Raw genomic sequence first — 72,089 nt, 5'->3', positions numbered from 1 at the left:
GACTACTTAACTTACCTAATGGATAGGTATAGGTGGTCAAAGAGATCTTGTCGGTAGAAAAAGGCGGCAAATTTGAAAATTGTAGGCGCAAAGGGATATCGTCCCATAGAAAATTTGAATTTCGCAATTTTGATTGACCAGCTACATTATAAAAATATTAGTAAGTACCTAATCGTGAACATGATTGACTTTGCCGCAATCATAATTTACTCAAAGCGGCATTAATGAAAAATAAGTTTTTTGTCAAAATACTTTTTTAAAAGTAGTAGGTATTTATGTGCAGCTCAATCGAATAAATAGGAAGTGGGTCAAATTTAGCTTCCAAGATTTGACCCGAACATACGTACCTAAGTACATACAATACCTACATATACATAGGCAACCCATACATTGCAAGTTGAATAATAATTAAAGCTTGTAAAAACAGATATTAATTCTCATTTTAAAATATCGTAATAATCTTTATGGAAAACGTTATACTTAGATGAAAAACTCATAAGAGTTTTAGTTGCCATAAGGCAAATAAAATACGATGGTGTTATGATTTATTAGTTTTCGAATATTTAACAGTTAATTAATATAATTTATTAAGTAATTTAATTTGATATGTTTCAGACTTTATAACATTTAGGTATATAACCTTCACATAACCTTTGTGCCTGACATGTTTCCGTGTCATGATCGACTCCCGCGCATCTTCCCGGACCTTTCCTCGACCATTATTTGCCACTACCTGTATTTACAATGACGATTAGGCGGAAAATCAGCACAAATTACGCCAGCGACCAGCGATGGCTGTCCAGACTGGCCAGTAGTGTTGGGAAATTACCTTATTATGAGGTATTGAGCTCCGCGGTTATCGGGCATCTAGTGAGGTGAGTGATGATTTTTAATTTTGTCAGTCAGCTTAATTATTCAAGTGCAATAGACATGCATTTATCTGTGAAAACGAGTAGGTATAAATGAATATATGTGATAGGTGATAACTGATAATATATTAATATACCTTTAAACGAGCAATTCTTGTTTATTTATTTATTATTTTATTTATTTGAAATTTGGCATAGAGATAGTAGAAAACGGCTCTAACGATTTCGATGAAACTTCCTATATGGGGGTTTTCGGGGGCAAAAAATCGATCTAGCTAGGTCTTATCTCTGGGAAAACGCGCATTTTTGAGTTTATACATATATGTTTTCCGAGCAAAGCTCGGTCTCCCAGATATTAGAGATATTAGAGAGACAGAGAGCCTGACCACGGTCAGGAAGAAAGCGTAAGTTGGAACTATTCAAAGACTTGATAAATAAAATAGCAACTGGACGGGCAAGATCTAAAAATATAGTAAAAAATTACAAAATATACAAAAAGATCAGACCAAGACAACAGAAAAGGAGGCAGAGAGAAGCTTAGTCAGTAAACAAAAATTTGTATTCGTAAATGTACTTATTATGATTATGATTCTAGAAATTGTTATCTAGTTCTTACGATACCCTCAAGAAAAAAAGCTATAACAACTCAACTATACACCTCTCTGAATAACCCATAAATACATCCTCATTACTTGAAAAATGAGGTACTTATTCTTGCTAAAATAAAGCTTCGCCCATCACTATCAGCCAGTAATGATCGCGTTCCCACGCTCCGACGCCTAATGCGAGCGCACACGCATCTTTACTACACTGGCTCCAGAGTTATCCAAAATTACACTTTATCACTTTAAGCTAAGGTTCATAATGAAAAGTTAAGTTAATAAATCTGAAATAAAAATGAAAACCTGTAACTTATACTTTGTAAGTAGGTCATATGGTTCAAAATCGTATGGTGACTTAAGATGGACAGTAAGTGGTTTTTGCAGTGCAGGGGTAGTAAAATCGAGGGTTTATATAGTAGCAGAGTTAAAACGGGTGATGTAAGGCATGGATTTATGTATGTTAGGGCTTGTAACGATTTTCTGAGGACGGGTTAATTATAAAATAGGAAATATTGACAATCAATTGTACACCGAGGGTTTGCTAACAATGTTTAATTATTGTTTGCTAAGGTACCAATTAAACTATAGAGACTAAGTAATATAGCTTATTATTAGGTACCTACGCAGCATAATGAGTTTTTAGCCCGGTAAAGGATGACTCACCCTAGACCGGGCCGCAGATCTTCCGGGGCTTCGTTTTATATGGAAAGAACCGCACCACGTGATTACCGATCTGCTGTCATATAAAATGACTTGTCGGACGCCTCGGCCCGGGTCCGGTCCGGTCTAGCGTGAGTTATCCTTAAGGCGAATGATTGATGTTTAGAAGGATGGCAAACGTTTTTGGAAAACCTGAAAATCAGAAATATATGCTAAAGTTCATTTTATATTTGTCACCGTAAAATTGTAAACACTCGTCAGTTTATAATCTCGCTAGTTAAATTATAAAGTGGCGGTAGGGAGATTATAAACTAACCTAACCCACGTTAGATTGTAAACTAACGGGTTCACAATCTTACGGTGTCATATTTAGTGCGTAAAAATATTCTTCTTAAAGTAATATTACTTATATGTAATATGACAGCGTTTGTGGACGTTAAACGTAAAAAAATGCAATATATTGCACAAGTAGAAAATAAAATGTAGGTATAAAAGTCGTGCGTTTTTTGCCACCAACGACATGGGACGTCCGCGCGCCACCACCGCCGCGGGCCAACTGACTTGTTTTAGGGTTCCGCGTTTGAAAATCTGGGAATTCTGGATCTGGATATAATTCACTTAATAAATTCTGTTATATAGAACTAAACAGACTTTCGCTTGCTTTTGTTAAAAAGGCCTTAATTATCTGTGGCACCAGCGTAGTCTTGCTCTTAAGGGGCTCACTGATTACCAGCCCGCCGGACAATATCGGCCTGTCAGTTAGAACAAAAAGTTGACAGTTCCGAACAACTGACAGGCCGATATCGTCCGGCGGACTGGTAATCAGTGGGCCCCTTTATGTACAAAACGCACTAAAAGCTGAGTGAAAGTGTCAACTATTTTAGGCCATTTTGTACGGTTTTGTTTTTTCCGTATACTTACTATACGTAACATACCTATATCAAATTGCCAGTCCAGGAGATATCGCAGATTGTTTTCTTTTGCAAATTTCCATCAGTGACAGAGTGGGGTAGCGCGTCCATAAAAGTAAAATTACTAATTCTAATGAAAATATGTCTTTTTTAGTGTCGCTGCCAAGATGGTGCAGAGTTATTAAATATGTTGACCATACGGAACCTTTCGCCACACGCACTTGGATGTCGTTTTACGCTGGTACCCAAGAATGTGACCGAGCGATATGGCGCCCGCGGCGCCTGCCTTTATCCCGGAATAAATTATTGTGCCTTACCTTTATGTACGCACTCGATTACGCCTCGATTTGCGATGTTTTTGTGAGGATGAATATGCGATGACCTATAAATGAAATGTATAAACTTTGTATACTTTCTGTTTTATTTATATTTTGGATATTTTTAAGGCCAGAACACACCAGCTGCGTTTAGGTTTGTTGGAGCCATGCACGCACAAATCACGCAAACGGTGTGCCGTCTCTCATAAGGATCGGTAGGTATATTATAACGGGCACGTGCACTATCTCCGTGACAGTTATTTTGGTGATCAGCGAGCATAGGTATTTCAATCATGCATATCACGTTAAAACAAACAAGATAAAGCATTATGTTGTCTTTAAATCAATGCGATAAGCACGGCCACAATAGTCAGCCCAGTTTCCACACGACAAAAGCGGGACCACTATCCAATGCAAACATTGGGTAGGTCCCTATTCTGTACACAACACAGTATGAAGTTTGAGTTACAGCGGCGTCGATAGGCGCTAAGTTAAAATGTGAACGTTAACCTTTAGCATTTATTTATAAAAAGCGCCGGACACCGGTTACTGTCAGGTGAACAATGAGGTACCCGCGAGCGGCCATTGTAGCGATCACTAATATAGTGCGTTTTCGTATTTATTGCACTCATTTTATTTCGATTTCGAAATAAAACTTTCATTCACAATGGTATTTTGTAGGCTGGAATGCATGCTGCAACATTGTTGCTACTACAATTATTTTTAGTGTTCCGTTACAAAATTGGATCACGAAACGATTATGGGACTTGTGTCCTGTGACGGGCAATTTGGAGTTATTGTGTCCATTTTGATTTTGGCACAACAAATTATTCTCTTGTGAAATTACTCAGGTTGACCGGTTTTTGACCATCAGCGACCGTGATACAGATGTATTGCATAATGGTTTCCATCGTATCTCGGAAATGTTCGTATTTTTCATGCTACTTCAGTAAACCTCAGTACTTTTTGTACCGAGACTGACTGAAATAGCACGACACGTTCGTACGTTTCCATGAAAATACGATGGAAAATAATTAATGCACTACAACTGTTAGCGTTATCCAAGTGCTAAAAGAAAGGTCATTACTATCATTCACTATCATGCTGTCACGTAGACAAGAGTACCTAGCCATCATATTTATACCTGTAGAAATCTCTTCTTCCTGCCCTTATCTTACGTTATGTGGGGTCGGCACAACATGTTTTTCTCTTCTATTCTCCTCTATCTTGCGTCACCTCGGGTTAAAAGCTCTAGGCGACTAGAATGCTTTGGGACAAGAAGATGGAAGAAATAGAACCCTGCCGGACTACGTAGAATACCTACCATTTATTTTGATGGAGGCAAGTTATTCCTACTCCATGGAAATAAACTCAGCCAAATCTCCATTCCGCGTTCTATTGTGCTCTAAAAGTAACAAAAAATCAAACGGCAGAAGCATTTTTGTGTTTTATTGCACTAAATTATTGGGAGCGGTAGGCACGCGTAGTTTTTTTCTTCATATAATGATTGGCTAGGGATAGGCGCCATATGCCACGAGCTCTTTTTAATGATTTAACTAGAACCGTTTGATAATTGAGGTAAAATGGAACGTTAGAATCGGAGTTCCGTAACATCGTGCAATATTGTGTAGCGTGATCATTTTGATATTGCGATTTCGTTTGATAATTGAGGTAAAATGGAACGTTAGAATCGGAGTTCCGTAACATCGTGCAATATTGTGTAGCGTGATCATTTTGATATTGCGATTTTTCTTAAAGAAGTGGTTCAATTTTGCCTCACTGACCTCCGCTAGGCTTTCGGTGATGTCAACTTGCAGTGTGACACCTGTTAAAGTTGTATGGAGGTAGATGTTATCTCATGAAAGTTCACGATTTTCACACGTAGGGCTTTTATTTCGCTACATGATATGGCCAATAAAGGAAGACTCACGTTAAACCACTTAGACCGGGCTGTGTCCGGGCCGGAGCTTATGGAGCTTAGTTTTCTATGACATATGACCGATGATAACATAATGCTTTCCATAGAAAACGAAGCTCCGGAAGCTCTGGCCCGGACACGGCCCGGTCTAACGACTCACGTTAGACATTAAGATCCTTAAAAATAACAAACGCATATTTCCTAGAAGACAATATGTTTATGTAGGTTTACTTTCATTTCTTGTTAACGAAAGAACAAAAATCCTTTACCTACCTACATATAATTTATTTGCAAAAAGTAAGTACTAACTAAGTAATTTATTTTTTGATAACACGCAATTTAAGACACTTAAAAAGCCCTTTTGGTCCAGAAACCCGACTACACCAGCTACCTAACGATCCTCTAACGGTTTCCAACGCTCCCTATAATTGCCTCTTCATAAATCACGCATCTAATTAGACCTTGAAACAGATCATTTGCGACAAAAACGTAAGTCAATCCATCAAGTGGATAACTTTGATAATTAGTTGAGAGTATGGCCAGGGTTTAGTAAAGGGTTCCGTAGATATAATGTAGTTAGGAATGCAAGGAAATGATTTTCTCAGACAGCTAAATATGAGTCAAAGTAACTGCAGTCTACAGCTCACTATACGCATAAAAGTGTACAATTTTTGTTACCTAATACCTACTTACTTTGTTGAGTGATTATCACAGTGATCTTAAGGTTTAATGTCCTTTATGGCAATTTCCGCCATTTTGAACTATTTTTGAAAACGCTAAACGACAAAAAAATATATCTAACTACCAGACCTGCTCACAAAATATTTGGCAGGTACCTAAAATACGTGGTCCCTTTGTTTCCCATATAATTTTAAGTCATAGTGTATTGTTTGTCATATTATCATTACTCGTAAAACTGAAACCGTTAACTTTACAGGATTTTCGTAATGTGATCCTATAGATAGGTTAGGTTAGGTTTGTTTTATGGCAATCCTGAATAGTGATGCAATTCTGAACCAAATAAATTATGAGTAACGAAAATGCGGGCAAACAATACATTATGACTTAAAACTTTTTGGGAACAAAAATACAGTTTTCTGTTTTGCCTGTGGATCCCTAAAACAAGCGAGTCAAGCGACGGTTGCCTTGTTCGATAATGATACAACAATCTCCATTTCGTAGTTGTTTTTAGGGTTCCGTACCCAAAGGGTAAAAAACGGGACCCTATTACTAAGACTTCGCTGTCCGTCCGTCCGTCCGTCCATCTGTCACCAGGCTGTATCTCATGAACCGCGATAGCTAGACAGTTGAAATTTTCACAAATGATGTAGGTATCTCTTTTGCCGCTATAACAACAAATACTAAAAATAAAATAAAATAAATATTTAAGGGGGGCTCCCATACAACAAACACGATTTTTTGCTCTATTTTTTGCTGATGATGCGGAACCCTCCGTGCGCGAGTCCGACTCGCACTTGGCCGGTTTTTTTTGGACAAATCTGACATAGATATATGTTTGATAGAGATTTATTTAAAGTCAATGTCATGACGCATTAATGGCAGTGACACTGATGATTGATGCCAATAATTATATCGTTGTTAGTTTCGAATTCAAAACACTGCCCGAACTTAAAGGCGGAATATGCAGGCGTTTATTAATGTTATTATTGAGCATATAGAAGTATGACATTGATACATAGGTACTATAGTGAGAGGCCTCGTCAATCAATGATTATTTAATCATGAGTAAGTAATAATTATTTATCAACGAATGTCGAATATTTTTGTTAAACTTGGTAAAATCAATGCGGCCTAATCGGTCTGCGGGAAATTCCGTACACGAATGTATTTTTCTTTTTTTTACTGACGTAGGTACAGTCGACGTCAAAGATATGTTTCGCCTTATTACAAAGCAGTAAGGTACAAAAGTGTAAATATATTTTTTGACGTCGACTGTACCTGCCTTTAGCTACCCCAGTTACACCCCGGTACTTACACCTTAAGCAAGAATGAGATGCCCTGCGAGTAATGTCAATTCAAGTTGTGATTCTTAATTTTCGAGTAGTCCTCCGGCGCTGCGCCTGCGTCGCTATCGGCCAATCGCGCGCCGGGGCGGGACGGCCGTTGCGTTTTCAAAAAAGAACAACATTTATCTTTACTAGTTAATGCGTAGGCTTGTCAACGTAATAGCTTTTCGATCTATAGTGACGTATGAACTAAGCCTTTTGTTAAAAAAAAACATTAAACTGTTTATTGTAAATAAGTTTTTACAATGAAAACTATTATGTATAGGCAAAGCTTGACTGATGAAAGACAAGACTCAACCCTTTTAATCATATTAAAATTAATTTATTAATTTAAGTAAAATCTATTTTAAGTAAGTAAACCGTATCAATACCCTTAACCCTAATAAGTAATAACCCTAATATCATAACCCTATTCATTTTATTGTAAGTAACAGCAAAGGTTCATAGCTCGGCAGTACTCAATAGCAACAGGCCTAACGATTTTTATCGAACGCAATATGCAAAAATCAAGGGTTCGTATGACTTAATAGCATTTGGGAAAAGACGTAGAAAAGTTTACTAGCAAGATGGTAAAAACTGTTTTATCAGGCAGTGGCAGTGGTATCAGGCTAATTTTAACCAACTAAAAACATGTCACCAAAACAGTCAGTACAACCTTGGAGCTAACGATACCAATACCATACGTAATATTGACAGATCATCAATCAGACTTCACTTGAATGTCAAGGCCGTTTCCATTTTAATGATGTATTAAATATGACTATTGTATATCATTCGAGGGTACCATTGGTGTAAAGCCTCCAGGCTATAGTTACCTATATACACTTCCATTATTTGGCAAAATTAGACACAACTTCCTATGACAATTGAAGGTTAGAATGATTCTTACAGGTCCGCCAAGCTCTCTAAAGATAAACAATGAAATATACCTATATAGTGTGTCAAAGGTCTGTTTGATTTCAAACATAGACAGAGCGAATCATACTATCTTTGTCTAACACTAGTACTAGCACCCAAAAGAAAAGGATCAGTATAGTTTTTTCGTTCCTGTTTACTGACAAGCTTTGGTTGACCCAGTATAGTTATTTAGGGATAGCAAATAGCGAAAGACACAAACGATAAAGTTCAGTCAGGACATGTGCGCTCAAGGGATAACTGCGCCTACCCTAGCCAGAAAATGGGTAGAGACCTACTCACTAACCGCACTTTTTCCAATTTCCACAAACATCGAACCTTCTTCTTCCTCGCGTTATCCCGGCATTTTTACCACGGCTCATGGGAGCCCGGGGTCCGCTTGACAACTAATCCCGAGAACTGACGTAGGCTCTAGTTTTTACGGAAGCGACTGCCATCTGACCTTCCAACCCAGATGGGAAACTAGGCCTTATTGGGATTAGTCCGGTTTCCTTACGATGTTTTCCTTCAGCGAAAAGCAACGGTATATATCAAATGATATTTCGTTTCGTACACACGCTTCGAAAAACTTATTCATATGTTCCATTGTCTCATTTATAAGTTAAATCTGATTTAATCCTCACCTCACCATTGACAGCCTTCATGACAGGGCCATTACATTCGACACCGATATTTCCTACATACCTACTTATTCATACAAACATACATGTATAATTGTATATACATATAGGGCCAAGCACGCACTAAAATCATTACTCACTGGTTCCGACAAGCGACTCTTTTGATGGTAACTTCGCTATTAATTCGCTTTTAATAAGATATCTCGCATTACTAAGTTTAATAAATCGTTTAGTTTAAAATGATCCTTGAAATTAGTAAATAAAGGCGGAAATTTAATTATTATTTACACCGATTACATAATTGTTACTCTAAGGCTTCGGTTGGTCACAAAAACATGTTACAGTGATATAAAGAGCGATCATGAAATTAAATAATTATGGTAATGTCATTTAAGGGGCAATCAATTTTAATAAATACTTATGTATTAGCCTATGACCATGAGACTTTATTATTATTATTTATTAGTCGAGGTAGGTACGTAGCAAATAAATATCGTATTTATTTTGTTTTTGTCTTAGAGCGGTTTCGCACTACGTCCGATCCGAATCCGATCCGAACACGTGAAAATATGGGTCTAGAAAACTCGGACCGAATTCGGATATTCGCTTACGCACTAGTCCTATCCGAACCCGTGAAAATATATCTAACTCGGACCGAATTCAGATATTCGCTTACGCACTAGTCCTATCCGCATACCCCGCCCGCCCCGCTGCCCCTCTGCTCGTACGCAGCTCGGCTTTAACTCGGACGCAGTGCGCGAGCGTTCATACAAATAACATAAGGCTACTTCGGTCCGTCAAAAATCTTCTCCGGAATGGAGATTCTAGAATGACGGAAAGAAATCGGATGACGGATATCGGATGTAGTGCGTAACTTACCATAGAAATAGTTCTACGGCTACAACGGACCATATTTTCACGGGTGCGGATCGGATTCGGATCGGACGTAGTGCGAAACCGCCCTTACTTTGGCTTTCATTAACCACGACTTCCTTGTTTTCAGGCGACTCGTTGTGGTCGCGTCTATCATGTACCTACAGACTGTAAAGTTAGCTCTAGAGAAAAGTGTTTTTTAATTAAATTTTTTAGTCGCTTCTAACTTTTATAATATGTATAAAAATCGGAATCGAAAAGCCAAACGAAGGAAGTTATAAAATTTAGTATTTTAAATAATGTCATGATCCAGAGAGGAAAATGGGGACTACGTTTGTATGGAAAATTCTTTGCTTCCAAAAAAAGGATACGAAAAGGCAACGCTTAACTTCATATACCTAAAAATAACCCATGGTAGTTCCAAATGACCATAGCGACGCCTACCATCCGGTGGGCGGTATGCTTCTTTGCCACCATGGTATAAAAACACTAAATTCAGGAAGGTGTTGAAGGTGAACCTACTCATTTTACGACACATTATAGTGCGGGCTTTATAACAGAAAACAAAGACTCATAGACATAAACAGTTGATTAAACTCCTCCCTATTTTACACCTTGTCGCATTGTCATAAGGTCTATGGTCCATTGTCGTGGTCATCTCGCTAATTACCCCGCGACTAATCAAATTTGGAACGCTCGCGTGCCAAGATGGCCGCGTGGGACAGGGATTTTCAAAGTGTGTTACGCGAACCTCCTAAGGTTCACAAACGACAAGTACCTAGAACCAAAACCAAACTATGCATCAAAATATTACGATCTCTGTGGGCTAGGAGATGTCGCTGGATTTCTCAAGAATATTTGCAAACACACGAACGCTCCATTTCGTCATGACACTAGAAAACCATAGTGTTGTAAAATACTCGTTTTATAAAATCATTTGCTTCCAATAGACTGGCGATTTGGAGCAGATTTACTAATAGTCTACTTTTAAGTTAAGTTTAATTTTTAATTTTCATTTTAAGGCCCTTTATTGTTACATTCCACATATTGTTTATGAAATAACTATCATCCAAAAAAAATGTGCTTCAAAATTACCACCTTTAAAAAATCTAACAAAGTCACTAGGTATTTGGATGATTCTTACTTTTGTATAGTGCCACAATCGTTCTCAAATACTAAATCTTTTACACCTAGAGATAAATCTCTACAGTTCGAGTAAAAAAATATCAGTTAGGGCACTTAGGGCGGGATAAGCGGGATTCCACCAAAGTGCGGCACTATGCGGCACAAGCATTTTTGTTGTTTCCCGCCTTTACATTCTAAATGGTCTACATATAGAGAGAGACATATCTCTTTTTTTCAAGCTTTTAGAGAATGGTTGATACTTTTATTTAACGCGTAGTCTGATCCGCTAATTTGATGCTGGTACGGGGGTAAAAAGTTTGAGAAACCCTGGCTCGACTTGGCATAATGCATTCGGCAAATGCCAGACGCTAAACTGATTCTCGGGCAATGAGTGCCATTAGCGTCTTTACGCCAATCGGGCCACGACCCAACCAGTCTTATTAGACCCTTGAGGCCAATTCTGACATAGTCAGAGTAACGTAAGTTCTGGAGGCTGATTCGCATTTAACAATTTGTTTTGGTTTTAATTTGTTTGTTTGAAGATGAAGTTAAAAACTAGCCGTAGTGCACTATGTACGTAGCTATATGCTTGATACATTGTTTAAATTTGATTTGTTTTGGATTTATATAAGTAAATTTGAATGATGTACCTTTTTAGTACCTACAAAATAAGAAAAGTCTTATTAATTCACTGAAAGTCCTGGCGTTTTCGTATTTCGGCCGCATTCCTGATCGAAATCTCCCGTAATTCCTGACATGTCAGGAAAAATCCTGACGTCTGATAACCCTATGCGCGACAGATTCACTGCGAAACGTTACTATAGTTCGTTTTTTTTAGCATTAGAAATAAGGTAAACAATCTTGATGTGTCTTTTAATTGAAAAACACATTTTAAAAATAAGTTACGGTAAATGTGTAACAATTATGAATCTAATACGATCTTTTATAGTCTTCTGCTTTCATAAGTAATAGTTATTGATTTTTAAAAAGTGTTTTTCAATTAAAAGACATGTCAAAATCGCTTACCTTCTTCAAGTTCTTTCTAATGCTAAAAAAACGAACTATAGGTCGTATTATTTATAAGAAGATCAAAACCATAGATAACAAATTACTTAGTCAGAATCGGCATCCTTGTCATTTAAAAAAAGCCTTATCTGTCCCAAGACTAGAGCTCTAGGCTGCTGGTGGGCTTAAATTCCTGAATCGCAATTAGTGTTCATTAGTTTAGACTGAGGTGTTATACTTCTGTGTGTACTATTTGTCATCTTTCAGTCTTATGTTTGTATGGTTGTTAACAGGTCTAGAATGACGCTTAGGTACACTTAAAAATAAATGAAAAGTGCAAAAGGGAAGCCATCGTGTATATAAACAGGTCAAGGAGGGAACAGTGGCTTGGTAAAAAAGCCGGGTACAGTGGCTCACTCAAACTACTTTCAACACTAAAGAGGATATTTGGAGGAAAAAAAAACATTTTTTTCCTCCAAATACTTCATAGTATTTTTTTAATTAACTGCCTATGCCATTTAGTTTCTTTGAATGTACTTAGGAAGCGATAGCGATATACCCCGAAATTAACGCAATAAAAAAACACTGTGTGAGTAAACATGTCTTCAATCCACTTGTTTCGGAAACACATTTGTCAACAATGACATGCATTTTTTTAACTTCCCTACACTTAAACCATTTCAGGCTTCATTAAGAAGAAGCAATCGTTCAGCCAAAATGGTTGCAGATTCGTAAGTCACTGGCAACCGGTGTTGCTAGTACAAGAAATATTGTAAACTTTTAAAATAATGGCCATAGTCGTGCTAGGTTTTAAGAATATAATGCAAAAATAGAAACTTATAGAGGTAGCACGTTATTAATTAGGCTGAAAAAGAAGTGCAGATGGTTTCTTTAAAAATCTGGCTTCTTATATAAGAAACTGCAGTTGAGGCGTAAATTCTACCGTGGTCTATGATTTGAAAAAACATCTAACCAAAGTATAGAAATTTCCGTCAGTAGAAAAAAGGGCAAAATTAAAAAAAAGGGTTATTGTTCTACAGAAAATTTGAATTTCGCGATTTTTTCTTAGTTTTCCTCGTCTAGTACACGGCAACACTGGCTGCCGAGAAAGTCCATAAACAATGCCATTAGCAGCTCGCGTTACGCGGCAGATTTTAAATTTGGAGCAGCCATTCGTCATGTCGCCGCCCGCGACACGGCGCCCTACCAGGACTGACAGGTTTTGATACTTTGGCACACGGTTTTTTGTCCTGCTGACACACGTTGGTAGAGTAGGACCTAGATAATTCTGCATGGCATTTGCAAGGACAACGTGTAGCATTGTCATCGGTTATGTCAAATTTCTATGAACGACGTTTACAATGACACTCTTTCACATTGTTTTATTCAAGTATGTGCAAAGTTAGCTTTAGATGGACTCTACGAGTATGTTGCGTCACTTTTGTTTGAAATGTTGAGAAGAGAGAAAAATGCAACTAAACTATAACACAACAACAAATGCATCTCGATACCATGAACGTCACTAAGCTTTTTAGAGTAGGTATTCATGTCTCGGTAAGTGGGATTATCTCTGTTACTCGCCGGGTTGGCACTGCAGTGAATAGGTAAGTTGGTCAAGATTCGCAAACGTGTGTGGTTATCTACTACAGACGACAAGTTAGTGATAGATTATTATTAATTTATTATTGATACACACTTGGTTTTGGTTACCGTGGCTACCAGTCGTTACATTTATTTTTGCCATAGAATTCAATGAAAAACGTAGGAAAATGGGTGACTATGCATTGAGGCAAAGGGACTTTTGATCGTTAGTACAAAGTAAATCTATTATTTGCTACTTGGAATTATCAGGAATTTCAAACAAAATTCATCAAGTATCAAAACGGCTTTCACCACCTAGCTTTCTTGACTAATGACGTCACGTGTCCCGCGCAGCCGCGAGTGCGACAGCAAATGACTCGAATGAATTTAAAATTCGAACGCTAACGAGGGAGGCGGCATGTTGTGAGTTATTGCGCGGGTAGACCATAGAGAAATTTTAAAATAGGTAACATTAAATAAAAATACAATCACGTACCTAACAAAATAAGTACATACCTACCTACTTCGGGTTGCATAAGTCCCAGGAGGCGTGTCATTAAATTTAATTCACGTATTATATTTAAGTTAGGTTTAATATTAGGTACCTGTGAATGGAATAATCACTCATCACCTTTGTTTTACTTAGTTATAACAAAACGTGTAGTGCTTGCCAATTGCCATGTTCTGTGTGAGCTTTGGTATAATATAAGTTTGTGTTGTCCTCTGTTTTCAGGTGCAGAAAATAAAATAGTTGACATTGGCAAATTTGTGCCACTTTAGCCAGACCGCCATTAAATAAAAGAAGAAGAAGAAGGAACGGAATTTGCAACAAATCATGTACTTAGTCAAAGCTTTTCCAATGGTTTTGAAATACATATACCTACCTATAGTTTTAAATGTGATCAGTGTACAAATATCTTATCTTTTAATTAAGCTCGCTTCTCGGTTAAGTAACACGCTAAACGGTTTCCTGCATGCAAAGACAACGGATTACTGTTCTTATACGTGTGTCGTGTGACGACGCGGGTGGCCATTTTTAGCATAGTTTTAGTTAGGTACCTATCTGGTAACATAACGAAGAACTTATTCAATTCAATTCAATTCAATATATTTTATTTCGGACCATGTCCATAGTGTTAGTGTACATTCCCTTAATCTTATGTTAGTGAGACTTATACTAAATTACCTATAATAAATTATAAACTACGCCTCTGGACCCCATATGTACATCGTCCCAGTGTTTCCAGAAGGCGCAAGCAGGCGATTCTAGCACTAGGCGCACGAGGCTGTTGGAACTGTCACGCACGCGACGCATCAGGGAGGCCGTTCTATTGCGTATGATCGCACCGAAACAGTCAGTGCGCGCCTCCGCGAACATACCTGACGCGCTGCAAAAACGAGGCAGTCCCAACAGCATCCTGAACCCATTGTTGTACTGGACGCGCAGGGCATTAAAGGCTCTTTTAGTATAATTTGTCCACAGGCTGCACGTGTAAAAGGTCTGGCAAAATGCTTTAAATAGCGTTATTTTGACATTCCCATTACACCGCGCAAACCTGCGGGACAACATATTACAACGCACCGCCAATGCCCTGCGCTCCCTCTCTATATCGACATCATCCAGTAAGTTGTCAGTCACCCAGTGTCCAAGATACTTGAAACGTGTCACCCTTTTAAGAGCGGCACCACACAAGCTGACAGGTGGTAATTCGTCAAAAGCCTTGTTACCTGCTTTAAAAACTAACAGCTCGCTCTTACTTGTGTTGTACCTCAGACCATGAGCGACCGCATAATCTTCACACAACTTGAGAAGTTTCACTAGCGCACTGATTGATGGACACAGCAGCACCATATCATCTGCGTAGCTGATGTTGTTCACAGTGGTCCCACCTACCGAACATCCGATATTGATGCTGCTGAGTCCCTCAATCAGCTCATCCATGTACAGATTGAATAAACGCGGTGAGGAGAGTCCACCCTGCCTCACCCCGCACTCCAACCTGTACATGTCCGAGTGCGCGCCCGCCCATCTCACCTGGTTGGTTTGATGTCCGTACCAATACCGAAACAGGTTAATCACCTCCCTCGGAGTGCTCGTGCCCTTTTCCATCTTATCCCATAGTATATCATAAGACACCGTATCGAACGCCTTCGATAGGTCCAAAAAGCAGGCAACAACGGGAGTTTTTCCTTCAACATAGTACTTAACGGTATGCTTGAAACAAAGAATGGCGCTCTCTGTAGACAGACCCGGTTTGAAGCCAAACTGCGCGTCTTGCGTTTTAATGTGCTATTATAATGCGACATAAAATAGTAGAAATTACCTAAACAAAATGGAACTAAAAAGAATCCATACTAAATTATTGCCATGTGTCAGCATTTTACGTCAAAAATGTGACAGCTACGTAGGAAGTGGCGCCCTCGATAATTTTCTACAATTTATTGTCTGGCTATAACATGCACTTTAAGTAAACTTAATCTAAAAGTGAAGTAATAGCTCCCGTTTTAGTGGACGCCATAATGTCTTAATGAGAACAACTTTGTACGTATAACCCAATAACTGTGTAGGGTCATTGCGCTGGTATACATCCATCATCTAGGTTTCGTCCACTTTACGGATTAGTAAATGACTCGTTTCATTTCTAATTTGCTACTTCTGAAATATCATTTTTATGTAGATACCTAGATATATTGTTTAGACATTAAGGACTGCAATAAGTCCAAATTTGTGCAGCAATGTAGGTTTATATTCCAATTTAGTCAAGTGGACGAAAACTAGCGCAATGACCCTATAGTGCGACATAAAATAGTAGAAATTACTTTAATAAAATGGAACTATAAAAATTCCATACTAAAATGTTGCCATGATTAAGCATTTTACGTCAAAAATGTGACAGTTACGTTAGTTACGTATTAATTAGGAAGTGGCGCCCTTAATAATTTTCTACAATTTCTTGTCGGAGTACGAGTATTATATAAGCATCTACTTATTTAGCTAGACTGGTACCTGTAATAACTACAGTATTTGTAGATGTTCAAGCAGATCTTGTCAGTAGAAAATAGCGGCAAATTTGAAAAATGTAGGCGCGAAGGGATTTCGTCCCATAGAAATTTTGAATTTCGCGCCTTTTTCTACTGACAAGATTTGCTTGACCATCTATATAAAGCATACCTTCCTATAAACAAATATATGTATTAACTATTAGGCAGTGTAAGTGTGTATTAATAGTTGAGCACCATTTAATAGATTAGATCATACCCTTAAAATAAAATAAAAACTGGTCAAGTGCGTGTTCATTTCACTCGCGCACCGAGGGTTCCGTACTTCGAAATCGACTACCTAGACAAGAGAGTAGGAATGATGTTTCAACCTGGGTAAAAACCAGCGACTGATCGATCATATGACCCGATAGGTAAACATTGGTAGGTACAAAGCAAAATTGGTTGAAAGCAAGGTTGAAATTCGAACCCACGACCTTCGGCGTGAAGGCAGTACCTTAGGCTAGGTATTAGTGCTGCAACGGAAAGTTCCTGCAGATTGAATGGGTATAATGAAACTCGACGAAATCTGGGGTTTGTCAAGGGCTGTCCGAACCGCCAATTAAGGGTAAGTTGAACAAAAACAAACAACGCAGGCAGAATTCCAACTGCTATTAGGTACCTACTTATGAGTCGCATGCTTTGTGAACCGGAGGGACATTAAAATCCGTGACGAGCTAGGAACTTACTTATATTCGGCGCAACATGTATGCAAATTTTTCGCTAAATCGGAAATCGGGAAATGAGTCAAGTCTTGCTTCCAAGATTTGACCCACACTAAACTAACTTATATATGACACCGTAAGATTGTGAACCCGTTACTTTATAATCTAACGTAGGTTAGGTTAGATTATAATCTCCCTACCGTCTGTTTATAATGTAACTAGCGAGATTATAATATGACGAGTGTTTACAATTTTACGGTGACATATACATCCATACTAACGGGGGGGCAAGTTAAATAAAAGCTTGTATCTTCACTTGAAAATTGTTGTAATGTAATAACTAGCCTAATTAACTAATTATTCATGTATAACCAGCCTTAAAATTTATAGTTTATGATGGTTCATTATTTGTATGTGGGAGGTTTTGCACATTATACTTTTCCTTAGTCACCCGTTGACCACGAACGCTGTAAAGGGTTCGAAACGTCAGGATGTAGTATAAATGCAATATACGCGATATAATGCGTTTTAATAAGTTTTATTTCTTGTCAAAAGAGTCAAAAACTCTATTTCAAGTTTTATAGATGATTCAAAAATTTTATAAAACACTTTTTAACCGACTTCAAAAAAGGAGGAGGTTATCAATTCGACTGTATTTTTTAAAAATTTTATATAATTTATTATGGTTCTTTTAAGTACGACTCATCTGCTTGTAGCTTGTAATATAATAACGGCAGTTGTTCTGGCCGCTCGCTAATAGGCGAAAAGTTACTCCAATTGAGACTGATTGGTAAAGTTATGAGGGCCAGGCTTTGAAGGACATTTGAAACCTTAACTTTATATCATAACTAGCGACCCGCCCCGGCTTTGCACGGGTTAACAAATTATACATAAACCTTCCTCTTGAGTAATTCTATCCATTAAAAAAACCGCATCAAAATTCGTTGCGTAGTTTTAAAGATCTAAGCATACTTACATAGGGACAGATAGCGGGAAGCGACTTTTATACTATGTAGTGATGATGGCATACGCCAGTGGTTACTGGACAACAGAGAACAGACTATACCTATGTCAAAGTGACTATCATGACTTAAGTCTTACTTATTACCTGTGGGTCAAAATTATTTTCGTTGTTTTGTTGTGTTTTCCCAAAAATTGTGACGGAGTGGAGCTTTTTGCATGAGATGAAATTAAGTTCTTAATTTTGCTCATGTAAAATGTAATCTACAGCTAAAGAAAAAAAAAATAGCCACAACCGAATACAGAACCGCCTCCTTCTATGAAATTGAAGTCGGTTAAAAAGACATTCAATAGCACTCGTCTTTTTATTGAATACGGAAATACAAGCGTGACAGAGTGGTCGGCAACATATAAAAATGTACTGTGACTTTTTACGAAGCAGTGTATATTTAATATTCGCGAGAAATAAAATGCATTTTTTTTTAATTATTTATTATGTGGTAACTCCGGTAGCCAAAAGTTAGCGCTGGGCATTTCAGTTACCAGAGAACATACCTGCTATACCTCAAAAGGAAAAAAAACGGAATCCTTATAGGATCAGAATCCTTTTTTCTCGTGCGTCTGTCTGTAGTGTCTGTCCGACCATCCCCCCCCCTTTATCTCCGAAACTACTAAGTCTAAAATTAAAAAAAAATACACAATATAGTTCTTTACTTAAATGACAGGAAAACGTATTAGAAATGTGCAGTCAAGCGTGAGTCGGACTTAATGTACGGAACGCGAGTCCGACTCGCACTTGAACGGTTTTTCTTTAAACTTCTTTGGCTTGAATAATAATAGTTTAACCTTCGATTTATACACGAACTTAACTACTCACATGTCTTCAAGGTATTTGAGGTAAAGTTAAAGCAGACACATCAAAAACTCGCTCTCAGATCCGCATTAAATTGCCATTGCTCAGCGGGGGCCAAGACTAACAACAACTTTGTAAAACTCTTATCTTACACAACTTCACCATTCTAAACTAGACTTTAGGTTCAAGTCATAAGGTTGATTTTGGATTGAGAGGGTGGTTTAGGATAGAAGTTTGGGTGGGTTTTAGATGTGTTCCATTACCGAGAACTGGATTAACCCTTTAAGCTAGCTAGTTGGATTAGTACTAGGCTATTCGAAACTTTAATTAACGGAATGGGTCTCTAGTGAAATGTAATCTGTGAGCGATGGCGCCACGTAACGTGCGGCCATTCCGATTGTGTGCCGAACGCGAGTTGATAGCCCGAAGGAACTGGTACCTATTGTGTATCGACTTTTTCTTGTCACTCGTTGCCATGGCTACGATCACATGGGTCACTTTTAAAACCCTAGTTTTACAAATAACCGAACCAGTGGCGTAGCTAGAGGATATGGCGCCCGGGGCAGGCACCAAATTTGCGCCCCCCCCCCTCCCCCCCAAACGAAATGAACTAACGAAAGGGTTACTTTTTACTTATTAAAGTTTACTTTTGATTTAGACAAATAAGTGTTTTTTTAGTCCATCGGTGGCTAACAAGCTTACGACTCACCTGATGGTAAGCGGTCACCACATCCTATGGACGTCTACACTCCAGGGGCGGGTAATGCACGTTGCCGACCATTTTAAAACTTATACACTTCTTTTTGGAGATCTCCTTAGACTTGAAGATTCAATATCGCTTGTAAGTTTGGGATCGTAGACTATTCATATCGCGCCTTTGGACTGATTTGAAGGGACCAAGGTGCATCTAGGTGCTCCTGCCCAAAGGTGACAGCAGTACTCTTTATATGGGATCTGTCCATGGTCGTACGCAGCATTTTTTAAGGGGTGGGGCAGAAGTAGGGGAGGCTGGGGTCTTAGCTTATGGTCAGAGACCAGGGTGGGACAACTGCCCCACCTTGCCCCACCGTGGGTACGCCTATGGATCTGTCTGCCCCAGAGTAAAGTATCGCCTCCCTTTATTGAGCACACCGAGTTTTTTGGATACGAGCGCAGCCTACCCAGCAAGGTGGTTACGAAATTATTGGATGTCACTGATGGAGATGTCAACACCGAGGCTCCCAATACTCCCTGACATGGGATGGGTTGTGCCTTGAAAAATGAGGTTTTCTTAGCGGTAAACGCGCTAAATTGAGCCTTGGTGGGATTGAATTGGACTAAATTCTCCCGATCCCACACCGAAACTCTGGATACCTCAATACCTGACACAGGTTTTTCAGGGCATTCTAGTATCACAGAACGAGATGTTGGCACGGCATGTGTTATACAGGTTGGTCCAAACCTTGGCGTCCAAAATTTTTTTTTAGATTCCTCATGCTGTGGGCTATCAGAATATGTATGTTAGCCGACTTTTCGTAGTTTTCGAATTATGATTTTTATTGTTATTACTTTTAACTTTTGTTGAGAAATTCCGGGGTGAAGCAATTATTTATTAAAAAAAACTATTGAACTTTTTTGAATATTTCTTTTTGTAACATAATCCTTCACAAACAGCGCAGTTGCTAAAAAAAAATCAGCATCCTCACTTGGCTGAGTTGAAAAAAAGACAAACTTTTACGTTCAAGCATGTCAAGCTTAGAGGTTGCCCTTACCTAAATAAATAAAAAGCGGCCAAGTGCGAGTCGGACTCGCCCATGAAGGGTTCCGTATTTAGGCGATTTATGACGTATAAAAATAAACTACTTACTAGATCTCGTTCAAACCAATTTTCGGTGGAAGTTTACATGGTAATGTACATCATATATTTTTTTTAGTTTTATCATTCTCTTATTTTAGAAGTTACAGGGGGGGGGGACACACATTTTACCACTTTGGAAGTGTCTCTCGGGCAAACTATTCAGTTTAGAAAAAAATGATATTAGAAACCTCAATATCATTTTTGAAGCCCTATCCATAGATACCCCACACGTATGGGTTTGATGAAAAAAAAAATTTTTGAGTTTCAGTTCGAAGTATGGGGAACCCCAAAAATTTATTGTTTTTTTTCTATTTTTGTGTGAAAATCTTAATGCGGTTCACAGAATACATCTACTTACCAAGTTTCAACAGTATAGTTCTTATAGTTTCGGAGAAAAGTGGCTGTGACATACGGACGGACAGACAGACGGACAGACGGACAGACGGACAGACAGACAGACATGACGAATCTATAAGGGTTCCGTTTTTTGCCATTTGGCTACGGAACCCTAAAAATACAAGCGATTTCAAAGACTTTTGGTTATTTTAGAAACTGCTAGACCCTACATTTATTTAAAAGGTCAAAAAACTGATACTTAATTGTCATAATTTGTCAGAGTCGCCGGCCAAAGGAACTGAGGTGGAAAGCTTCCAAATTAGTAATTCATTACAAAAATCCTCTTTTGTTATTTCTACTATTATTTTATGGGGTCACTTCCCCATCGCTATTTCATGTTATCAGTGCAAATACCACGAACAGTCATTAGAAGGCATAAAAGCAACGCAAAGCTTCACCCCGGAATTTCTTAACAAAAGTTAAAAGTTAAACTCGAAAACTACTAAAAATCGGCTAACATACATGGGGTATATTCTGATAACCAACGACGAGCTAGGATTCTAAAAAAATGTTTTTCACGTCAAGGTTTGGACCACCCTGTATACAGGGTGGCTAAAAAATAACTGCATTTCCGTTGCCAGGGAGGTTTTGGGATTATACTGACCAATTTTTACTTTGAGACCAACCCCTAAGTCGCGAAAAAAAAATATGACTGTTTCCTACATTTTGGCTGGTCCATTTTCTATGGGAGGTATTTGGCCCATTTTGGCGCCCCCCCTTGGACGGCGCCCGGGGCACGTGCCCCCCCCAGCACCCCCCTAGTTACGCCACTGAACCGAACATACATTTACAGTACATATGGTGCTACTTTCCCGAACTAGTGCGAGAAAGAGCACTTTCCGTGCGTATGTCGAAAGTTTAAAGGGCCATATGTACTGTAAAACGTTGTACGATACACGTGCGAATAGGTAATTTGCAACTCGTGTCGATTAAAAACACTCCCTTCGGTCGTGTTTTATTTTATCGCCACTCGTTTCAAATTTCCTCTTTTCCGCACTTGTATCGTAAATAACTATTAAATGTCAGTTATAAGCACTTTCCAAAATGGGTCATCTTCTTAGCATATTAAGGTAGGTACTTGTGCCTAAGATGGCCCGGTTCCCGGTTCTTCTGATTTATTCTATTAAGGTACACTCATACCCATTTATCTAAAATCTAGGAGTCAATGCGAACATAAACCAGCTCACCCCTTTTAGAGGTCCACTCATAAAAACTAGGTACCTTTACCCTTAGTATAAATCTAAAAGGTAACCCTACACTTAAGTAAAAAAGACAGTAGGTAACTGCCAAAGAGCTTCATACCTTTTTGTGGCAAGTGCATTAAGTAAGTGGAAATAAACCCCGAAAACAAACTAATCTTAGGGAAAAATAAAACGACAGTAAAAAGGAAGTGAAGTGTCCGAGAAAATGAAATGGAATGCAAATGTGAGGGACTGGAGTGGATGAGGTTTGGGGGGAAACGTCGTAAAATGATAGGCAGGGTAAGAAGGGGTAGAGTGTTCGTATATCCTGATTCAGAAATAGGTACAGTCAGCAGCAGAAGCTGCTAAGCGGGAGTGGTGTTCAAAATTACCTTGACACGCTCTTATTCTCTTAACAATAAAGTCGCGTCAAGATCATTACGCTTAGTAACTTCCGCTGCTGACTGTACAATATGCGTCAAACCCACGCATACCCATCATACCTATAGGTAGATTATGCTTTTGACAGTTTAAATGTTAGTTATCTATGTTCAAGAAATAAGCATTGTCAGGTCTTTTAAATTTTCTATTGGCGTTACCCCAGATTATTGTACCGTACCTCGGTTTCACTGACACATACCCAACATAGGTAGACTATGCTAACTAAATATTTTTCATCCCGTGATCACTTCGTCTCAAATAATAAGGCATTAATGTATGTAGGCCTATATAGGTACCTACACCTCTAAAGTTATAACTTATAATTCAACTTAACTTCTTAAAATTTAGTATTGACCTTACCCCATATAATTATGCCGTACCTATCTCGGTTTCACTGACGCATACCTAACATACGCATAGACAATACTAAATCTTTTTCATCCCATTTGTCACCTCGCCGTCCGGGCGTGAACCCCTCGTCTCAATCAATACTCCCGCGCAGCCGCGCTGGCCGCGACCTCTCGCAATTAAAAAAAAAGCTCTAATGTCTCCTGTTTGGAAAACAATTTTAGGGTATGGGGTTTGTATTTGAAATTAGATTAATAAAGTTGCCCGGAAATTTAGATGAATAAGTAGGTTAGCCAAAATAGTATTTTAGTAAATAGATAGGTAGTCTTTTGCGTCTAGTTTTGAAATAATAGATACCTAGTCACGACTTAGTCACAAGATTCCTATATCTTGACTAAGGGCGAATAACAAAAATAAACAACGAAACGACGCCAACGATTCAATTTCAAACGAAATATTATCTTCTCCTATCTATTAATACCTGCATATAATTCAAAAGTTAGGTAGTTCCGGATTTACCATGTTTTAAACTACTACGAATAGGTAAATAAAGCGTCAAATTACCTGATAACAAAAATGAGACCTCGCAATAAAGTTTTCAGTAACAGGATCAATTAAAAGTTCGAAGCTCAAAACTCTAGCACTCGCGTAAACCGGAACGGCATTTTTAAAACTAAAAATAATTCTCTATTACTTTCAAAACAGCCAGTAGCAGCGTGCCTAATTTAAATTTAGTGCACGTGCCGGCTGGGCGTGGCCCCGACCAATCGTGGATGTCACTGCATGCGACATGGTGACAGTTTCGACCAATCGCAGACGAGAACGCGTAGGTGCCGTGACATATTTTCCGACCAATGGGCGGGAGGACGCCCTCCACTATTACGTTGTTTATGTCCAGAACTGAAAGGATTTATACCAACTTAAAGTTATTTTAAACTCAATAGTTAGATTTAGAAAAGTTTTTTTTACTAGAGGCTAGTGTTTTTCTTTTTAAGTTTTGTTTTACATTATTATTTTGTTATAGGTAGGTAAAAATAAGGCTAAGGTGTAAAATATCGACCAAAGCTTTTTCATGAGTACCTATATAGGTACCAGAAAAAGTCAGTAGCAAAAAAATATTTTCGATTTTCTTAGTTGGTGTTGTAAAAAAATATTAGTCTGAATTGTTACTTTACGTCAGCTGTAAATTTAGGTCATGTGACTAAAACTGTATAGTTATCGTCTTAGCGATTACTTAATTAAAATTTATAAAAAAAAATGGTGCCTACATTAAAGTACCTAAAAAAATTTACATTGAAGTCATTCAACCAATGACAGTGTCGCTCACGTCATTGGTTGGTGACAATCAAAGATGTCACTTTGTGTCGCATGGAGCAAGACGGATATATGAAGTGAATCTAGGAGGAAGCGAGACGGCATGTATTACGTTAACTACGTTACGGGTTACGGACGTAGATTTGTATGATGATGTTGGTAGTGTGGTAGGTATAAGTATATGGCTCTTTGATTATTTTTTTATTGAAAATTTTAGATAGGTCTGTAATAATTAATACCTAAGATAAAAAAAATAGGTAATGATATAGGAATCGAGGTAGCCCATTCTTCACGTCTCCACTTTTATAATTATACATTCTTCTTGGTTTTTCGGTTTAAAGTAGGTACAGGTACAGTAGTTTTAATGGCATTTTGTAAAAGATAGGTACCTATCTATAGTGCGATAAAATTGTAGAAAATAAATGAGGGCGCCACTTTCTACGTAACTGTCACATTTTTGACGTAAAATGCTTAAACATGGCAACAATTTAGTATGGATTTTTTTTAGTTCCATTTTATTGAATGAACTACTATTTCAACCTAAGTAAGAAAAATATTGCTATTTTTGTACGAATACGTCATTGAATAAAAGATTAGCTATTAAAATAATATAAACGATTTAGGAACGTGATCAAAAGTGGGCATTTATATAAAATTGGCGCTAACCCTTCGCGTGCGTTGAAGCGTGCTCAAACCGAGCTTCTGGCGACCGATTCTTAATTCAAATAAATGGTTAACGGATTTCGATTCCAATTTTGAAATTGCTCCTGACGGTTTCGTGTGAGAATTTAGACATATTTTTTATTAAAAAATAATATTTTAGTTTGTAACATTTAATTTAGTACCTAATAGGTACCTACGAAAGATGTTAGATTCAGAGCAGTTAATACCGAAGTAGGTGCTCAATTGGGAGCTAAAACGCATTTTGACTTTCTGTTGGTTTAGATGGTGGGTAAATTTTATTTAAAAATAGGTAGATATGACTAGCTACCTTGGTAGGTACCTATTTAAACTATTTATCGATAAAACGAGATCTTTGCCAATTGTTTTTGAAGTTTCGTTGTTTTGGTGTAATAGATAATCTTAACCAAATTAGTCAATTGTTTTAAAAGTTAAGTTATTTTGGTGTGATAGAAAATTTGAAATAGGTCGGTCGGTAACTCCTTCTAACTAACCTAAGTCACTAAGGGCCACTTGCACCATTCACTAACCCGGGCTTAACCGGTTAAACCTGGCGTTGCCATGGTTACCAGTACAATTTGACACAGGGTTAACGGTTTAACCGCTTAAGCCCGCGTTAGTGGGATGATGCAAGTGGGCCTAAGACGTTGGCCACATTGACCGAAAGCAAAAGTAGGTATTCCGAATAAGTCATCATTTGGGACCCTGGAAACCTGGAATGCGACTAATTTACATCAAAACTTTCCCACGTAGGTATTTGCAAAAAGAAACAGGAGTCGCGAAGAATTTGGATAATTCGAAAAATTTGAATAATCGACAAATTTGAATTTGGAATTCAGAAACTGCAAACGGTCGATCACGCATTCTCAAAAGAAAAGAAAGTTATTTAAATAACATTAAAATATAAATAAATATAGTCACGAACGAAAGTTCTCACACTGTCTGTCAAACGAAAATTATAGGGGATTTATTTTTAATGTTATATTCATGAAAACCTTTGGAATTTCTGGCATGATTTGAATTTTACTGAAGTACTTACAGCTATAAAAAATATTTGATTTTTCAGGTAGGTAGATAGGAACAGGTGTAGGTACACTAGGTACCTAACCTACCTACAGTTAGCCTCAATAGTATTAGCAGATAGGACAACGAGTCAAAAGCACAAAGTACATACCTGCCGCCCTCATATACCTATTATTACAAATAGAGATATAAGTAGGTAACTTAAGGTCAATAGGTAGGTAAGTGTAGATACATTGGGGCCTTTAAACTCTCGCGTACACATATTTAATTACACAAACGGGTCTACCGCGATATAGCCGATATAGTTTCATTGTTTTTACCTTAAATTCCGACGTTTCGTTTCGACTAATTTCGGGTAGTTCAGTGTTGTTTTATTTATGTCTCCGTTGACATTTGGTACAACTCAGTTGAAACGTCGGAATTTAAGACTTAAACAATGAAACTGTATTGCTAGTCTTACTGGTTATGAAGCTTTTTTGCCCGAAAGCTGCATTTTGAGAGGAAAGCAAGCCGCTTTGCACGATGATAGTGGAGGCTCAATAAGACGATTTTTTTCGAAGAACCGGTAATTTCGTCCCTTAGGAGCCGAGGTGAAGCGAGGTCTGTTATAAACAGAAAAAAAATCCTACAAATTTTACGGATCATCCGATTTCGTTAAATTTGGTATCAATTGTAAGAAAATGACTTTCTTTATCGTAAAAAAAATTAAAACAAAATATGTCAATACAAAAATAATGTATAAAAAATTTAAAACTTATTTTTTCCTTTTACACTTTATTTTTGCAAATAGTGTGTTCCATATAGAAAAAAGTCTACAAAAAGCACTAAATGATAAAATCAAACATATTTCTTATCGTATATTGAAAACCGCATCAAAATCGGTTAAGCCGTTTATGAGATTCAAGTTTTCAAATTTGGCTAAGTTTTATTTACATGGCGATTTTTAGTACTGTCATATTCTTGAGTTGGGACTATTATTGGGCTTCTGTTAATGACCAAGTTTATGTGCTGTAGGTTGTTAGGATAAGCAAGGATACACATGTTGAAGTGTTTGTGTTTTGATGCCAGTGGAAGATGGCCCTTCGTGGACCAGAAGGTCTTCCAGGCGTTTTCGATGCGTCAATCGATTTCCTTGGACTGCATATTATCGAATGATTCTATCTGGCCCATGCAGGTGTATTCGTCAACAAAATTGTATATCCTGCCCATCTACCGTGACCCTACGTTTCACTTCATTGACCATTAACTGGGTTTTTGTCCTGTTCATTTCGAATCCGACTTCAAGACTTGCTGGTCTAAGGTCTAACATTTTCTCTAAATGAGGTGCAGTGTGGGAAAACAAGACTATGCCGTCGGAAGAACGCAGGTTTTTTAACCTTATTTCGCCGACGTCAATGCCCATTGTTTCCCATTTAGCCACCGGCTTCTGGACGATTTCCTGTAGGCAAGAGGTAAACAGCTTTGGAGATAGTGGGTCGATCATCCTGTTCGACTCCTTTTTGGATGCAGAATTAGGGCCGGGAACTTGCAGTACTTTTGCGGTAGATGGTTCCGATGAGCTTGTGCCTATAACGCTGCTCGCGTTGCTTCGCTGTGTGGCTAACGACGTGTCTTACACTAAATATGCGCCGGACCTGGGGTCGCCCCTTTTTTCACGTAGGCATCATTGTCCTAACTTATTAATAGTTTTTTTTTGCCTCAGCACACTAAGAGCCGCTTGTCTCTACGGCTACTGGTACAGTCGACGTTAAAAATATGTTTACATTTTTCGCCTTATTACAAAGGCATAAGGTACAAAAGTGTAAACATATCTTTGACGTCGACTGTACCTATGTACAAATTCGTAGGCAGGCTCCAAATTAGAATTAGAATATTTCGCTCGTTTAAGTTTTGCTGTATTTTCGGCGCCTGCTCCGACGCGCCCTGTGGTAGGTGTGAAGGGGCAAGTGTGCTTACACACGTCGCATCCCAAACGGGGCTGCGTTTTCAGCAGTGTCAAACAATCTGGCCTTTTTCCGTCAGCCCTTTAGCCCTGAGACTCCAACACGTCCAGCGTCCAGTAGCATTCTGAAGTACCTCCTGCCTTTATACCTAAGTAAGCTTATTTGGTTCCCTAGAAACCATTTTATTAAATAGTATTATGCACATGCAGAGCACAGAACGGTTTTTTACAGTACTTAAAGAACAAACTTGTAACTAACCTTCCCTCAACTCAAGCTGCACTTCACAAACATACGTTGCGTGCAGCGTACCATGTGAGCTAAGTACGAATGAAGGCGAATAGACCTTTTCAGGGTTCCGTACTCAAAGGGTAAAAACGGGACCCTATTACTAAGACTCCGCTGTCCGTCTGTCCGTCCGTCTGTCCAAACGGAACAGAACTGGTAAACATCCGACTGTATCTCACGAACCGTGATAGCTAGACAGTTGAAATTTTCACAGATGATGTATTTCTGTTGCCGCTATAACAACAAATACTAAAAATAGAATAAAATAAATATTTAAGTGGGGCTCCCATACAACAAACATAAATTTTTTGCCGTTTTTTGCGTAATGGTACGGAACTTTTCGTGCGCGAGTCCGACTCGCACTTGACCAGTTTTTTGTGAATATATACACATATTTTTAAAATAGATAAAGTAAATACCCACAAAATACTTAAAATGTACTATGATTTACATGCTTCTTGGTCTATAAAATAAATAAATAAAACTAAGCCAACTTCTGAAACATGGATCTCATAAACTGCTTAACCGATTTTGATGCAGTTTTCAGTATATGACGAAAAATGTGTTTAATTTTATGGTACAGTACTTTTTTCTAAACATTATTCAATGTGGAAGACACTGTTTGCACAAATAAACCTTAAAAGGAAAAAATAGGTTTTCAATCTTTTCACACTATTTTTCTTTAATAATATTTTGTTTTTATTTTTTTTATAATTAAGAATGTAATTTTCTTTCAATTGACACCCAATTTAACGAAATTGGATGATCCGTGAAACTTGTAGGATTTTTTTTCTGTTTTTAACAGACCTCGCTTCACCTCGGCCTCTAAGGGACGAAATTACGGGTTCCTCGAAAAAAAATGTTTTAATGGGCCTCCACTATCATCGTGCAAAGCGGCTTGCTTTCCTCCAAAAGTGCAGCTTTTTTTTTCATAACAAGCATGACTATGCGGTTAACCCGTTTGTGTAATTAAATACATTGGGGTCTGTATAAACAACTGATTAGTGTTTATTGTGGTTCATACATTTGCAACTTGCTTTTTTTATTAAGGTCCATTCAAAATATTAAAATGTCTATTTTATATTATATTCGCCATCAAACTAAATCTAGCGTGATTGGTGCAATATGGGGTAATTTAGAGATTCTCAGAAGGTTCGTAGATAACACCATTATAGACAAAAACATTGCCGACATGCGCTTACACATCTGAGCATCTGACCTTGAACTACTTAACCTGTGTTACTGCATAGGGTTCCGTGAATAGAAAGATGAAGTTATTATATATATATATATTAGCTGTAATTGGATGCCGATAAGCAATAATGTGTTTACCCACATAAGCACCATTTTGAGAAAATGGCGTCTAAAGATTTTTTCGCGGTTTTTGAGTGTTTGTTCTAAAAATTAAAGATTTTGATTAAACTGTTGTATTTGTCAGTTTAAATACAATCCAATACAATACTCGTGATTTATACTTATAATTTTCGTAATAAATTTAAATTTGTCGCAATAATCCCCTTTTTGTTTATTGCGAATTGCATCATGACGTCAAACTTTCTCAAGAACGTGTCATTATACTTAACACAGTTTTGCTAATTGTGTAAATCTGCCTTTGAACTTATAATCTACATGTTATAGCACATAACTTGTTGTAACATACTATAAATTTTGTTTTACAATAATCAATCAAGCCTCATAATGCATTGATATGATATTTTTTTCGATTTACAAGAATGATTCAAGTGTAACAAGTTATTTAAAATCATTATAAAAATAACATTATTTTACGAATGCATATACATTCAAATTGTTGAATTTGGCATTTAAAATGAATTGCTTACAAAAACTACAGCACTTTGCCGTTTTGTTTAGTTTAATTCGGCAAACTTTCCTCAAAAATAAAACCCTTAAAAACTAATATGATTACGCTTTCTAAATACCTTATTTCGATCGGCATTAGTATTTATCTCTTTAAACCCGCAACAATTAACATATTTGTGCACTAAATTCGTAAAATTACTTATTATAAATACCATTTTTTGCAACATTTACCTTCATAGCGCTTCTGGTAAAACAGAACTAATTGAATGTGATTTCCGCAATAATGAGTTAACCTCTCTTAAGACATCATTGACATTTTAGTACGCGTTCTGGCCATTACTGCAATAAGTTAAGGCACTAAACTCATTAATGCAAAACAGACAACACATGTTAACGGATTTGTGTTAACCTTTTTTCCTTCTTTTGGAATATTAATAAATTTCAAATCACTAAGGTCATTTTTGCAAAATGAAGTCGAGTGGATCAGCTACAATATGGCATCAAAATCTCATTTTTTAAGTTTTTGTGGGTTGACACATTATTGCTTATCAGCATCCAATTATTGTTTATGTTTATATTATACTCAGAAAAACTCACGTTGTCAATAGAAAAGGCGTGAAATAAAATGGGAGGACAACCCTTCGCGCTTACATTTTATAATTTTGCCGATTTTTTCTACCGACGAAGATGGCTTGCCAAACTAGGTATATATGGCTAAATACCATAATGAAGAATCTTATGGCGATTCAATCAATGAGCAAGGTAGCGCTGATGGCAACACTGACGGATAGTCGCCATTTGATTATGATCAGTGTCTACCGCGAACGTTGCCTCTTTGTCGCACTTGTGAATTGTATGTGTGACAGGGAGGCAACACGTCAACCGTGGTTCGCGGTAGACCCTCTGTGCTGTGACTGCTGTGAGCGTACTGGGCTGTGTAATTAATTATTTCTACTTAACTTATCCCAGGTGTACGCGTAAATATTAAGAGGACATAACAAGTGTCATCCAATTCTTAACAAATATCACACTTAAATATTCCCACGAATCCCTAAAAAACAATGGCCGTTACATCGTATCGCGTGCTATATGGCGGCCGGCGGCGGTGCTTCCAAATTCAAAATTCGAATTGTCCGTTTTCGATTGTCCCGGGGGCAGCCCGAAAACCGTTAAAAAGGTCGTAAGTGGTTTGAAATAGTGTCGCACTTACGCCCTTTTGAAAGAATTGGAGACAATGATGGGCGTGCGTGTAGAAATACAGAGATATATGCGACGTGCTTTATGGTCGACGGATTGGTCCGAATCGTGCGGATTCCACGCGTTTTTTTGATCGCACGCAATTTAAAATATTTTGTGATTGCATGTAACTTTACATAATATTCAAAAGACCGATATATATAGGTGAATTCATAAACTAGTACTGGCGCTATTCCCGTCTCCCCAATACAGTGAAAATTTACCGTATAAAACAATAATAGGCAAAAATTTCTTTTGGGCACTAAATGGGTCACAGATAAAGAAGAAAATGATTCATCTTGTTTCTTTCGAAACTTTGTATCTTTCCTATAAAATACATGTAACTTTCGAAAAAAACAAAATTGACGTTTGTCTGACAAATACAATCATACACGTATAATACCTGTTTTATACTGTGTATTTTACATGTTTATTTAATAATGATTTGATTAAATAATAACCCCATAGATTAACGATTCCACTTTATAAGTATTTCGTCATAATTGATAATTTCAACCTCTTTAGTTAACTGATATCGAAATATAGTCTGAGCGGAATGAAAAGTCACCTGTTTGTATGAGAGCCAATGCGTTCCGAGTCACTATACTCACTATTCATAATAATATATAATATAATAATGCGAAAAATACAATGTAATGGGAAAATGCTCAAATGGCTAACTCTGTGACTCACACAGAGTTAGCCATTTGAGCATTTTCCCGACTTCGTATTTATGTCAAAATGTAATTCCTCAAAAAAAAAAAAAACACAGAGTTCTACCTAGTTAAGCTTAAGAGTCTTATATCTCTTTTCCAAGAGGAGACAATATTTTCTGCCAAGTTCATTTTCGCATATCATGTGATACCACATACCAATTATACCAACGCACGGTATCTCTAGTATCATGATGCCATGCCCTCACTAACTTTAAAAAAAAAACAACGGTTGCACTCCGGGAGTGCCGATTGAAGTGAAAACTCACCTCACTATGTTACCGACGCCCGGTAACATGATACATACGTTTAGCGGAGGTATTATATTTATTTATTATATATTATTATCATTCTCAAATAAGATCACACTTTTTCGTTGACATGTTTATTTACATACTGCCATGACAACGTCAAATTATTTGAACATAGGTACCTAAAGAGTCTTGAAAAGGAGTCCGCAACATAAATGTCAAATAACATTGAGTTTTTCTTTATTGATTACATGCCATTTAAATTATGAGTGGCCACCTTACGGGTGTGTGGCACCAAGTGGCAACCAAGTCCCATGAGTTTGCTGCCGCTGTCAACGACCTCAGTGTTGTGACGGATGGCCATTCCGTACAGCAAATCTGGGATAAAACTCAGGCAGCCATCACACGGGCGGCGAAGGCGGTGCTGGGGGTGTCTAAAGGGGGTCGCAGGCTTGACAAGGAGACTTGGTGGTGGGACGCCACAGTCCAGAGGGAGACTAGGGAGAAAAAAGCCCTCTTTAAAAAGTGGCAAGCGTCCAGATCTCCAGAAGACCACGCGGCATACAGGGATGCCAAACGTGCCACTAAACGAGCTGTAGCCAGAGCCAGACGAAACCACTTGCGCCCTCTGTACGATAAGTTGGAGTCGTCTGAGGGGCAGAAGTTCATTTATAAGTTGGCACGATCGAGGGTCAAAGCGGCGCAGGACATCTCCATGTGCCGCTGCGTAAATGACCCTCACGGTAACCTGCTATGCGAGGATCGCGCGGTAAAGGAGAGATGGCGCTCTTACTTCCACAACCTGCTGAATAACCAGCACAAAGAGGTGCAACCTCCGGATCTCCCTCCGAATCAAGGACTAATGCCACTGATAACGCCGGAGGAAGTCGAGGCGGCCCTTCGCCGCATGAAGAATCGGAAAGCTGTCGGAGCCGACGGAATCGCTATAGAGGCGTGGAAGTCGATGGGCTCTCGGGGTGTGAGCATACTCACGGATATTTATAACCGCATACTCCTCACCGGGAAGATACCCAACCAGTGGAGGCTGAGTATCATTACTCCAGTTTTCAAAGGTAAGGGCTCGGTGCGGGAGTGTAGCAAGTATCGCGGTATAAAGGTTATGTCTCACACCATGAAGCTCTTTGAGCGCATAATCGATGCTCGGCTCCGACAGGAGTGTACAGTCTCGGGATGTCAGTATGGGTTTCGGCCAGGGTGCGGAACGATGGACCCTGTATTTGCTCTGAGGATCCTCATGGAGGGATACAGAGCAAAGAACACGCCTCTACATTTCCTGTTTCTGGATATGGAAAAGGCCTTTGACTGTGTCCCTCGTGAGATGATCTGGTGGGCGCTGCGGTCCAAGGCTGTACCTGAGACCTATATTGACACTATCCGGGACATATACCGCGATTCCGATTCAATAGTCAGGACCGCTGTTGGTGACACCAACCCCTTTTCTGTCACCGTTGGAGTACATCAGGGCTCTGTGCTCAGCCCGTTTCTGTTTAGCGTGATATTAGACGCCCTGTCAGCCAGCATCCGAGACTACCATGAGCAGCCACCGTGGCTATTCATGTATGCTGATGATATCGCGCTGACAGACTCTGATAAGGGCCGACTTGTCCAGCGGGTGAACAGATGGAGGGGGTCGCTAGAGAACGGCGGTCTTAAACTAAATGTGGCGAAGACAGAGTACATGGCCTGCAATAGTACAGATCCTCTACCCGTCCGCATAGGCGGGGACATGGTCAAGCGCACGGATCAAGTTAAGTACCTAGGATCTGTACTTAGCACTACCGGGGACATCGACAGCGACGTCAAAGCCCGAATATCCGCTGCCTGGGTCAAATGGCGGGAGATGACTGGGGTTATTTGTGCATTTTGGGGTCAAAATGCCGATTAAATTGAAGGGACAGGTCTATAAGACCATCATTAGACCTGCCCTTCTGTACGGCAGCGAGACTTGGCCTTTACTAGAGCGGCACAAGCAGGAACTGCGTGTCACGGAAATGAAGATGCTGCGGTGGATGTGCGGAGTTTCACGCAAGGATCGCGTCCGAAACGCCCACATCCGGGGTAGTCTTGGCATCCGTGACATCGCTGACAAACTGCAAGAGTGCCGCCTTCGTTGGTATGGCCACGTCTCGCGCAGACCGGCAAGTTACGTGGGTAACAAATGCCTGGCCATGCCGCCTCCTCCCGGTACGGGAAGAAAAGGCCGGCCCAGGAAGCGATGGCTTGATGTCGTTAAGGAGGACATGCGTGCCAACGGACTCACCACCAGGGACGCCGAAGATCGGGCAAAGTGGACACGAAGGAGTCGGAAGGCGGACCCCGGGTCCTCGCGCCCCGCGCGGGGGCACAGCTGGGATTGACGCCAGGATGATGATGATGATGATGATGACCTTACGGGGCTTACGGTCACGTGATCGCCTTACGCCCCTTACGGTCACGTGATCGCCTTACGCTGTCTCGAGTTTATCATTTTTTCCCCACCTCAAAAAGTGCCCAGCGCCGCTAAAGAAGTTTTCACTTAAAAAATCAAAATTTATTAAAGGAGGCTCCTCTGAAATAACCAATAATGTGTGCGGGTGTCCAATTGTCCATCGATGTCCAAATTGCACCCGATGTCGGAGGAACAAATTGGCACCCCAACTAGGTTGCAACCACAAATAATAATAAGCTGATGGCTCCCTAAGAAGCCGCGGTCTAATGACGGCTGCAGAAAAAAAAATCTAGAGGGCGCCATTTCGAACTTTTTAAATTCAAATTCGGAAGTTTGTTAAGGTGTGTGCACACTTACCGACTCAGTGGCACATAATGGTCGTGCGTCTACGGATGTCCAATATTTATTTTATTTTATTTATTGTGTTACCAAGCGTTTTACGAGTTTTAAGGTATTTACTGATAGAGTTAGTGACAACAGTCCGGATTTTTATTTGAGCAAGTAGATAAAGCAAGACCCACCTGCAATTGTGTAAATGTTTGTATTAGGTATTAATTACAGGTAGAGGTACATACGATAAAATATTCGTTTTTTTATTCACCTTAAGAAAAAACCAAACTAAAACTCGCCATACACACACCCTAACGCCGGTTGCGTGACGATACTTTTTAAACATAGAACGCTCGTCCTTTTTGCGAATTAGAAATGTTCTCTCTTCAAAACAAATTGCTGACAAGCGGGACGTTTGAATTCTTATTTTGAATACTTGACCACGTTATTTCGGCATCCACTTATACAAAACGATACCCTATTCGGTTTACAATAAGAGTTATTGTAGGTGTTTATTGATGTTGGTAGTAGTGTTGTGAATTTAATTCGTTGTGCGTTTTGGATGCAAATCTCGCTGATGAGAGTTGATTATGTAAATGAACGGAGAGACTTGTGCGTATTGTTGTGGCTGAAGGTAGCTGTTTTGTGTGCGTTTTTTATTGTCTGTGTTTATGTTCAGGTATGAATAAGGTTCACGTGTTCAGTTTATTGTTTCGTACCTATTGGTAGCGAAATCGAAAACTTCGACTGCAACCCGACTGCAATTTGTATGGGAACTGCACGCCGACTGCAAGCCCATACAAGTTGCAGTCTGTCTGTACTGGCCCTAACGATTTGTGAAGCGTCAAATGGTGCAAAATGTTATTTCCGCAAATTTGACAGCTGAAATACCTATACGGCGATCGAATATTGATTGTCAAACTTTAGAAGAGCTTCACTCAAACTTTCGTGTAAAGTCTATTTTTTTATTCGGTAGACTAAAATGACATTTCATAGTATGAAATGACATTTTATGTTCATACTATGAACTGTCATTTCAGTCTACCGAATAAAAAAATAGACTATAGGTACCTAATTAAGTTCAGCTTTCGGGCTGATCTGAGTTTATTTTTAATTTTCAACCCCTTATAAAAATTGGTGGAGGTTTTGTGCCTACGCTGTCCGTTACACGGGTTGCACCCGTCCGGACTAGCTTTAGGTAAATGATTTCTTATTTCCATTCCAACTAAATAGCGTGCTATCATTGTTTTATTACGTTCCAAGTCCCCAGGTGACTCACAGCACAATTATCAACACCCTCCGAGCAAACAGAATCAATTTAAATCCGGCAGTAGATAATGTTCGATAATCGAATTTAAACATTAACGAAGCGCCCGCACGCGATGTCACACTACGTGACGTGACGTGGCGTGAGTGTCACGAAATGTCACGCGTCACGCGGCACTTGAGTGATACCGACACAAAATGTAGGTACATGGGACATGGTACGGTCAGCAGCAGAAGTTGCTAAGCGAGTTGGGTGTTCAAAATGACTTTATTGTTAAGAGCGTTTCAAGATAATTTTGAACATTTCGCTGCTGATTGTACATGAGACTAGAGAGTAGATATTTGTACCGCGACATCTATTGTCAACTAACAGTACTGATGGTGTCCGCTACTTTGACGCTAGATGTCGACTACGAAATAACTCGCGTTTTGGTAAGAAAACTGATGTATGGAGTTACCACTCCTTTATTTACTTATATTTCTCTATGCCTACTAACAATAAGTATAAACAGTAAGAGTAAGGTTAACTGGAAGAGATCCCTCAAAGGGATAAGTTCGCCTTTTTACATCTTATTAATTATACCTATGTATTTTTGTACAATAAAGAGTTTACTACTAACTACTACTACTAAACAGTACCAAAGTTCTATTACGTTTGCGTAGGTATATTCAATCCAATGCAAGTAGGCTTAATTTTATTGCGAAATTAAAGAATTTTATATTTTCAAAATAAAAACTTTCGGATTTTTTTGGGAACTTTTCAAAAACTTCCTATAATAATATATTTTCCAACTTTTAGGGATCTTTTCTCAACTCTTACCTACTTTGGTAGTATTAGGAAGGAATGATTATTTTATTCCCAAGTTCATATCTTTCATTTCTCTTTAGAAGATCTTATATAGTATTTGTAGCATGGCCTAGACACGGTAACAGCTTTCATCTCCAATTTATAACCTTAAAACGAAAATATTTATTAAGATGTACGGCCGTACCCAAGCTACACATAATATTTAACTTTAATATTATTTAATTTTATTTTTATATTTTATTTTATATATAACGGGTCTACCGCGATATCATTTCATTGTTTTTACCTCCGAGATCACGTCACGGAGAGTCTTTTCGTGACCACAGCTGGTGCAACTCAGCTGAAACGTCGGAATTTAAGGTAAAAACAATGAAATTATATCGCAGTAGACCCGTTTGTGTAAATAAATATGTCAACAAAACGCGAGAGTTTAAAGAGTACCCAAGCTATAATGAAAAATCCTATAGTAGGGGATTTTCTTGGAAGAAAGATAGGGTAGATATATGTAGGGAATAAAATCATTAAAGTTCTTTCAAAACATTTTATTGCATAGTATCGTTTGGCAAAAGGAAGTATAACATGCTTACTACTAATATTTACAGTTCTCGTCCATCGGCTTTAATACTTTTTGGTTCTACCTATACAAATGTTAAACAATCTTACATTGAATCACATAATCCGTACATGGCGGGAAGAAGTTGATAACTCGAGATATTTTATTGAAGAAATTTGAACTTAAAATAAGGTTCAAATTTTTTCAATCTTTTCCCGCCATGTACGGAATATAATAAAAGAAACTGCAAGTACCTATGGCACTACAGTGCCAACATAAATATAACTTTCCTGATGTTTTTGTGCAATTTTGAATGACTTTCTTGACATTTTCTTTCAGTTTTAGGAAGTAGTGTGATGTAATAACATTTAATGTTATGATGAGCCTGGGCAATCTTTCGGGTAAAGACAGTAAAGAAAATCGTGACTATGAGTATTTGCAAATAAAGAACTATTGCGAACGTACAACCAGCCGCAAAATTGCATGCCCACTTTATAAATAAATTCATTCATAATGCGTCCATGCAATTTTTCAGCTCGCTGTATTACATAACTTTAAATGTATTAGATATCTACACATATGCTTAAAGATATCATCTATTGTTTTATGTATATATTCATCACAACATGATCAGATAGACTCTTAAAATTAAGTATTTTTGGATCTCAACGGTGGTTTAATAAACCAGTGACTGAACATTGTCAATGTAATATTACATGAGTATTATTTAGCACCATTAAAATATATAATAAGATAATTCTGATTGATATGGTGTACAAACACAATAATGTAAGAAGATCTGATAAAATCACGAAGTCTTATATTTGTACCTTATATTTTACAATTAATTTTAAACTTACGAGTAACAGCCACAATTTTATACATTTATTACAATTATTTCAGCTATTTACATGAATTATTGCACAATTATTACTATGGAATGTTTACATTTAAATTACCTCTAAACTAATTTATAGCTAATTATCATACATTTTATTCACGTTTTTTTGAGTGGGTAATGAAGGTAAGAGTGATAAAGCTTTACATTCGAAGATTGAATGAGAATTAAAAGGTACTGGCATTCACCATCCTAACTACACAACTAAACTTAGACCGTTATTTACTATTTGGTAATTCTATAAAAAATCACAAATGCACTGGAGATTCGACTTTATTAACCAGTCGATAGAACTGATATCTAATCGCGTCACGATGTATTCACATGGATACCTCGACCGTTCTGCACTCGGAGGTGGGACTCACTGTGGCAGTTCCTTTTAGTCCTTGAGAAGAACGCAGCATTGCAGCCGCTCACGGAACACCGATGCAGCGATTGCGCGTGGACGCTCTCACAATGCGCTTTTAAACTGGACAAGTCTTTGAACGACTCTCTGCAACCCCGACATGGATAGCATCCATCTTTGTTTGGTCGTGGCGCCTCGTCTTCAACGCAATAGTTTAACTTCCCCATTAGTGGAGGGGAAAAATTCTGCGGACCGAAGCCATTCAAGCTAGGAGGCAGGAAACCCAAAGGAATTGGAGGGAAATTTGGCAACATGCCAAATGGTGTGAATAGGAAAGGGTGCTGAGAAAACATGTCTCGATTGTTTAGATACGCTTCGGGCAATTGTAGAGGTGGGTACGGTGCGCCAAAAGGCATGTGGTGATTAAAGTGAGTCTTTAACTTGTCCGATTCTTTAGCGTGGTAATATTTGTGGGATTCGATGTATGGAACGCCGGGTTCTTCGTCTGAATATTTGGCTATTAGGTCAATTTGCTCTCTTGTTTTTTCTAAAGTTCTTAATGGTGATTCATCTCTGATCCTTAACGCGTCTGTGCTCAATAGTTTTCGATGGAGTTGTACATTGGAGCTGTGACGATCTCGACTTCTTTTAGCTGGGAAACACGCTCTGCAACCTTCAACGCTGCATTTATGCATGACTTTCAAATGAGAGTTCTGGTAGTGAGTCTTAACAACATAGACATTCGGAAACATTTTGCCGCAGACAATGCATTTTCGTGGATTTTCTGGTTCTAGGGGGATGTCAGTTGAGCTTATGAAGAACCCTTTCTCGAAGTGCCCGAATATTTGTCCTTGAATATCTTCGGGTGTGCAATCGTAGCTAGAGACTGACGACGATGGTGATCGATCGGAGTAATCGATAGATTCATTCATAGACAAATTGTATGGGCCATTCGAGCTATGATTCTCATTTCGTTTCGCCAAGCTATGGAAATCACCTTTTGAAAGACTTTCCAGCCTTTTTAGAGCATTTTCAGATGAGAATTGATCGCTTTCAGGAACCTTGTCAGTCGTTTTTTCGTTTGCTAATTTATCACTAGATTCTTCTTTGACACGTAAATCTTGAGCATTGAAGTCAATTTCAGATGGTTCTTCTTTGCACAAAGAGGGCTCTGATTTGATTGTCACCTCTTCTGATCTTTGCTTTTGATGATTTACATCATTATTTGAGCTGTCTTCTGTTTTAACTCGCTTCAAATCAAGTACATCTTCTTGTGGACGATCACCAGATAGCTGACTGTTTTTATGTTCTGAGATGTCATTATGGAGCCGAGTCGGGTTTAAGTTTTTCCTTTTTCTCTTAGATATTTCTGGGCTAGCAGTTTCTTTCGTCCTTTCATGGCCATCATTGGTTTCTCCGACGCTTCTTTGATCATAATCAGTCTCTGAATCCTCTACAGAACCAGTCGATTTGTTAATATTAGAATAGTAGTCACTGGTATCCATATGGTCACCATCTTCGTCGTCGTCATCACCTGCTACTACAACTATGCCGTCGTCCTCGTCAGATTCACCTTGACCATCTTGATCTTTGTTTTCTGCTGAATCATAATCTCTTCGCATTAGATTTCTTTGATCTAGGTGACCAAAGTTCATATTGGGATTGTTCTTATATTCCATAGGAAGATTAGCAAACTGTCTCATATTTGCGGGATGGTTGAGCAATGGGTAGGAGCCAAATGGATGCATCGGGTTCATAACAGATGGCATACCTAGCCCTGCGCTATGGGGCGATAATAAAACTGGATGGATTTGTGAACTTCTGCCATCATGTGGAGAAATTTTTCTTCTTAAATGTGGAGAGTGTAGCTTCGGATTGGGATTCGCACTATGTCGGTTCCTCGATCTTCGGGAACTAAACATCATACTGCAGCCTTCAACAGTGCATTTGTGCATTTCTCGTAGATGGACTGCAGAGAAGTGGATCTTTAAAGCACCTTTATCACAAAATGTTTTCAAGCAAACGTTACACTGAACACGTTTCTTGCCAGTTGTGGGGTTGATGAAATGTGTTCCCAAATTCAAAGGAATCTGTGATGCACCCCATTGTCTTTTCGGCGGACTTATACATTTGCCTATCATCATATTTCTTGAGTTCTGTGCTGCTTCTCCGTAAGCATCTTTACTTAGATTCAGTACATTTTCATCTTCTGATCTCGCACCGTCTGGGCTGCTTTTGCCTGCAGCATGGTTTGACTCCTTCTCTGAAGATTCGACCGGTTTTGTTGACATGTGTGGAAGAAGAGCTTGTAAAGATGCCAAGCCCATAGGGTTTTGACTAAGAGCAGCAACGACAGCGGCAGGATGACTAAAACTTGACGGCATTGTCATAGGTGGCATAGGCAGATTGGCAGGCAGCTGGAAGTTGAAGAACTGATTTGTCATCATATCTACAGACGCCTTCTCGGCTGATCCCATATCGAATCCAAGTTTTCTGGTATCTTCTTTGTCATTAGCCTTTTGCTTTCGAAAGTCGAAAGGCTGCATGTTTTGTAAATGGCTTAAAGGGGAAGAATTTCTAGGACTAGGGTTAGAGAGTGGACTGGATGAGGTAGAAAGATGGACACTGTGATTAGGCGACATTTCAGCAGACGACGCTCTAGGTAGCGGCGAGTGGTTTTGCGGGGTAGACCTACTCTCGCTAGGTGATAGTGTCTCTCTCTTAACTTCTAAATGCTTCTCTTCATACTTCCTTCTTTCTTTCTCGTGAATATTTTTCAAGTATTCGAATCGTTGCTTAGCTTCCATCATTTGCTGGAAGTACTTCAATGAGTCTTCATCGTGAACACTTTTAGCGGAATGCTCCATCAGTTTTCTGAACTCCGCTTCTATTTTGACTTGTTCCATGGCTCTGGAGTCTGAGTAGTCCTTGTCTTTCATTTGTTCATAGTGTTGGCTAGCTGGTGGCGATGGGAGGCCGTTCTTCTTGTAGATGGGGAGGAGGGAAGTCTTGTGGAGCGCACGGGCCTCTTGCAGCTTGAGGATCTGTTGCAGGGCGATGTTGTGCTCGGGACGGCCGCTCCATCGCTCCGCACTGCTCGACTGAGATTCCTGTAACAAAAAAAATGCATGTTAAAATCATGTATGTATTAACAGCTTGGCTCATCAAATATCTGAAGGTCAACCGCTAAAGGGATAAAAAAAACGGTACATTAAAGGTGATTTGTAACTACCAATTAATATGAAAGACATCCTTACATCTCCATACTTAAAAGCCTCTAATCAGACTCAAAAGCTCTTAGCATAATACCATATTCCATATAATAAGATAACAAACGTTTAATTTGTACTTTACAAATGCAGCAGATTATCGTGTCGTATCCTAACCACGGGTTGTTGAAACTCTTCAAAATAACAATCAGTAAGGAAACCACACCTTGCGTTTTCAAAGGCTAATATCAAATTAATTCCAAGAACAGAGAGCAATTGAGTAAAATTGTGTAAAATGACGGTTTCGAGTCTCGGGAATAGAAAAGTGGCGGTGTCGCGTGTTGGGAACGATTTAATCCGAAACTAAATTACTATTCATTTGGTAAGCATTCGGGCCGGCGATGTCAAAGTTAACTTCGACTTAATTTGACGCTCTAACTATAGTTTAATGGGCTGAGAATTGTTCTGAATAATTACGTATTTATATTTTAATAACTTGGTCGTATTTTTTACCTATGTGACAAATTACGAAATCAATGTAGGGTCAAGAATAAGTTAATCAAATATTACAATACATTAGGCGTTTCACTATATAGGTATTATATAGGCTTAAACCTACAATTTAGACTAAACATTTATAGGGAAATTGCGTTGCGTTTGCATTTTATTCGATCAAGTCAAAGCATCAGTATCACAAGCACGTAATATTATAATATGATAGTAATAACTAAAAGCGCCGGAGGACAGACAACTAAATAACACATGCTAAGGAAATGAGCTTGCGACTACTTTATATTATTCTAACTGTAACATTAATGCCTCGGAGGTTTCAATATAGAACATGAGACGGTTCGCAGGAAACGTTATGTGTGCTTATGGTCAATTATGTTCAGCAGAGGCTTCCTCTTTTAGTATTGTTTCGTTATCTATATTAATATAAAATGGTATGATATAATTAAAAACCACAAACGGCAAGAACGCAGCACGAAAAAAATATTAAAAATAAACATGTCCTATAGTTACTTGCGATATAAAATTAAGGATTTAAAATATATAGTCCGTCAACCAAATCTTGTCAGTAGCAATGTAAAGCAAACTAAAGTAGGGCAACACTCAAAGAGCAGTATTGCGCTAAGAAAAGCAGCAACGTACATCGAACCAAACGATTTTTTTTTCCGCTGAGCGCGCCCTGCGTACGTCAATTCAAATTGTCACTCGCGGTTTATTGAAAAAATTTGAAACGGACGGACAATTTAAAAGCGATGTTAAAACAATGTTAATCAAAATGATGAACAAATTTGAAGATATCAAAAACAACTCCCTATCGTAGTGCTTATATTCTCTTTGTTCCCTATCTATGTCTTCAAAGTTTACTAAAATAAAATCATATCAAAATGCAGATAATTAGATAGTGCATATATTTGTTATTTATAATATAATATGCCACTTGTTAATGTAAATTAGTGTACTCTTCTGGATGAATATGACATACCTGTGTAATTTTTTTGATTGGTATATATTGTACAATAGGATTACATATTAAAAATAAAACAACTGATATTTGGGTGTTTATTTAATTTAAAGGTAAATAAGACAAGGGTCACTTTAGCTTACACTATAATTCAGGTCATTAATTGAAAAAATATAATGAAGTTACCAATGCTACCGGGTCACTTCAACCAAGCATAATATTCTGTAGTATTCTATTGCATCTTTGTAAATAAAGTCCGTCAACCAAATCTTGTCAGTAGTAAAAGGCGGCAAATTTGAAAAATCGCGGGTTAGCAACACTGTGTTCGAATAATTCCAAAATGCGTGTCATCTGTGTTTTATCTGTGGAATGTGGATCGTGAACGACAGCCGTCACCTTATTTGTTTTCATTTGGTTTTCATTCTGAATCGTTTCTGTTTCAAGAGATATTTCTGCTGTCACCATTAAATACCAATACATTAAATAAGAATAAGCAAAGCTAAGGGGCCTACAATGTACAATCATGCTCGTTGATGGTAAACATTACTAAAAATTGAGGTTATGACAAGTACATACTGGAAGAACTCTTTCGAACTTTTAAGATTATGTTAAGTTTTTTTGTTTTAGGGTTAAAAGGCATAAATAAAATTAAAACGTATGCCTAAATCTATCCAACAAGACCATAAATTGTGTCCTGGAAACCGTCCATAGGCCCACATGTCTAATATTTTCAGCAATCAGTTGTGACTATTTACAAAGATGCAATAATACTACAGAGTATTATGCTTGGTTGAAGTGACCCGGTAACATTGGTAACTTCATTATATTTTTTCAATTAATGACCTGAATTATAGTGTAAGCTAAAGTGACCCTTATCTTATTTACCTTTAAATTAAATAAACACCCAAATATCAGTTGTTTTATTTTTAATATGTAATCCTATTGTACAATATATACCAATCAAAAAAATTACACAGGTATGTCATATTCATCCAGAAGAGTACACTAATTTACATTAACAAGTGGCATATTATATTGTAAATAACAAATATATGCACTATCTAATTATCTGCATTTTGATATGATTTTATTTTAGTAAACATAGAAGACATACTTAGATAGGGAACAAAGAGAATATAAGCACTACGATAGGCAGTTGTTTTTGATATCTTCAAATTTGTTCATCATTTTGATTAACATTGTTTTAACATCGCTTTTAAATTGTCCGTCCATGTTTAAAATTTTTTCAATAAACCGCGAGTGACAATATGAATGAACGTACGCAGGGCGCGCTCAGCGGAAAAAAAAAATCTTTTGGTTCGATGTACATTGCTGCTATTCTTAGCGCAATACTGCTCTTTGAGTGTTGCCCTACTTTAGTTTGCTTTACATTACTACTGACAAGATTTGGTTGACGGACTATAGTCACAACTGATTGCTGAAAATATTAGACATGTGGGCCTATGGACGGTTTCCAGGACACAATTTATGGTCTTGTTGGATAGATTTAGGCATACGTTTTAATTTTATTTATGCCTTTTAACCCTAAAACAAAAAAAACTGAACATAATCTTAAAAGTTCGAAAGAGTTCTTCCAGTATGTACTTGTCATAACCTCAATTTTTAGTAATGTTTACCATCAACGAGCATGATTGTACATTGTAGGCCCCTTAGCTTTGCTTATTCTTATTTAATGTATTGGTATTTAATGGTGACAGCAGAAATATCTCTTGAAACAGAAATGATTCAGAATGAAAACCAAATGAAAACAAATAAGGTGACGGCTGTCGTTCACGATCCACATTCCACAGATAAAACACAGATGACACGCATTTTGGAATTATTCGAACACAGTGTTGCTAACCCGCGATTTTTCAAATTTGCCGCCTTTTACTACTGACAAGATTTGGTTGACGGACTTTAGTTTGTATTAAAAAAATATACTAAGTACCTATTTGATAATTACGAGGCATATTCGTTTCGCAAAAGCAACCCTTCTAATTAACCAATGATCAAACCTCGTACCACCGGCCCCTGTTTCCGTGACTACTCGATTGTCGCCTTCCAAAATCGTTTGTCACTCGATTATACCGTGTAAGCGACGGGGTTGCCATGTCATTACCCCGTTCTGGGGAAAAACACCCGCTCCATTTCAACCTCGCTTCACTCGTGGTCTTGCCATTTAATTTACAACCTTATTTTGTACCAAGGAAGATTTATTTTGAAATGAAAGTGTTGGATTAGATACGAGTTTGAAGTAATAAGTTGGAAATTAAACTGCCGTTTACCCTGAGGGGCAATTTCACCAAAACGGAGCAATTATAAAAAAAAATATTCCGATTCAAATGCCAGCAAAACGGATAAACACAGGATAATAAAGTGTCGTTTAGGAAAAACATAGTTCTAAGAATGAGATAAGCCGAGACAAATTATAGAGCGTTTTGAAAGCAATTTCGTTTTTGTAAGGAGACATGTCTTTGTCGTTTTTTCGAATGCATGTGGCCAGTATTTTTGTCATTAGTCTGGTGATATTAGAATATTTTTAAAATTATAATTTGGGGCTAAACGGAGGTTTCGACATTAGGTAATTTTAAAGTTTAGATTTCCATTTAAATAAATTACGCACAAGCTCAAATGCAGCTGTTTCTCAGATTAAATTAAAAGAACACAACCAACACATATTTTTAAATACATTTCTTAACCCCTTTATTGACAATGTATCTTAAAAGATTTGATGTTTAATAAAAAAAAAACAAGATATGCAGTCAGCAGTAATGTCGCGTCGCATTACTGCAAAAGTAATGCTGGTGTAGTCTGTATCCGTACGATACCTTTAAAGAGCTAATACATATACCTACTAAATGTGCCCTTAGCACAAATATAAACTACACGATGGCCATGTTTTTCGTCGCATCCGCTAAACTCAAACCATAACATTAATGTCCTTAAATTATCTAAAGCCTACATTAAGTTAGTGGGCCATATTTTAGCGGTGCCGTGTCCTTATTAAAGTAATGTGGCCATTTTATCGCGGTATGTCATTAACCAATCACATTATTATGTTGATGCTTTAATTAAATCACATTTTAATACGCGATGTTATTTTATTATTGTTATGTGTACCTACTTTATGAAATTTTACAATGTAACCTAAACAGGTTTTGACTTCGAACATCCTACGTTTTTAGAATAAAAAGTTATATTCATCTGCATTTACGGAATGATTATTGAATATGTTAGAATTCAAATACGGAACAAAATAGCTATAGTTAGCTGTGCAGCTCATCTTTTTACTTTTGTTAAATATTAGATATAGGTAGAGTCAGCAGCAGAAGTTGGTAAGCAGGCGAGGTGTTCAAAATGACCTTGACGCGCTTTCATTCTCTTAACAATTCTCAAGTCGCGTCAAGATCATTTTGAGCACCTTGCCCGCTTAGCAACTATTGCTGCTGACTGTACGTAACTTTGTATCTTAGCATCGAATATGAGTAAAATGTTTCATAATAACGATGTAACTTGTCTCGAATCACCCCGAACCTAACAAAGAAACTGATTCCTTTACATTACACAGTCACACGATTCTTAAACCTGCGCTGAAAACTGGACTTAACTTCCAAACTTAAACCAAAGTTCAATAACCCCACTTACACTAATTACCCTACATTAAATCTTATTACTCTGACATACAGTTCAATTTTCAATAACAAAGGATAAATTCGCAGAGTATCTCAGTGCATCTGACCCACGCCTACCGGCAATGGACAAGCGGACATATATCACGACATTTTTTCTTCGTCGCCACATTCAAAACTCAACCTAAATTTATAGATTTAAAGTTGGGAATCGCTTGGAGGTAGTTTTTTTTGAGATGTACGTTTTTACCCGCTGTCGTGACATGCCATATTGTTCCAGCCATGATACATGGTGTAGGTAAACAGGTTCGCGTACAGTCGCGGCGCAACCATTTCGCTTCTGATTGATTTACACGCAATTTTGAAACATGCTCATTAAGCCTGAGAACGCCTCTAGTTTTTAACTACCTGCATATTGGGATCTATGTTGCTGACTTGCAAGAGTTTCAAACCCGAAAACTGATCTGCGATAACTATTTCACCTATTTTCTACCACGGAAATATGGAAAAGTAATTTAACGGTTGCGTAAGATTTTTTTTATGAGAAAATGAGCAGACGAATCACTTCTGATGGTAAGCGATTACAGTCGCCCTTGGACGACCCGCAACACCAAAGAGGTTGTAAATGCGTTGCCACCTTTTAATATGGGACGCTCTTTTCTTGAAGGTTTCCTTGCAGATTTGGAGGTCCGTTAAAATAAAATAACAACGTAAATATTCAAAGGCATTTCCTTTGTTCTCACGACTTTATATGTCCTTACCTAAAAAGTAAGCAAGACGTAAATATCTTTTTAGTCACGAAACTGCTCGCTTCGACTGTACTTTCCAGATTCCCTCGCGCAAGCCCCCTACCTAATAATTACACTCCCATACATCTAACTAGATAAACGTATCTATTTTTTCTCGCAGTTTATCACAAAATGGCGGAATGATGAACTTTAAACATGTTTACTTCCAAAAAGTCGCATCTTAGAGAGAAATTCCTCAAGATTTTAGACCGTTTTCTAAAGAAGTAGTTGTAGGTAACTTTGTAACGCCTAGTTAATGACAGATCTAGTGTTTTATGACATTTTATTAAGGCCCACTTACAACATTCAACTAACCCGGGGTTAACCGGTTAAACCTGGAGTTACCATGGTTACCAGTACCATTTGACACTAGGTTAACGGATAACCGCTTAACCCCGGGTTAGTAGGATAGTGCAAGTGGGCCTTATATAATTAGTTGGTATGGACATCCGTCAATGCCGATGATACCGCCCCGTAAGAGAGTGTTTTTTGCGATAACTGACAATTATTAATATGGCCTTTACTCTTTTGTCATATCTGCCTGCCTATGTACGAGAGATTGTGACATTAAACAGGTATAATTAGTCTGACAAACCACTTTGTCAGTAGAAAAAGAGCAATATTCGAAATGTACGAAAAATGAATTTTCTGGGATCGTGACGACATAATGTCCGAAAGCTGGACACTTCGCGTTCATTTTTCGAACTTGCCGCCTTTTTCTACTAACAAAATTGTTTTAAATACCATTACTTAGTGACAAAACTTGTTTGCCATACTATAAACATGCGGTTCAACAACCACTTAGCAATATTGCGACATAATTGGTAAATGTTTATGACCAGTTTAAGAACATAACTGATGGTTAGGTATTAAGACTACATATATTAGTATTAGTGTGGATATATTATACAGCAACTAGCTGTGAAAACATTGCGTCTAAGGTATGCAATACTTAGCTTAGCTTACGGACGCATACGCATAGGTATTTAAATGCAAGTTGCAATTTTAATACACTTTCAGAGGCCGCGGGAGCGTTCAAGGCGGACTTTTTAAACGTATTGTAAGTACCTATGTATTATTAACTTAAGAATTATTATTATCTTTAAAAAATGTTTATTGATTTTTTTTAAACAGGCAAAAATGAAATATAATAGGAAAATAAGTACCTAAGTTAGATATTAGACTAAAAAGGTACTTAATCGTGGGTACTTCGTACTACTCACATTGATAAAAGATAAGATAAAGATAAGATAAAAGATAGTTTATTCAAGTAGGCATAATTACAATGCGCTTATGAACGTCAAATAAAGCTAGGTAGACCGGCTCCAACCCTACACCTCTGCCCCGAGAAGATTTAAATCGCCCCTCAATTGGAGGAGGGTATCCCATTATGGGACCGGCAACAAACTCGGCGGGACACATCTTTTCAAAAATAATTACATCTTATAATTAACATGCATTACGAGAAAATAAGTAGTGTCCAACCGAAGGTTCGGTTTCGGTTTCGGTTCCGGCCAGTTTCGGCCAAAAAATCATGTACGGCCGTAGTTTCGGTTTCGGCCAAAAAACGGCCGAATCTTTCGGCCGGGCCGAAACATACGCAATGTACTTCGTTCTATGAAACTAAACTATGTGACAAAGACCAAAAGTTGTGGAACAAGTAGGACAACAATATTAATAGTATTAATACATATACCTACGGATTTATGTATACAGAATTTAATCGGTTTATTATTAAACACAATTCCACTGATGATGGGGCCATTGAACGGTCGACGCAGTCTTAAGAGGCTGTCAATACCTAAAACGCGCACACCGTCTAATTGTATCGTAGTAAATGAGATAGCACTGTCGCATGTTACTGGGCCTGGGCAAGGGAATAATAAGAAAACTCATCATCTTCCTCGCGTTATCCCAGCATTTTGGCCACGGCTCATGGGAGCATGGGGTCCACTTGACAACTAATCCCAAGAATTGGCGTCGGCACTAGTTTTTACGAAAGCGACTGCCATCAGACTGACCTTCCAATCCAGAGGGTAAACTAGGCTTTATCGGGCTAGTTCGGCTTCCTCAATGGTAAATATCAATTAAATGATATTTCATACATTTTTTTTAAGTTCCGAAAAACTCATTGGTACGAGCCGGGGTTTGTAGTGTTTGTACCTCCGACCTTTGGATTGAAAGTCGCACGCTCTTACTCACCGCTAGGCCACCACCACCAGCGCTCAAGGGAATAATAAGAAAACTATTGAAATAAAAATAAATGTGGATTACTCGTTAGCGGTTTAGGTAAATGTTTTGACAAATTGATTTTAATTTCAGACACATAAAATTGTTCAACTTTGATGCCAAATATCTCGAAGACAATGAACTTTGAAGTAAATATAGAATACTATTTATTGCTTAACCTGTCGAATCCCACGATATGACGTCACCATAAGCGTTCTGGCTCATATATGAGCCGTGGGAGCTGACAGATTAAAGCCGTTGCTGTTAATATGATAAGCTACAAAAAACATAAGAAAACTAAGAGATTCAGATCGAAGGTCATTGGCGTGGCGGAGCCCCTTAAGTAACATCAATTTCAAAGACATTGAGTGTTGACAGCCCCTTAATATGAGTTTAAAAGCGGGTTTATGACATTTTTTCAACGATTTTAACAAGTCTTCAAAAGTTTCGGTTTCGATTACGGTTTCGGCCGAAACTAGAGCCAAAGCCGAACATTCGGTTTCGGTTCGGCAAAAAAACATGTTTCGGTCGGACACTAAAAATAAGGAATAAAAAAAAATACAATTTAAATCACTATAGAATTCATGCAATTATACACATAACTCTATACATAATACAATGTTTTTAATTGCTACTACTTTTTATTAGTTTCTGGTTTGGACCATGCATGTTTGTCTGTCAAGTAGTCCTCGACTCTGTAATAAGCTTTTAACATCAATGACTTTTTTAAGTAATTCTTAAGAGCTGGAAAGGGTAATCTTAAAGCATCCTCAGGTAACTTGTTATAAAAATGAATGCATTGCCCAACGAATGACTTTTGTACCTTACGGACACGAAACTTTCTGATAGCAAGCTTATTTTTATTTCTAGTGTTAAGAGCCAACAGGAGTGGTCATTTCTCCATACAAACATACTCGACTGTTTCCTCCGTGGGTTTTGAAGCTAGAGCAATGATTTTTTCAACACAGATTAATATTGTCAATATCTGTGTCGGACCATTTTGCTTTTTTTGATATTTTTGTTTTTTAAGGCCTAGCTAGCCCCTTCAAAAATGGCCAAAATGGCCTTTGACTATGTCGCAATGAGAGGCGTGCTATTCAAAACTGATATCAATTAGTCAAAAAAGCAAAACGGTCCGACACAGATAAAGTCATTATCATTTAGATTTCCAAATTTGGTTACGATTGGTTAAGTTTTGGAGGAGGAAACAGTCGAGTACGAAACCTCGATTTTTGAGATTTTTATGCAGGATTTTCGCCTTGTCCTTATCGCACTAGTTTTAGGAGCCGCTTCCGTTAGCGAGACGGGTATATTTACCTAAAATATTTAAATCTTAGCTCCTGTTGGCTCTTAAAGTTATAGACATCAGAATTCTTAGTGAAGGAGTCTAGATTCTTAATAACATAAATAATACTATCATATATGTATTGGGAAGCTACAGTTAAAATATTAATTTCTTTGAAAAGTTCTCTTAATGATTCACGCGCTCTTAAGTTATATATAGAACGAATGGCTCTCTTTTGTAAGACAAATATAGTCTGTATGTCAGCTGCTTTGCCCCAAACCAGAATACCATATGACATTACACTATGAAAATAACTATAATAAACAAGGCGAGCTGTTTCAACATTAGTCAATTGTCTTTGAAAAACTATTTTATAAGATATTTGCTAGTACTTACAGTAGTTTAATAATTTATTGCAAGTTAAGGACAGGCGCCCTAATTCAATTATTACCTACTTACAACAAAATGGCTAGGGTAAGACACCCAATAACCGACCAAGAAATAAAAATTTAATAACCTGTGACAATTTCTACGTTTATTTTTAATTAAAAAATAAATGCAAATACGGTACATTCTGTATCGTATCATTGTTTCATAAATATCGACACAGCGCACTGACGGATTGTATCAATATTTGTCATTCTTTCAACAATGGCGCATCATGGCCCCGTGGGTGGTCGTTTTGTGTGCGTCTAGTAATTTAATTAACATCATACACGAATGATTCACTGTGTGTAGAAAGCGGACGAATTTCGCCTTTGGAACAATATTAGCTTACACTGAGTGGTGTTTTCGTGATTACATTTTCATTTGAACCATGTGATTTTGGTAACATTTTTTGTACACAGTGTTATGTCAAAAGCATGTGAACATATTTCGTAGGATTTTTAAGGCAATTGAATCAATTTAAGTTATGTATCATTATACATCCTATTTCTCACGACGCCACGATATATATATTTTTTTCAAATTTTCAAAGCCGAAAATAAACTTTCTAACATTTTCTTTAATACAAAAAATGTTACTCTATTAAAAGTGTTGACATCTACGAGGCGAATTTTGCAAAATTGTTAAAGTGCTAATCTAGCAAAATTGTTATTTCGCAAATTCATCATAATTATAATTTTGCAATTTAGCAAAATAGTTATTGTTAAAGTAAGTTTTTAGATCAATTTAAAACGGCTATCAAACCATAAACACACGGCGGTACACCTTACAAGATAAATTGCACAAAGTAATGAAACATTTTCAGCTTAAAGCAAATTAACTACGTCTCCACTTCAATTTAAAACCGTCACATAATAACCTGTGATACAATTTAGATGCCACGTGAAATTACGGGTCGCTTAACGTAAGGTAATGATACGTTGGACACAGTATCGGGATAATCTCGGCTTACGGCGCGTTATGGGTATTAAATAATAATTGGATAAGGTCAATCGATCGGAGATTTGAGACGGGAAGATTGAGTTTTTTTGGTGCACTTGCTTAAACTTGTTCGAAGTAAGGCGAAAGACAGTCAAGATAATTTAAGCTAACGCATAAAAGTTACATTCAAGAGTTAAAACGAAAGAGGCGACCGCTTTTCCATGCAAACGTAGTCCCCATTTTCCTCCATGAATATTAAGATAATTTGAAATATTTTCATGCAATTTTACTATTAACCATAGCTATGTAATTCGTTTGGTCTTTTTGAATAAGAACTAGAAGCTAAAAACAAAATCCATTTCCAAATGCTCCTAACTCTTATAATAATTAAAAATTCGAAAAAAATCAAACAAAGGTTAATATAGGTACCTACATCAAATTGCATACAATTTTCAATAATGTTAATATCTATAGAGCAAAATGGGAACTACGTTTGTATGGAAAGGCGGTTTCGGGGCGGTCGTCCACTTTCGTCGTAATAAAAGTAAATAAAGCTTTTTCTACAAACCTTAACATGATCGTCTTCCCACCACCGTTTCACAAACGATGATAGGTTTTTCAGACTATTATAATCCTCGCACATTGTCAATAATCACTAACTTCACAAACACCGGCGTTAAGTTAACGCTAATCCACTAAGTCTTAGTGACGAAAGACACACTTATGAATTAGCAATTCGCGTAATTCGTTCTTAAGTCGAGTTTAACCTTTGCGATCTGGATCACAACTAATCCTTTGACATCACGATGGCTAAACCATGACACCATGTTACGGGAGTGGGGGCATGACCTACCTGGACGTGTCTATTGATAACGACAAACCCGAGTTTACTGATAAGAGATCCCTTTGTCGTAATGTGGTGTTAAATCCCATTGCAGAAGGCTAATGCTTTTGTTTGGCTAAAAGGATAATGATAATAATAAGTGCCGAGGTTGTCAACTGGGGAGAGGGATTAGTAGATATTGTTTGTTATTGTTAGGAATCGTATTTGAAATGCCGACATAAACTGTGTGTAACTTTTAGGTACATATTATGGGCGAAATTTTTGTGGTAATAAAAATATTTAATGTATGAACAATATATCTGTTCAGCTAGCGTAGATGAGTTAGGTTGTGTATGTTTTTGGACTACATATTATTAAAAAAATAACATAGCATTAGCATGTAATTTGCAGTGCCCTCTGCGTTCATAGCTGTCCAATATCCAAATGTAACAACTAATATGAAAGCAATACATGATTATTACTGATTCTGTACTGAAATATGGGTCGATACGATAAGGTAAACGTACTAGTGCTCGACATGCTGGCCAATAGATGGCACCCTGCTGTCACCTCTATTGACAATGACTTAAGTTTCAAGATGACATGTACTGGGAGTCTGGGACCGCATCGAGCACCAGTACGTTTACCTTACATATCCAACTTTTTTAATATTAAGTAGGAACATTTCACTTTTCGACAGATAAGGCAAAATTATGAAACACTTATGCTTTCTGTTTTAATAATTTAAGTAATGTAAATATGTCCTTTTTAAAGTGACACAATCATCTTGCAAAAATAATAGCTACTCTACTACATAGGTATGGTACCTAGTTACTTACCAAACTTGAAAAACAAAACTAAAACACACGAAACTAACATAAAATTATGGCCACATCTGTGTTTAGGCAAAACCAAAAAACAACAGAATTTCAAGAAACTGTCCAAAAAAACAATCTCAGGTGGCCCCGATAACAATACTACGAGGATCTTTTGAAGTGAACCGTATGTGCGACGCGTAAATAGAGCGTCCTCGGCGAGGTCAACAATGGGCGGTCGTACCCTACTGATAAGCTATTGTGTGGCTCGCGGAACCGTCTGGGTAATTTTTTGTTTTTTGAGGAAATTTGCAATGTTATTGTGTAAAAACCACGTAGTAACGTGGTGTTAAATATATATGGAATAGTTTTGTTTTGAGAAACGTGTTTAAACATGTATGTAGGTAGTACTTAATAAAAAAGAAAAAAGCCTTTATTGCCTTAAACACATGATATAAATACATGAAATAATTACTGAAGACTAAATACCTATTGTACAGTCGCCATCATATATATCGGAGCGGCCAAGGCGTTCACAAATATCTGAACACGCTTCTATTTGTCAAGGGGTTAGAGTCGTGTTCAGATATTTTTGAACATTTCGGCCGATCCGATATACCTGATGGCGACTGTACAAGGGCACGGACAACCTATCTCATTACTAAGGACGTCTATTATGTTAGTTATACTAGAGCGAAAATATGGTTGAACGTCCATACTATTTATTCTATTGATATTTTGTAATACATTGGTGCTATTTTCTTTTTGGCCTAGTAGAGAACAAAAAAAAACATAATCTGGAAAAAATTAGAAACTTGGCCATGAAAAGGGCCAAATAGATATATTTAGATTTAATTATTAATATGAAATTACATTATAAATTATTTTAAGCTATCTATATGAATTTATATTTTCATCCTCAACTATTTATTATATATGTCGGCGGCCGACCGTAAGATTAGGCAGATCGTAATGTTCCTGTGTAATGTTTTGACGATAGTGACATTAAACCAATATATAGGTAGGATAGGTTCGTTAGGTTGCTTTAGATGCCCGAAGGGCAAACTGCCCAGAAATAGGAGCTGAAAGATTTACACGTTTCACGATATGCCTGATCTTACGATCGGCCGCCAACATATACAATACAAATGTCAATACAGATAAAATCATCATCAAATAGGTATCAATAGCAAAATATACCTACCTTGGTATATAGTGACTAGAGTGACTAAAATGTACTAGTCTGTATCTCTGTAGTACACGGAGAGAAAAAATTTGTAGAATCAAGTAAAAAATATTAATCATTAGTAAAATTTTAGTGAATTCCATGACAAGTAAATTATACTAACGATTATGAACCAGTTTTACTAATTGTATTTACTAACACCAAAAAAATTGTCCTTTTTGGAACAACAATACTGTTTACTAAAAACAAGTAAACTTTACTAGAAATTACAAAAAAAAGTCATGGAATTTATGAAGCTGATAAGTTTTATCTAGTGTTTTGTTTCTTGGTTTTACTAATCCCGTGACTAAAATTCACAATAGTTTGCTTGGAAACAATAAAGCAGCACTCTTATTTTCAGTAATATTTTTACTAGGGATTGGGATTCAGTAAGCTGCGATTTGATTTCAAGTAACCATAATTGCAATGTACAGATGCGTCCGCACCTGAGCCTGATCCAAGCGATCCAAACGCGATCGAAACGTACCAGACATATTTAGATCCCGTAAGGAACGATCACTTCTTACGTGATCTAAATTTGCGTGGCATGCTCCAATCGCGCTTGAATGGATTGGATCTGGATCAGGTACGGGTGCATCTGTAAATTGCAATTATGGTTACTTACAAGTCGCTGGCCCAATTTTACAGGTTTCTTTGTTATTTGTTCAACGTAGTTAAAACTAGACTTAGTCATAGTTCCATTCAACGACACACCACATGCACCAAACATAATTTCTCCGATGAGCTCCTTTCGCCGATGAGGTTACAAGCAAAATGGACGAGTCAAAGATGGATACGGAGTACGCGTGCGGGGGGAGGGGCGGCTAGTGCATTTAGGAATCGTGTTATTAGTACACTTTACTAATATCTATAAAGCTATTTACTATTTACGGAAATAAGAATAAAACTCATAAGAATAAGAAAGGGACTTGTTATTACAAGATTACGAAGTATAGAAATCAGAATTGACTTATAATTATTAATAGTCATTTGTAGCCACCGATTTTAATAAATCCCATTTGTATTATCTAGTAATCTTTACGTACTGTAACTAGTACACCATTTATAAACTCAAGAAAAGTTTTATAGAATTTATACAAATCTGTTATTCCGAGTAAAGAATATTAATTTCACGATTAAGTAAAACCGTTTTGTATTTCCTATACTATGAAATTAATAAAACTTCCTTGAAATTATATTATTTTCTATCGCCTAGAAAAAAAATGTAAAAATTAATAGAATTTGATAATCCCGTCTTTTAGTAATCAGGTTTTTAATTCGAACAATATTTTTTCTCTCCGTGTAAAGTCGTTCATAACGAAACAATAGTATACAGAGGTAACCCTTGCCTTTATATGCCTTTAGTTGATAAAGACATAGGAGACAGCAACGGCAAAAGGTCATCGAAATCCCTCAACGTATAATTCAGTACACCCTGCAACATAAGTTTCTATAATCGCAACTCATTCACGCCATATTCAGAAAGGAACAACTTGTTAGTGTTACCAATATGACAATTACCTACTCAATACCTGTGTCGCATAGGTACATGTAGGTACCATGTATCTACCTGCATTGATACTCTAGAAAAGCTTTTCATTTTGAGTCATCTTTATTCTGACCAGCTATCATGGTCGCATGTTTTACATTTTTATCACCTGTCGTGCCATGCGTCACTTTCGCACGTTTACTATATTTGTTAGACCGTGAGTACCGTGACAGCCATGGTGACAAATGATAAATAGCCGGCCATAATAGCTCTTGAAGTTTCAGTCGGATTTTCTGTGTAATTTAGTTCGAATAGTTACTAATTAGGTAAGTGTTTTTTTGTTTTTGTCTGATTTCAATGATCGACTTAAAACATAGTCATAATCACGGTAGGTATCTCAAGATTTTGATTTAATTTTATTATGGCAATAATACATATGAGCTATCGTAATTTAAAATTAAGCAAATGTATCTGATGAGTGATTAATACATAGAATTACGCACACAGTAAAACGTGCATGTATGGAGGGATAGTATCCAAAATGGTGTTGACAGTTTAATGTTTACTACGTAATGTATGTACCTATGTATGGCCTGTAGATACTTACCGTGCAATACTTTTACCTATAGAAAGCCAGAAAAGGGCACCAAAACCAACGTTTCAGCATACAGCCTGCAACCCAAGTTTCTATCAGTCCTCGCATCACTTAGCCTGTCAGTCGGCGCATCTGATACGCGCGCCGCGGGCAACTCGGCAATAATATAACTTTGCACCTAATAATTTTGCCGGCCAATTATAATTTTGCCTCGCGATTATAATTTTATAATTTTCCTCGTTTATAATTTATGGGCGGAGGCGTGTCACTGCAAGGTGATTGATTGTTTTGATGATTGATTAGTTTGCTTTTTCGTTGGATTTAAATTTTAAATCGTAGCAACGGTTGTTAACGTGCTTTGTATGCGGGAAAAGAAAATGATATTTAAATTTTTTTTTGAATTTTTTTAAATATGGATGTTAAGAAAATAAAAATAAATCTCGCCAGAATACATACTTAGGCAATGGGTTAAAAATTAATAAATATGCTTATAAAGCATATTTGGTATCAAAAACATTTTTTAGCCGAGTAATAAAAACAACAATATAATTTATTGAACAATAAATAATAATTGCGCTTCCAGAGCAAGCATTTTTCATTTAGTCTAATTACCATTTAATTTTAACAACCATTAAAGCTAACCAAACATTGACAAAAATTTAACAACAATCAAATGTTCCGTAAGCACTTCATAGATGGCGCTAGCTGGTACAAATAAGAACGTGGACCTGTGGCCGGATTGTGATTCTGGGTTCCTACTTTCCTAGTGTTCATATTTTATTTATTTGTTTAACATTTTTTTAATGCATATAATTATTTATAAAATGACACTGAAAATGAACAAAAAAAGACATCATAATAGTTATTAGTTTCCACTAGTTAAGGTACATCTACTGTTAAGATACTGAGTTTGTCAATTAGAACTTCACTGTTTATTGACAATATTGTGTCAAATAGCTGTCAATGACACTTTCTTTTGACACGTTGTGCCTAACACGTTAAAGTAGACAAAGTATTAGTCATGATGTGATTGACCTTCGGTTTTCGGCAGGTTATTAGCAAATGTTACCAGCCCATAATTACTTTAATTCAGGTGTGCTGAAGTAGGTAATATCATATTAAAAACTTTCTCGTTTTGAACACATATTAACTCACGTTTATAGACCGGTCTATCGCAATAATAAGGTAATTAAATAAATTTCGCGACCCGTCTATAAATGTGATATACTTAGGTAATATCTGTGCACCTGTGCTTGACTTGACACTGCTCCATTAGCACCTATAACCCTTTCAATATATGGGGCAACTATTAAGTAGGAGTGAAATTGGCACATCTACCTTATCTACTTTACTAACATTTAAGCTTTCCCTAAGTTTAGCTGGAAGAGATCCCTTATAGGGGTACTTTCGTCTTTGTACCAAAAATTTATGTGAACTTCATGTGAACCTGTTTTGTACAATAAAGTGAGTTACTACTAATACTACTACTTACTACTACCTACTACTTAACTGTATAGGTGTAGAATGTGAGAATATTATTATAAGCAATCTGTTTGTCGTTGATGGTTATGTTGTGTGTTTCGTAGAGTTATTTTAATCATTATTACAATTTTCGTTACTTAATTAATCGTATAAATCTATATTTAGACGGAGAACAAGAACAAAGCCCGGGCCTTGTTTAAAATAAACAAACTAATTATAACTGAAGTGCCCTGACCTGTCCATTTGCGGAAACTAAGCAAACCCTGTTTTAACAAAATAAATCCAACTTTTTAGGGTTCCGTACCCGAAGGGTAAAAACGGGACGCTACTACTAAGACTCCTCTGTCCGTCCGTCTGTCTGTCTGTCACCAGGCTGTGTCTCCTGAACCGTGACAGCTAGACAGTTGAAATTTTCACAGATGATGTATTTCTATTGCCGCTATAATAACATAATACTAAAAAGTACGAGTCCACTCGCACTTGTCCGGTTTTTGTAGGTATAATCTGTTTATTGAAGCTATTGAATTGAATTAAATCTGAAACGGTTTTGATTGGATCTTAATGTCAGCAACTCATCGTAAAACTATTCGTAGAAACAATTAGTAAGCGGACGTATAGCCTCGGGGTCGTTGATATGCCAAAATGGGCGGGTGAAACAACACTGGTGTTTAACTGACTTTTTATATTACATTTGTGGCGAATAAATCACACATGCTATAGGTACCTACCGGCTTTTTGATCTTGACAATCGCTCCAATCGGGGTTCTAGTCAACCGCGATCACGTTAGATGTTAGATTGACAGTGGAGATATGGTAGCATTGGTAGAATTACCTAGAATTGAAGTTACGGTTCAAAACTAACCCGGACCAGTTTGTAGTTGATATAAGTACATATAAGTCACAAGTAGGTATAAAGGCTTGGGTAAAAAAAATCACGTGAACTTTTTTAACTTCACCAGTCCAAGTAGGATTTACTTGATAGATATTAGCTCTAGAGTCCGTCTAAACTAAATTAACTTTGCACCGATTTGAATAGGTCATAGTGAGGAAGTGTTATTATAAAAATGCTATGCAGAGTTGTCTTGCCCCGACTCTAGTGTATCCTTAACTTTCAGGAACAGAGTGATTATTGTTTTTCATTTATTTATTTATATAAGTAAGACAAAATTTCCAACCCATCTCAAACTTTACCTAAGATATTATTATTATAATCCACAAACTCCCGTTTTGTACAAATTGCACGCTCTAGCCCGGGACGCCACTTCGCCAGCAATCTCCCTAATGTGCTGTGCAGAAACTATGCATTTGCCTGATGACTTGCGATTTATTTCAATAATCCAGCCATGCCCGGAATATTATGGCGTTAGCACGACCCTTCCTGGGGACAGCCCTGGAGTTAGTATAAAGTTTATATTAGATTAATCAAGGGAATATTTTAATATCAAACTAGTACATGTACTAGAACAATCTACATATACCTCTTTCTCGTTGTTAGATGTATATTTTTTGATGAGGTGACAATGCGAGCGAGCATAGAGTGGTTCAAAATATTACATTTTAGATATTGTTTTAGGCAATTCCTAGTATGTACGAGGGGTGTTCAAAATATTCTCGGTATGAGAATGAAAACAAACAAGTACGAAAAGTTTGATATTTTTATTTTCATACACCCCCTATGTTCATACACTTAAAAGATCGATCAATTATTTTTTTTAATCCCTCGTAAAAATATTTTTTATCTTTCGTGTAAAAATGCTCCTCCACTGCCGCCTTCAATGCTTCATCGTCAGAAAATTTATTTCCACGCAGATCCTTTTTAAGATTGGGGAGCAAAAAGAAGTCGCTGGGGGCTAAGTCCGGACTATACGGTGGGTGAGTAACAGTTTTAAACCCACATTCAACAATAGCTGCCTTGGCAATATGAGCAGTATGGACGGGGGCGTTGTCATGCAGAAGCAGAATACCTTTGGTTAACTTTCCTCGCCTCTTTTCTTTAATTACATCCTTTAATTGACGTAGAATGTTAGCGTAGTACTGTCCTGTGATATTTACACCTTTTTCTTTATAATCGATTAGTAATACTCCTTCACAATCCCAAAATATCGTGGCCATGACCTTGCTAGCTGAAGGGATGACCTTGAACTTCTTGGGATGAGCTGAACCCTTAATGTGCCACTGCATGGACTCTTGTTTACTCTCTGGGTCATAATGATGAACCCAGGTTTCATCTCCAGTAACTATTCTTTGCAGCACCTCATCAGGATTTTCACCGCACAGGTCAATAAAATCGGAACAACAAGCTACACGCATGTCTTTTTGAAGCCGAGTCGGTCAGCATTCGCGGAACCCATCTTGCACTTACTTTTGACATATTAAGATGGTCATGTATAATATCATGTACGGTACCAATAGAGAGATTGGTTACTTGTGCTATAGATTTTACCTTCACTCGACCATCTTCCAATATAAGTTTTTCCACTTTATCAATATTTTCTTGTGAAGTAGCTACTACAGGCCGGCCAGGTCTAGGGTCATCTTCAATACTCTCCCTTCCGCGTTTAAACTCGCTTGACCACTTTTGAATGGTAGATAAAGAAGGAGCAGACTCACGGTAAACACAATCCATTTCCTCTTTTATGGTTTTTTGATTTTTACCCTGTTTTGTCAAGAATTTTATCACGCATCGATGTTCTAATTTAGTTAACATTGTCAATTCGCACATGATGTTTATGTTTGTTCAGCAATTGCAGAAAAACAAAAGACTATCTCGGTTCGAATTATACTTTTTTTTAATGTCAATGAATAAACCTTAGCGGCCAGAAACGAAAGAAATTTTAGAAGAGGTCGTAAGATATCAATACCGAGAATATTTTGAACGCCCCTCGTAGTTACACGTCATATTGCTAATGTATTACAGACTTAAAGTTTTTACTCTTTTTACATTAAATATTGTAGCGTAATGTATACATATAGACTCGTGAACCTGGATACTGAGTTAGTACCTATTAACTCTCCCTATTTACTGAATTGTAATGGTAACTATTTATTTAGCTATTCAAAGGTAGAACTTTGCAGCCTTCTTCAAAAAATATTAATAACATGCGACTGATGCGACGAATACTCTAATTTCGCTGCATTTTGGTAGAAGATATAGGTAGTATACATTACTTTATTCACAGTTAGGCATTCTAGTCACGTAGGCTAATTAATTCCTAGTATGTTTTCTTCTATCGATAGGTGGATAGCTAATGAACAAATGTCTGGAAAGGTCAAATTGATAATAACACGTCTACATATGTAGGTACTTCAATAGCGTTATCTTTCTGGTCATTCCTTCAATGATAACTATCCTTTTGTTAGTTTGCCAATAGGTTTTTAGGTAAAATAAAATCCTGAGAATGATAGCAGACAGGTGGGACTCGGATATCCTACGCTGATATACCGACCTTCATGTCCTGCGACCTAAATAAGTATTTTTATGTTTTTTATGTAATAGGCAGTTTTATAAGTGTCTGATAACTAACAATCTATGGATCTACGGAATCTGAAAATAAATAATTTAGATTTTTATTTTTTTATGTTTAACTTTTAAATCAAAACCAGATAATTATTTTAAATTTATCGAATCCGATTGCACGCCACTAAATTAAAAGCGGAAAACAAACAGTAACGCATTCGTAACACTCACAAAAACATTAATAACACTAAAAAACCTTTCAGCAACGTTATAAAAAAGATCAGTCGGGAATAAATTGCACCCCGATTCGGAAACAAATTGTAAGTATGCGTCACGCCTCCGGCGTGGCAAGTTCGGAACGGATGGCTTGTAACTGCAGCGACAAACGTGACAACACAATGCGAATTGCGACAGTGACAATAACCAAGACATGTAGGTGTACCTAACAGTCGCGCCTTTTGAAGTATGAATTGTGATGGACACGGGTCTCATTTTGGTAAATTTTTGGTGTACATTTGCAAAATGTTCTATTTTGTGACTTAAGTTAATTTAATAGAGAGGTATTATATTTCGCGCGGGAGATATGCGACAGTAGTAGGTATCTCACTCGTGCTAAGCCTACGGGTAAGATAATAGGTCACCTAGCATAGGGTTAGAAATATACTGTACCGTGCACAAGCCCGCGGCGCGGCAAGTTACAGATTTCGGAACTAATGACATGTTCGCGTCGCAAACACCGGCTTTCAGTTAGGTAGGTATCGAGTCCTTTCCATCCTTACCTAAATAGATATCCAATATTTTGGTCAAAATTCAAAATGTGCCTATACGGGTTACTTGCTGCACGTTGTCTCGTCAGATAGGACAATAGGTCACCTAGCGCAGGGTCAGAAACAAACTGTACCGTGCTTGTGCCCGCGGCGCGGTGGGTTCCGGATTCCGGAACTAATGTCACGCTCACGTCGCAAACGCCGGCTTTCATTTAGTTATTATCAGAATAAATAGTAGAACTCGTACTGAATTCTCACTGCATTCGTTACGCTACGTTTACGTTGTCTCTTTTTAACGCATGATTCGCTTGACACGTGCTCTTTCTATCTTTTAAGACTGTGTCTTAGGACTCTTAGGTAAGTAATAACTATACTATGAGCAGTCACCGTGAGTTTAAATACTACTGGTAAGTACTATTAAATATTAGCCGCCGCCCGTGATTTACGTGTCAGAAGTTTTTACAAACTGTCAACACCATTTTCACCCCCTTCGGGCTAGAATTTCAAAATATCTTTTTTTAATGGAGCTGAATAGGTAGGTACCTAACTAATAAGTATCTATTTGAAATATACTTACCTAAATATTCCAAATTTCAAAGTTCTAACTTCAATGCTTAAGGCTTGTGGGCTGTGTCAATAATGTTTTATATAATTATATTAAACCAGCTGAGCTTACTGAGTAGCTTTAGGACCGCAAGCAGAACACGACTCTGTCAGTCGATAACAATTATTTACCGGTGTAAAGTGTTGCGCGACAAGTGTTTGTATAAAATATTCAACACGCAGCTTAGGTTGTCAAGCGGTAGTGTTTGAACTGTTTGACGATCTACTCACCACAATAGGTAAGTGGCGCCATCTATCAACTTACTTCAGGGGCCTTATTACCATGATGTCCTTATTGCGATTCTGTTAAGGCCTAAACTGAATCGCAATAAGGATGTCATGGTAAGGCCCCACCCAGGCGTCAAAACTGCGCCGAGCCTAATTAGATATTTTGCATTAATTTACACTCTAATTTCTCTAGTGTGCTAGGCTAGTTCAAAGTTTTTATTGTATGTTTGTATTAGGCTGTCTATTTGACTTACTTATCGAGAACTAGGTGAAGCTTTCCTAGTTTTTGTTAATTCCTATAAAGACGATGTACCTAACTAAAGGTTCCGTCAAACAGGCGCGTTTTCCGGGCGGGGCGTGAGCGGGGCACGCCGCTTTTACATATAAAACGCTCACGCCCCGCCCGGAAAAGGCGCCTGTGTGACGGAACCTTAAGACTGTATACCTACGCCACGACATCACCCGAGGCAGTCAGTAGGTTCACTAGGTTCCCTACCTGCCATCCGCGTGCGCTGTGCGCATGAGTTCGTGATTTACGTTTACTTTAACAGAAGGCAGGGAGATCACCGAAGGTAGGTGATGTTGGGAACGTGGAAGTGGTGACTTGGTGAGTGGTATATGGCTGTTACCACAGAATAAATAATAGTACTAAGTACAGAAGACTCACTCTCTAACAAAACGCATCTGTTACGATCAGCACAGATATGGCCGCTAGGTGGCGACAGCGCCACGCGCGGCTTATGGCTTTCCCAAAATTGGGGCCGAACGGATGTACCTACTTTTAGCTACCTGTAGCAAAGCGACGAGATCGCGAAGTGAGACACGCCTGCTGTTACAGATATTTCGCTTAGGTTTTGATTCGAGTTGAAGTTTCGCAAAGGTATGAATGCGAGCTGGACTGCTGATGAAGACAGAAGGTGAATTTAGAAACTCTGTTATAGCTTTGTTAGCCCAATTGCAATATTTGCACAGAAATTGGCAATAAATATACCTAAACTTGTGTTTTCCTTATATGTTCAGTGTTCGTAGGGCACGTCTTCGCCTCGGCTAGTCTGTGGCCATGAGTATACGCCCATTTATAAAAAAGAAACATTGGTCTGTCCCGCGTCAAAAAAATTAACTAGAAACGTAAGTAGAAAGTCATCTGTCGAAATGTCGTAGAAACTAACAATATATACCTACTTAGATTTAAAAATAATATGTAACAAACACTGTCCACATATATATTACGGGGTCTATAATTACGGCAACGTCTAAACGCATCACGGTTTCGTTTAATTCTTAACAGATGTAGACTGCACAAAACTGTGTAATTGGCAAGACTGTTTACCCAAATAACAAGGAAAATTGTCGCCAGAGGGCAGCAGAATATTCATTATGAAATGAGTAAGTAAATTCATAATGTTATGTAATTTCACCTCATTTGCCACTTTTAAACGCCGTATTTAAAATGCAGGCGCTGCGAGAAACAACAATATTGATTTTGAAGCCCAATGGCTTCACAGAGCTAGTTTCTTTGACTTTGAGTCAATAAGAAGCTATATTGTGCTATCTAAATTGACGTAAGTGACAAAACGACCGCGACAACGACAAAAATCATGCAAAATGCTGCTGGCACTGTCGCGTTGAGTACCTCCTAACTTTTTAAAATGTTTACCTATCCGTTAGGTTCGGAGAACCTCACGTATTATTGCGTCATAAAGGCAAGATCTTAAACGAACTTAACAGGGAACTCTTAGCCTAGGTAGGCATTCATAACAGCGGTAACTGACACTTAGAATCCAGTTGGATGCGGTTTTCTTTATATTTGCAAGCAGAAAAAAAGGTCTAGCGCTATTTAGACTGATACTGACTGATAACTCCAGCCAGCAGATCCTGCAGCGACTAGGAAGAGGAGACTACAGGGGGGAGGCGAAGTTGAGGCAAATAGCCCTGTAAGCTCGTATGCTCGTACTCTGCTGATTCAACCTTAGCGGCCTCGAGTCAGTGGAGGTGTCAGCGTCACCTCACACCGGCTAAGCCTCAAACGCGAAATCAAACAAAGTACGCGCGCAAACTAGCTTATTACGCAACAACCCCTGCCACCCCTCCATAGGCGTCCGCAGCCTGCCCGAGACACCGGAGCACCCAGTAGATAGGACTGGAGTGTAGGGTTTGCAGTCAGGATAGTAGGAGAGACGGGAATTTTTGAGCCGACCCGAATACAAGGCAGGTCTAGCGCTAATTATTAGACATGTTTTTATCAAAATCGATTTTCCATTTCATTGTGTTGGGGGTTTTCTTTTATTTATACCATTCTTTAATTCATTACTTCCTTTTTTACAATTGAAAATTTAATTACTGGTCAAAGATTGGCAGGTACAGGAATGTAGTACACGACTCACAAATTCCTTTGATCTCCTGTTACGCCCCCATTCTTATTTAGTGAGCCACATATCAAAGTCAGTCAATGTGTTCTTAAGTATTTTAGCGGCCAGCAATCAAAGTCCATCAATTTATTATAAGGCCTGTTATTCTGGGATGTTTACTTTCCGGGCCTGGTTCTCCTCACACTGATAGATGGATCAACCTGCCAATGGAGTTACGGTGAAATGTGGACTTTTACGAAAATGTACGTGTAAGTACATGTACAATAGTAGGTACACCGAGCTGCAAAATTGTATGGACAAATTATTAATGAATTCATTCATTCAGGCCATGGGATTTTGCGGATGGATGTTATATTCGTATGTGAACACAGCTGCAAAAGTGCATATAGGTACATTATGAATGAAATTTGTTCATGAAGTGGGTATGCACTTTTGCAGCTTGCTGTTAATAATACGCGTGTAAATAGGTAAGTACAATATACCTACCTAAAACAAAAAAATTCTTGGTCACGGCATGGCTCTTTATTTTGAATAATATGAAATAAGGCGATAATCTTAATAAAAAACAATATTGAACTAAAAAATGTACCTAAGTGTTGGATTTGGTTTGCCTGACTACCATTTGGACTTAACACGGCACCCGACGGTCAAACGATCGTAGGTAAATCTGTTCTTACTATTACTATTTATGTAATGTACTATTGGGTAGGTTACATTATATATCAGTAGTTGCATGAAATGTACATTCAATAGATCGATATATAAACGTACAAATGTTTCGGTTAAGAATAAAAAAACAAGTAAATAAATAAAATAAAAATGCCGCACATTTACCTAGATACACGCACAGTACGCACACACAATGCTAAAGTTGCGTAAGATATTTTTTTTTTACTAGGAGTTGTTTGTAAATTGGATCAATTGCCTAAATTAGTAAATAATATAATAAAAAAATACAATTTTCTTATAACAATGAGAAATTAGTTGTTAATGTTTACGATAACTAATGTTAATTTAAACCAAACCAACAATAGATTATTAAAATTAATTGCACCTTCACAATTAAATACTGAAACAATTAACTCAATGATCATTAATGAAATTACAATTCAATTGCATGTGACACCTACGCGTATCACTAATGAAATAATAAGTAACTGTTGATTAGGTAGTTGCACAACTTAATGATTTGGACTAAGAATTATCGTTAATTTCTATTGTTTTAACTCTTTTCAAGCTTTGTATAAGTAATGTTTAAAAAGGACATTAAACACTTTTTTTTTAAATTGTTTGTCTAATAAGATGATACTGAAAACAACATTAGTGTTACTGAAATTCCTGATAAAAGTCAACTAACCTGAATCATGAATGCTTCTTACAATCACAAACAAACATAAATTGCACACAGCGTCACTTCACCGTTCATCACAACTAATCCTTACACACGTATATATTCGACACACGACCGCCTGTCAGCCAGAGCGACCGGACACTGGGCTTCAGCGGCCGCAGAGCGGGACGCAAGATCGCGGGGGGACACGCATGCTGAAGGATGCCAAAGGAGCAGATGCGATGCGACAGGACTCCGGAGAAAAGAGACGACTAGTACGTGACATTTGAAAACTGTGTCTTTACATCACATTTTCTATATACAACCCAATTTGATCTCTATGCTAAAGTATTATGGTTTATTTTGAGTTGCGCTAGTTGGGAGTTAGGACGTTTCGCGTGTAACATTCAAATGTCCTCTAATGTGTCGCGCGATTCGGCGCTAGCTTTAAATCTAAATAGAGTAGGGCCGAGTATCGCGCGCTAACGGCCGGCGCTTCGGCCGTCTGGTGGCAAAAGCGTGTATGTCACGTTGTGTCGCTTTTGAGGCGAGTGCGAGTGAGACAGAGGGTGGGGGTGTCACCACGATCGCTTTTTAGGGACTTAGCCGGATGAGAACAAACAGAGGCAGCGCTGCGAATTTTGTTACGTTGCGCAAATGTGAAATTTGCGCTAGCGATGTAGATGTTTAATGGCTGTCTGTCGAGTGTGCAGTGTAGAGTAATTAGACGCTGGCGAGATTTGGCAAGTGGATTTGTTTATCTGAAGGTTCAGGTCGTTAATTAATCTCGTCAACAAGCATTATATGAATTGTTTTAAAACTTGGAATAGGTACATATATTCATTAATCGAAGGTTAGTCAATGAAACGTAAGCATTAACTGACGTAAACTCAATTAAATTACACGCAATTATAAAGCGATGCGGTCAGAATTGCGTTTATCATACCAAAGCGTACCTACATCGTTAACCATCTAACAATTAACGAAACACGCACTATACAAAAGTATGTTTGTAAAAAAAAACACAATTCACAAAGCCTAAGCTTATTATAACCTTAACCTATTTATAATATCACTGTCCCTCTGTCACTTGTCGTCATATCAACATTGAAGCACAAAATTGGACAAAAAATGACTTTTTCCCGAATATTACGTTTACAATGCGGTAGCGCCACCGGACAATTAAAGGACAATAGAAAAGTGACATTTTTGGGTTGTCGTACTTTTGGCTACAGGGGTGGTATTGTCAGATCTGAAAATCCTGTTGTTTTTTTTTCAATGTCACTGGCCACCCACATAGAGGCAGAGCGTGAAACGAGCTAAAGGATTAGCTGCCGGCATTCGATTTATGAATTTTGCGCTACCTTTGAAATGGATTTTTGAATTTCGAATTATGATTGACTGGGAATGCTTGACTGAGAATAAATTCAGTAATGGTACTTTATTTAAAGTAGGTGCTTTTAATTTAGGTAGGTAAATAGCGCTTAGTTGGAAAAAATAATAATTAATTGCCTACCTGCCAACAAGCCAAACATCTGTTATATCTATATTATCTACTCTGTTTATACGACAACAGTTTCACTCACTTGAATTTTTAGTCGCTATTGGCGACATGTTTCGGGCCCTTCGGGGGCCAATCCTCAGGCTCGAGTGCTCGCGGCGACGGCAACTCGTGCACTCGAGCCTGAGGATGGACCCCCGAAGGGCCTGAAACATGTCGCCAATAGCGACTAAAAATTCAAGTGAGTGAAACCGTTGTCGTATAGGTAAACAGTTTAAAATATGTCTCACGAAAGTTTAATATCGATGATATTATCTACTCCTTTAAGCTTAAGCAGCTGAAATTATGTTCCAGTAAAATATAATTTCTTCATATTATTTTCAGCTTAAAAGTTACTATACCTATATATTTATTTGTATACTTACTAAAACGTTTGTTTTTTTCCTAACTAGGTCAATTTGTTTTGGTTGATTGTCCAATTATAATAATTTCGTAATGGCCATGAAGTTTTAACAGAAGATTTTGTTTGTATTTTGTATTTATTGTTTTAAATATTAAAACGATGACATCCGTTATTTCCGGTAATTAAGTGGTACGGTCGGCACAACAATGTTTTAATTCACCTGCTTCATGAAAACAACGTGGTAAGGTTTCAATACGATTGTTGATTTTATTTGTTTATTACCTACTTATGGTTCACACACACTTATTATTATTTTTTCCATTTAGCTTTGCGTTGAAAATAAAATATAAAAACGAATAGCGTCTATTTTTTTTATTATGCTAATGATTTGGTCGTTTAATTATCGACCTATATATATATAGAGATAGAGAGAATAGAGAGAGCGTTTATTCGTGACAAAAAATAAAAGAAAACAACAAGTAACACAACAACATAATATTCACGATAATATAAATATGTAGATTATGTAGGTATATTTAATAGTTACTCATCCAAAACTTCGATTGAATGTTAATTGCATAAACAATGTAAGTATTGTACCTACAGTAAGTACAGTTATATCTAGATACCTATAAAAGAAAATTGGATAACTTAAGTAGGTACCTATACATATGTAGGAATATGAAAAACATCTTTCTTAGAACCATAATGCCTAAAACATCTAAAATCGCTCTAATAAATCATCAGCCCGTATGTTTTGGTCATCAATCTTGCAATTTTTTTAAATTTTTGTGGATTTTGCTGTCCATACAATAATGTAGTTTTAATAGCGAACAAGTGCCCGCTTAGGGACTTGTTATTTATTACACAGATGCTATTGTTTTTCTGATTTTGACTGATGTACTCTAACGTACGTGGTTCATCGTGTGTCATTTGTTTTTTCGTTCGTTTATTTGATTTTTGTGGTTAGCAGTGTTTACAGTTTGAGTGATGATTAAGTACCGAGAAATACATTTACCAACCCATAACTCAATTAATTTAGAACTATTTGTACTTAACCCATGCTGTTAGGTTTAGGTAGAGTACCTTAACAGTAGAAAATCGTATCTAACAATGTAACCCAGGTGTACTTAGTCAACTTAGTGGGTAAAAATGGTAAAATGGGCGCTAATGAGTTAAAAACAATTATAATTATCTATAATCAGTGTTTCAGATCGATTCTAGATGTGATTTTCTTAATTTTATTTGAACCAAAGCTAAAGTAAGGTAGGTGGTAGGTAAGTACATACCATTAGGTACCAGCTCAATCTCGCACTATTCGTCATAACTATAAATGTTAATCTAACCCATACCTGAAATTTAGATAATAAAATTATAATAAATTTACCTGTCAAATATTTATATTCTATTCATTTCAGTAAAAAAAAAACAACTACAAAATAAATTTCATAACAAAAGTCTCCTCTATGAAATCTTTGATTAAAACGTAAAGAACAAAAATAAAATAACGTGTTTCTAATACTTAATTAAAAATAAATAAAATATACGTCTATTCGTATCGCAACATCTGCGTTCTAAACGCATCAAATTAGCCGACCTATTCCGTGATCGCACGACATTGACAACGGCCCAATAAAACGCATAATACACCCCCGACAGAAAAAACAACGTCACCTGTCGTGTCATTTGGCCCCAATAAACTGCCGCCAAAGAAAGCACGAAATTAGAAAAAAAATCGAATCTACGTAAAACTGACCGAACTTGTCTTATAACAGTTTACCCTAGCGCGTGACAGCGAGTCCTTGTCGCTAAGACTTTAAGTTCAATTTCCTTTGCGCTTTTGTTTTTTTTTCTATACCCGTTTTGACTGCCGAGAATTTACGATGTGAAACTTTACTGGAATAAAATTCTGGTCTGACTTCATTAGTTGTGTTTTTGTGACAATGGCTGCTTTGTTATC

The 72,089-nt window shown here is 37.6% G+C and overlaps 1 protein-coding gene across 1 annotated transcript; it reads right to left on the bottom strand.

Moving 5' to 3' along the window:
- Positions 1-38,433: 38,433 nt before the first annotated feature.
- LOC134656422 (zinc finger protein basonuclin-2) lies at positions 38,434-69,026 on the bottom strand. The gene is made up of 2 exons (XM_063511947.1): positions 68,253-69,026; positions 38,434-42,170 (listed from the first exon to the last, which is right to left on the bottom strand). The coding sequence occupies exons 1-2, from the start codon at positions 68,259-68,261 to the stop codon at positions 39,024-39,026; spliced, it is 3,156 nt and encodes a 1,051-aa protein (XP_063368017.1). The 5' UTR covers positions 68,262-69,026; the 3' UTR covers positions 38,434-39,023.
- Positions 69,027-72,089: the final 3,063 nt, after the last annotated feature.

This window comes from Cydia amplana, chromosome 18 (assembly GCF_948474715.1).
Source record: "Cydia amplana chromosome 18, ilCydAmpl1.1, whole genome shotgun sequence".
Taxonomy (NCBI): domain Eukaryota; kingdom Metazoa; phylum Arthropoda; class Insecta; order Lepidoptera; family Tortricidae; genus Cydia; species Cydia amplana.
The sequence above is the reverse complement of the archived record's forward strand: the minus strand, read 5'-3'. Positions and strand labels throughout refer to the sequence as shown.